General features: G+C 33.0%; 1 protein-coding gene across 1 annotated transcript; it reads right to left on the reverse strand.

Moving 5' to 3' along the window:
• Positions 1-16,334: 16,334 nt before the first annotated feature.
• LOC126883609 (serine/threonine-protein phosphatase 6 regulatory ankyrin repeat subunit C-like) lies at positions 16,335-49,224 on the reverse strand. Its single transcript, XM_050649265.1, has 2 exons — positions 49,117-49,224; positions 16,335-18,647 (listed from the first exon to the last, which is right to left on the reverse strand). The coding sequence occupies exon 2, from the start codon at positions 18,565-18,567 to the stop codon at positions 16,990-16,992; it is 1,578 nt and encodes a 525-aa protein (XP_050505222.1). The 5' UTR covers positions 18,568-18,647; positions 49,117-49,224; the 3' UTR covers positions 16,335-16,989.
• Between the last annotated feature and the right edge of the window lie 22,865 nt (positions 49,225-72,089).

Consider the following 72,089-nt stretch of genomic DNA (forward strand, 5'->3'; position numbering starts at 1 on the left):
ATCTCAACCAGTTTTAGAGCAATAAATAAATCGTCAGTTTGTAAGAAATATTTTAACATCCCGTATCTCGGAAACAAATGAAAATCGAATAACATTATACGAGTTATTTTTGATTATTTTTACGTATATTAGCATATTATGCAGTCTTAAAGTTTGGTGCGTTCCTCCCCACTCACCCTGTATAGTTTAAAGGGCGCTAAAATGTGTCCCGCACGTGGGCGCGCCAATCAGCCTTGCGGGGCCCCTGTTATTATCAGTTAAGTCGGCTGGTTTTCCTACAAGATTAGACTGTTAACATCTTCAAAAATGGTTAATGTTCAAATGTTGTAAGTAACTTACCAGATATAAGATGATTACAGGGGAATTTCCATTTTGCTAGTAAAATCTTTATATTTTATTGCATTTTACCATTGTTGTTGTCTCTCAGATGATAACTATAACTTATTTAGTTAAATTGGTTCAGTTTTGTGCTTAGAATGTAGCACGTGGTCTTGAGCTCGACGTTGCCGTAAGATCGTCTTGGCTGAGACCGATCTCGAGATCAGTCTTGAGTACTGACTATAAATACGGGGCTAAGATATTGGTTATTTTCGAAGAACCTCGAATTGGAGAACCTTCAATCTCAAATAACTCGAATGTGGTGCAATTTTTTGGGAAAACTTAATAAACATCTTTTAATAGTTATTTAACCAACAAGTGTATTAATAAGGGCGATTAACAATTGAGATATTTTAACGCGTGAGCGGAGCGAGCGCGTTAATGTTCGAGATTGTTAATCGCCATTTTAATTCACGAGTTCGTTACAAAACTTTTCCGTCGACCGTACTTTTCAGAAATAAAGATATATTCATCTTTTGATTTTTCAAATACACAGAATTTTAAACAATAAAGTAAATAATGGCATACAATGACAGATAGTACTAACAGCGGCTACTTGATTTTAAATTTTTTAGTGGGAATATAAATAGGTATATGTTTGGTTGCCTACACCACAGGTCACTGCCAATCACAGAGCGTTTAATTAATTTATGCATTCAATGTATGTTGAGTTGCCTATAATGAAATCGTTCATTAATAGAAAATCATTCATTAATAGAGGTCATTAATCAATGATTTTGAGGGTGTTAAAATTGATCATAAATGGACGGTCGACGGAAAAGATCATTAAAAAACCTTTCAAATGAGCTCTGATAAAAGTTTTTTGCATAAGAACTGCCTGACGAAAATAAAGTCGCTCCGTGCTTTTTTTAGAAATGTAACAATTAAACCCTGGGAAGCTATTCATTTCTATTAGGATTGTAATGACAAAAGACAAAGGTTTAATTGTTACATTTCAAACAAAAAAAAAGCAGAGAGCGACTTTATTTTCGTCATAAGTCAGTCAGTTCTTATGCAAAAATCTTTTATCAGAGCTCATTTGAAAGGTTTTTTTAATGAACTTTAACAGATGTCTGACAAGTTTTCCCAAAAAATTGCACCACATCTGAGTTATTTGAGATTGAAGGTTCTCCATTTTTAGGTTATTCGAAAATAACCATCCTTTAAAGAGCAATAACTCTTTGTTCTTTTTATTAACTACACTTTTCTTTTTAATGATTTTTTCTATAAAATTAATTTTTTTTAAGTTATTCATGAAAAACGGTTATATAACGTCAGTTTTTTTTTTAAATAAAAATGCATAGTTTCAATCGCTAATAACTTTATAGAACAAAATTTACTCAAAATTGGTTGACTTCCATACCTAGTTATTTTGATTGAAAAAATGTTCATTCCCTAGTTCACTATAGGGTAGATTTTGAAGAAGAGGGTCAACCGAGCTTAAACCCAAATTTTCATTAAAATCGGTGTTGATTCTCAAAATTCCACGGTTTTACAGTTTTTTTACCGCTGATGAGTGGTCTAAAAGTGATCTAAAATGATTTGTGGAGAAATACACAGCGGTTTAAATATAGAAATAGTATATTGTACAACAAGAGAGAAAAAAGACATATTTCTCACGAGCGCAGAAGTTTGTTGGTACGAGCCGAGGTACGAGGCGAGTGAAAATTGAAATAAAATACATATTATATACATACCTATATAGGTATTTAATATTCTTAATATTTATATACTTTTATTTATTTAAAATTATAGTTACCAGTTACATTTGAACAGTTTTGAAAGGTAATTCCTCGTAAGTTTTGATTTGACACATTTTATTTGACAAATATATTTCTGTTTGTATTGTGCATGTTACCATGGAAACCGCGATTCTACGTATGGAACCCGTGAGAAAAAATATTTCTCACTGCAATGGCCGACTTTTCTCACACCCTGAGAAATTGGTCGTTTTGAATGTATGTAAGTAGTGAGAGAAGTTGCACATTGTATAGCATCCATAGAAAAAAATAGTATCTACTGATAGTCTGGGCTGATTATCGGAGAATAGGCAATTTTTGGGAAAAGTTTTTTACCAGCTATTTTATTGCTGGAATCGAATCTTATGATTGTATATATTAATAATATAGATATGCAAAGTCCGCAGATAGTGTGCTACTTTTTTTATAAACAAAATGGCGCCAGAAAATCGTGTTATTTTTCAATTTTTGCTCTATAACTCCAAAGATTTTAACTTTAGACCAAAAATACTCAAATAAAAATTCACGGCAATTAAATTCTGCATAGAGACATGTTTTTCCGATTTACTTCGACGAAAATTTTCCCCGGAAAAAGTAGGTTTTTCCAACAAAATCTTTAATTTTCAACTAAACTTTTAGATAAGTAGTTGTTAATCAATAATTAAATAACTTGGTAACGCAAATACCCTTTCCGTATATATTATAATTCCAGAAGCCGATGGAAATTGAATGAACAGTTTAGCAACAATTGAAATGTTAATTAAAAATTTACGGTCGCTATAAAAACGACAATAATTATGATGCATAAGAATAACTATGATTTTTTCATAAAAAGAGACTATACCTATCTAATGTACTTTACAGAATAGAAATTGGACTATTTAAGCGGCATCAGGAATATTTTAAAATTATAAACAATTTTTTGGCTTATAAACAAATAGAATATCTCGGGAAATATTAAACTAAATTAAATTATGAAAACGGTATTCGAAAGAAAGCGGCATTACGCTTCTTTTAAAAGAAAAAACGTTTAATTATGACGAGTGGTTCCTGAGATACAACCGGTCAAAGTTGACCGAAATTTACGGCAAAGATATAAACAATAGGATCATAATTTTTAAACCATCACCTTTTTATTTCTGTCCTCTTTCTCCACACCAATTTTCATATCTTTAAAATCCTCATAACATATATTATTATAATAAAAAGTATCGATAATACTTGTGAAAATTGCCAAAAATAGCAAAATTCCAATCAAAAATTAGGTTGGAGAAAATGTAACCCTCAAAGTTCAAAATCGGTATACGTTAAAAAAAATGCATTTTCTCGGCTTCCCATGGAGCAATTTTCTTCATTCTTTTTTTGTTCCCAAGTAACTCGAGTAGAGCCATCGAACTAACGCATTATTAAATGCCAAGCTTGCTTTTGTTTTGTTATAATAAATTAATTTATTTATTATAACACAATATTTTAATTTGTTTAAATAAAAATTGTTTAAATAATTATACAGCTTTCAAATGAGAATATTTATGTTTTTAACTTTAAAAGGTACACTTGTAGTAAGTTTATCTAAAAAAAGCCTACAACTGAAAAAAATATGTAATTTTCTGTTCTTATAAATAAATTAATCTATTATAACAAAACAAAAGCAAGTTTGACATTTAATAATGCGTTAGTTCGATGGCTCTACTCGAGTTATTAGGGAACAAAAAAAGAATGAAGGAAATTGCTCCATGGGAAGCCGAGAAAATGCATTTTGTTAACGTATACCGATTTTGAACTTTGAGGGTTACATTTTCTCCAACCTAATTTTTGATTGGAATTTTGCTATTTTTGGCAATTTTCACACGTTATCGATAGTTTTTATTTATAATAATATGTGTTATGAGGATTTTAAAGATATGAAAATTGGTGTGGAGAAAGAGGACAAAAATAAAAAAGTGATGGTTTGAAAATTATGATCCTATTGTTTATATCTTTGCCGTAAATTCCGGTCAACTTTGACCGGTTGTATCTCAGGAACCACTCGTCATAATTAAACGTTTTTTCTTTTATAAGAAGCGTCCTGCCGCTGTGTTTCGAATACCGTTTTCACAATTTAATTCAGTTTAATATTTCCCGAATGAAAAAATCATAGTTATTCTTATGCATCATAATTATTGTCGTTATTATAGCGACCGTAAATTTTTAATTAAGATTTTAATTGTTGCTAAACTGTCCATTCAATTTCCATAGACTTCTGGAATTATAATACATACGGAAGGGGCTTTTAAGTTACCAAGGTATTTAATTATTGATTAACAATTACCTATCTAAAAGTTTAGTTGAAAATTAAAGATTTTGTTGGAAAAACCCGCTTTTTCCGGGGAAAGTTTTCGTCGAAGTAAATCGCAAAAAACACGTCTCTATGCATAATTTAATTGCGGTGAATTTTTATTTGGGTGTTTTTGGTCTAAAGTTAAAATCTTTGGAGTTATAGAGCAACAATTGAAAAAAAATACGATTTTCTGGCGCCATTTTGTTTATAACATAAGTAGCACACTATCTGCGGACTTTGCATATCTATATTATTAATACATACAATAATAAGATTCGATTCCAGCAATAAAATTGCTGGTAAATAACTTTTTCCACCTACCTCTACCGAAAGTATACTTTTCCGGACCTGATTGTAGGGAGCAAAGTTGTACTTGTCCTCCCTAGGGAGGAAAAGTAAAAGTGACGTCATGGTATTTCATTCATGAAATATAACTTATTGACGCCCTGTACAATATCTATTTTCTATTGCGTACGTTCCTGTACATTTTAACGTTTATTTATAAAACACTCTGTATTTTGCAGAATGGTAAAAAACAGTAAATTTCTATTTTGATTTAACAATGTTTACATTATTAATTTGACTTATATTTGACAGTTGACAGTTATATTGTACGTACTTGTTGGTTTTAGTTCTAATAAATTTTGTTGGTTAGTTACATAAATAAATTAAGTAAAAATGAAAAAATTACTTGTTATTTGAGGAAGGTGGAAAAACCATATGTATAACATGGGAGTAAAGTGCCTTTTCCTCCCTTGAATGATTACTGCCCTCCGCTACGCGTCGGGCAGTAAACTTCATTCTCGGGAGGAAAAGTAGCACTTTCCTCCCTTGTTATACAAATAGCTATTCCTTGTATTTTGCTAATTAGCCCAGAGTATGACGTTTAAAAATGTTATTGATGAACTTACAACTCATCCCTTGTAATGTAACGGCATGTAAGTAGATCAAAATTCAAAATTTTTTAAAATTTTTAAAGTTTAATGTAATTTAACAAATAGTCATAAACCGCAGACATCTGTGTGCGTGTGCGTGCTTATGAGTACCTGTTTGCTCATGTGTATGCATACGTATGTATTTGTTTGTTGTTCTGAAATGTCAACATTTACATACCTTCCAAAGTTTTGTCTGTCTATCAGCATTTTGATACAACCAGAAAATGTTCTAACTCTGGCTTTCTTTAATTGTAGCATTTAATCACTTGTAACGCCGACCTGAAGATGATCTGTATATTGTAGAGATCGAAACCGGTCGTCTAAGTTAATTAAATGATTGTGAGTACGTCTGTGTTTCTTTACTTCATTTAAAATGAACTCACATATATGTAACCTATTCAACATTTGCCATACTTATTTAAAAACACCCTGTAATGATGAAAAACATGGCTAGCTAAAAAAGTACCTAACTTTTTATTATCCAACATAAGCGAATGAATCAAAAAACGAAATGTTGAAAAAATATGAGGCTATAGTTGGGTTTTAATTTCAATATTTTATAAGCTAGAATATTCCATAGGGTGATGCGAACTTTGAAAAAAAAACACAGTTTGATTGGTACACCCGGTATACAACGATAATTTACCTGCCTAGCAATAGTATTATTATAGCGATATTGTTAAAGAATAAGGCTATAACATACAAAAAAATCACTTCAATCGGACAACAGGTTTAGGCAATTCAAGACATCAAAAATGACCCGTTTTTAAGGTCGTGCGTTAATTTCTTGGAGTAGTGTATATCACCAAACACAAAGAGTAACAAAAGAACAGTCGATTGATAAAACAAATGACCAATTTAATTTAACTACAGAAAAAACTGCTATAAATGTGCTTTTGTCTTGCATACATTTCACTGTAAATATTTCTTTGTTCAATGCCTCGGTAGACAGTATATCGTTATTTTGTTATTTTGTTTACATAATATATTAAATATTTCGTTATTTTGTCTACACGGTATGTAAATCCGGCATTATCTGCATTCATGTGTCTTGTTATTAATACTTTTAAGTATTAGCCGCATTCTTTCAGCAAATTTTGCCAAAACCGAATGAGGTCATTAATCAACAGAAAAAATATACATAATACTCTTAACCCTCGTAAAGCGGTTCGGGGTGCAGCTGCACCCCAGACCTCGTTTTTCTCACCTATCTTTTTTAATAAATTTTTTTGATTTTTGTCCATTTTTTATTCGCATTAAATTCAATTTTAAACACATTACACCCATTGCAGCATCTAAAACGCTTTACGTTTACGTGATTTTTTGAAACAATGACTGTATTGTGTAAATGATGAAAATTTCATATCCTGAATTGGACGTTTCTGGTGTTCCACTTAAAGCTAACAGAGCTACGGGACAAGGTCGGTGTTACTTATGTCAGAGATAAAAGACCGAAAGTCATGACATAACTGTATTATGTGTAAAAACTGTGTGTTGCTCACTCTGTGAAAAATTGCAAGTGTTTATCTTGCAACGATAATAATTTTTTTTAAGAAGAAATGGGTACTTTGTTTGTAAAATTATGTTTCATACTATAATAAACAAGTCCTAATTATCTTTCAAATCAATTTCCCCGACGTTCACATATAAAAAAATGGATATACAGATGGGGTGCAAATGCACCCCACACCGTTGTTTACGTAAGAATCTAAGCACCGCTTTACGAGAGTTAATATACCTACTATTCTATATGTATACCGATAAGATTTGTGGTGTTTAAATTCCTAGAAAACTAATAAGGAAAAAAATTAATTACTTATTAGTTTATTAGGCATATTTTTTATCAGCTACAGATTTTTAACGACATTATTGTCGGCATTGCAAGGTCGCAACGCAAGAATATTAATTTATGAATAAAGGCCGGCTATTCTCAAAACCTCAAAAACCAATTAATTTCAGAGCGAAGAAGTCGTCTGCTGGGAAAGCATGTAAAAATATTTTATTTTTGCACTGTAATAACGATCTCTGGGTACGTGTCAAATGTGTCAAGTGTTATTTTAATAGATATTTTGATTCGCTATGTATGTTTGTGGTATTGTTCGTAATGAGCATAAGTCTAATTTTCCAAATTTTTGTTAAAAATTTTCTTTGCTTCTCATAGAGTATCTAAGAATATACCCGAACTAATATACTCTTTAAAACGACCCTCAGTTCTAACTGCAAGACGCAAGAGTCTTGCAGGCTCAGTCTTGTTCTTGCTCAAATCTTGCACAGTAAGTCTTGGTCTTGGTCTTGCAAAAAAGCAAGAACAAGACCAAGACCAAGACCGATTTTGTACAACACTAATTTAATTACCCCATTTTTACCTTTAGCGATTTAAAGGAAAAACTGCCATTTTTGACTTTTATTTGTTAATATCTAAAATTCTCGCCAGAACTGTGACGGGAATTTTTGTATTTACAATATATTAGGTATATTCTACCCAAAAAACCCATTTGCAACCTGGCTGGTCCAGTGTCCCGACAAAAACCTTATTTCTCTGGACTAATAACAGTATTTTGAAGTTTATTAATATATTTTGAACGCTTGTGTTTTAGAAATGCTGCTTTAAAGTTTTATCCTATTACTCTGGGCTAATTAGCAAACTTCATGGAAAAGTTATTTACCACCAATTTTACTGCTGGAATCGAATTATAAGATCCTATATATTAATAATATAGGTATGCAAAGTCCGCAGATAGTGTGCTACTTTTTTATAAACAAAATGGCGCCGACAAATCGTATTTTTTTCAATTATTGCTCTATAACTCCGAAGATTTTAACTTTACAACAAAAACACCTAAATAAAAATTCACCGTGATTAAATTCTGCATAGAGACGTGTTTTTCCCGATCTGCTCCGACGAAAATTTTCCTCGGAAAATGCGGGTTTTCCCAACAAAATCTTTAATTTTCAAAGAAAGTTTTAGATAAGTAATTAGTTTTGAACAGTTTTATTCATGAAATAATCGCAGCAAATTGCACTCGATCTCTAAAATGATTATCGAATTTTTGCCCTCGTGACACTTTGACATAATTTCACACGTAAAAACTGTCAAAGTGTCACTCTGGAAAAATTAGATAATTTTAGAGCTTTTGTGCAATTACTACTGATAATTGTAGTAGAAATCTAAAATTGCACTGACATGTTTTTAATTGTTTATTTTGACAACCACATACTAACAACAGCTTTGTTTATTTAATGTCAGTTTGACCTCCATCCAGGCGGAAAAAACTGGTTTAAATAAAAAAAAATGAAAATTACCAATCATTCTTTACGTGCAACCGCTGTTTCAACACTGGCGAAGGAAGGAGTTGAGGAACAGTAACTCATAAAAATAACCAGGCATTCCAACACAAAATCTATATCTTCCTACCTGCAGATGGACCAGGAACACCATTAGATGATCGTTCAACAAATGAGAACCAATACAACGGAGCCCCAAACTACACTGCGAGGTATCATAAGTTAAGGATATAGAAAATGTAGGTATGCTCATTTTCAAAGTCGATTTTTTCGTGAAACGGATTTCGCTAATTTTTTTTATTATTTTAGATATTTCTTTAGTATTTATGCAATTGTGCAAAGATTTACTCAAACTTCTTTTTTGTACTTATACCGGGTGAAAGATGTAGCGATCACGCTACTAATTAAATTACTTTAATTAAAATTGGATTAAAATATACCCCTCTACAAAATCCTTGGGTGACGCCCGCGAAGATCCAACAACGACTTTTCGGTGCACAGGCGCGCCAATAGAAAGAAAATCGATTATTGTCAATTGCTAGTTTAGTTGGTCACGAACTCGCAAAGAGGCAACACATCGTCATTACTTAGGTGACGGAGTTTGGGCAAAATTGGGAAAATATAACTAAAAGGCCTCGAACATCAGCCAATAACCCATAAGAATAATAATCAAGCAGTAGTTATATCTGGAGACTTATATACAAGAAAGGAAAAAGGTTATAATACCGCCGATGTGTTGCTTTGCTCAAGTGAGTATATTGATATATTTCTCTTTATTTCTTCATTATAAAATCAAATTCACCATCCTAGATATCTCGTTCGTTATCTGTAGATATTAATTTCGGTTAAGAAATAATTTAAATTTTACATTATAATTTATATTACGGTAAGGATATTCATTTCCATTTGCAAAGGAACAGTCAAGGCCATATGTTTTAGTGCTAAAGTTAAATTCCAATTTCTCATTAGGCTTTTTGCTCTAGGTTTTTTTGAGGTAATAATATAAAAAAGTTTTAACGAATATCAGACATGTCATGCGCATGTCCCTGCCATGTCTGATTTGATGATTTGAATTAGTTTCAGTTTGACATGACATATGTATACCTAACCTGAGTTTTTTTGTTTTGGTTTCCAGTGCAGTGACCCTGTGCTGTCTACACATAGTGTTATAAATAATGTAATTAAATTGATAAAATTTATTTTAGATTCCGTCCCTTAGCTACTTGTCACATAGACACTTAGCCTAGTCAATTTATGTAAATTGGATCATCATTTAATGTGCCATCATATAATTATGTGCCAGTTACTGTAAGCAACTCGGGTATGGGTTACCCCTAGAGTTACTTTTGATTGGATTGGATATTACCTATTTCACAACATCCAGGATTGATTTATCACCACAGCAGCGAACCAACGTTATCGTGCCAAAAGAATTAATCTCTATGGACTTGCAACCCTACTTTTAACCGGCTGTTGTGTAAAAGCTAAGTTTATTTACTTTTTCATTATTTACTTTTGGGTACTCTATAGTTGCTTGCACTGTAAACTTCTTGTATGCATACAATTGAGGTAAACTAGGTACATATTTCTTGATAGATAGGGTTTTAGGTCGTTGGTTTTTTTTTATTTAATATAAGTAGTAGTTTCAAATAAATTAAATTAGGTCTTGTTCAATAATCATTATAAATAATAATTGTATCTTAAAAATTTGATAGGGAAGGGGTCGTTAAAGGTTTGTCGCGGATTTCAAATAGGGAATATGTCTTGTAGGTTTTTACATTGTATATAAAGAGTAACTGACCAACTCATTTATACAACTCATTTATATAACTCGTTTATATAACTCATTTATATAACTCATTATATATTTACATATTAGTGTTTTTGCTAGGTGAGATCTTTATTATTTTTGGTAACCGTAGCGTTCTTGTCGTGGATCTCACTCTAGCGTAGTTCAATTTAGGAAATAATTACTAACTTTTTAGTTGTAAGGACTTAGTGCTATTCTGACGGACTTTTGCTTTGGATTTTGATACCTTTGCTTGGCCAGTGATAGTGGATAATTGCTTGTTAAGTGGCCTTTGCGGTCCTATTTGATCTTTTCCCCATCCACTATCACTGTTATCACGTTGCGTTATATGTAAATTGTTAGTATTTAACATTTATCATTAATATATTTGTATGTATTAAGGTTGGTGTTTTATTTCAGTCTGTATTACCAGTATATAACATAGCAAGACAAGATCAGTATTTAGTATTTTGTATTTCAGGTGGTTGTAACCAGTATCATAGAGTTCCTGTTGTTCGTTACTTCAAAATCTCGAACCTGTCCAACTTCTTGGTTCTGAGAGCCGAGTTGTTCGTTCGAGTTGGCGCCCTTTTTTCTTCTTCTTTCTTTGTTGTAACTCTATATTATTTTATCTCTAGCATTCTTATCTATTTTCCTTCCATTTTTGTATTAACAGTCTCATTTTCTTCCTAGTTACTATCATTTCATTACCAAATTTTCTTCTCATATCTCCAAAGCCAATATTCGGTGTATTGAAGCTAGCCCGAATACTCACTTGAGATTTAGTGTCTCTCTGCCCTTTTAATTTTTTTCCTGAGCTAAGCCCCTCTTCTTGTCGTCTTAAATCTCTTATCATTTATTTTACCCATCTTTATTCAGTTCTTCTCTTCAAAAATCTCTATACCCAGAGTATAGAGGTTTCAATTGGCGCCCAACGTGGGGCCAATTGAAACCTCTGCACCTAACTGCGTCAGGGTTTGAGCGTGGGTTCAGGACTGATCACCCTGGACTTGTGCACTTCACTTGGCTCATAAACATATATTAATACCTATAAGTTGTTCCTAGAATGTCTCTTAGGTTGAAATTAGAATGTGTCATATAGAATTGGATCGTTCTGATGTTCAGCAGTAAGCAAGTCTGTTTAACTTGGTTGTCATCTCCTGTTATTATCTTTTTAAATGATTTGAGTTTTAACATATCTTATTACCGTAAGTTTGGTTACCTGTCTCTACCACTTGCTTGGATTAGTGGATGTGAGTATGTGAGTTACCTTATTTGTCTCCCTACTGAGCATTATGTTAGTAGATGTTCTTTTACCTTAAATATGAAAAGGTAGATGTGAGTTTATCTTTATCTTTACCTTGAGTTTATCTCGTACTTTTATCTTGACGAGTTTATCTCTTATCTATATCTTGATTGAATGCATATCTTATCTTTATCTTGATTATTTTAAAGTCCTAAGAATCTGTCCTTCTCTGTGCTTGTCGTGAGTAAAGAATTGGACCACGTCAATAGTACAGTTTAGGTATTACAGTTAGGATTTTTATTACCTTTTACCTTTGTGCATACCACGAGTAGATGTTGGCTTGCAATTATCTCTTTTACCTTTTAGCATACCCTATACTATGCGTATAGTGCGCTTGCTAGTATCTTTACCTAGATTGTGTCTTCCTATCGCTATGAAAGCAAGTAGACGTTATGGATTATCTTTTACCTTGAGTTTTAGATGTTGTTGATATCCGGAACCATATCATATATGTTTAGGTTTGTAGTAATGTAGTTTTAACTGGTCCTAATGAATTAGTCCCTCATTGAATTTTGGGGTAATTAATAGAATTTGTTCGCTCTAGTGTCAATGTTGGGTAAAGTTAATAGGATGCGTTTAGGTTAATTGTTGTTTATGGTTCTTAGTTATATTGTGTTAAGGGTTGTTAATACACACCTGTAATTTAGTTTTAATCATGGGTTTACTAACACTTGAGAATGTAGATAGTAAGTAGTGTTAAGAGTTGACTTACTCTATAAGGTTGTATAATTATATTTAGAATATAAGTGATTAACGTGTAATTATTCGTTTTTCTCTATCATTGGTTTTACTAAATTAAAGTAAATTATCTTGTTGAATAACTTATGTCAGTCAGTTACGTATGTCGGTTAGTTACACATCCCTTCTATGTTCTATACTTTCTGCAAATACCATTAAAGATATCTCGCGTGGCCTCTATACTGTCTGTATGACTTCGTCCTGATTTTTGTTCTGTCTCCTCAGCAAATAGTATGGCTGTTGAGCCTACCATAATTATGGTTTTATACCACAACGTTTCTCCTTTACCGTATCCATCCTCAGGTTCGCCTAGCGTCAGTTAGTTCTGAAAAATAAAAAAAAAGGAAACTTGTAGAGTTTTCCTTTTTTGGCTGGAGAAGAGGGAGAATGTAGCGATCACGCTACTAATTAAATTACTTTAATTAAAATTGGATTAAAATATACCCCTCTACAAAATCCTTGGGTGACGCCCGCGAAGATCCAACAACGACTTTTCGGTGCACAGGCGCGCCAATAGAAAGAAAATCGATTATTGTCAATTGCTAGTTTAGTTGGTCACGAACTCGCAAAGAGGCAACACATCGTCATTACTTAGGTGACGGAGTTTGGGCAAAATTGGGAAAATATAACTAAAAGGCCTCGAACATCAGCCAATAACCCATACGAATAATAATCAAGCAGTAGTTATATCTAGAGACTTATATACAAGAAAGGAAAAAGGTTATAATACCGCCGATGTGTTGCTTTGCTCAAGTGAGTATATTGATATATTTCTCTTTATTTCTTCATTATAAAATCAAATTCACCATCCTAGATATCTCGTTCGTTATCTGTAGATATTAATTTCGGTTAAGAAATAATTTAAATTTTACATTATAATTTATATTACGGTAAGGATATTCATTTCCATTTGCAAAGGAACAGTCAAGGCCATATGTTTTAGTGCTAAAGTTAAATTCCAATTTCTCATTAGGCTTTTTGCTCTAGGTTTTTTTGAGGTAATAATATAAAAAAGTTTTAACGAATATCAGACATGTCATGCGCATGTCCCTGCCATGTCTGATTTGATGATTTGAATTAGTTTCAGTTTGACATGACATATGTATACCTAACCTGAGTTTTTTTGTTTTGGTTTCCAGTGCAGTGACCCTGTGCTGTCTACACATAGTGTTATAAATAATGTAATTAAATTGATAAAATTTATTTTAGATTCCGTCCCTTAGCTACTTGTCACATAGACACTTAGCCTAGTCAATTTATGTAAATTGGATCATCATTTAATGTGCCATCATATAATTATGTGCCAGTTACTGTAAGCAACTCGGGTATGGGTTACCCCTAGAGTTACTTTTGATTGGATTGGATATTACCTATTTCACAACATCCAGGATTGATTTATCACCACAGCAGCGAACCAACGTTATCGTGCCAAAAGAATTAATCTCTATGGACTTGCAACCCTACTTTTAACCGGCTGTTGTGTAAAAGCTAAGTTTATTTACTTTTTCATTATTTACTTTTGGGTACTCTATAGTTGCTTGCACTGTAAACTTCTTGTATGCATACAATTGAGGTAAACTAGGTACATATTTCTTGATAGATAGGGTTTTAGGTCGTTGGTTTTTTTTTGATTTAATATAAGTAGTAGTTTCAAATAAATTAAATTAGGTCTTGTTCAATAATCATTATAAATAATAATTGTATCTTAAAAATTTGATAGGCAAGGGGTCGTTAAAGGTTTGTCGCGGATTTCAAATAGGGAATATGTCTTGTAGGTTTTTACATTGTATATAAAGAGTAACTGACCAACTCATTTATACAACTCATTTATATAACTCGTTTATATAACTCATTTATATAACTCATTATATATTTACATATTAGTGTTTTTGCTAGGTGAGATCTTTATTATTTTTGGTAACCGTAGCGTTCTTGTCGTGGATCTCACTCTAGCGTAGTTCAATTTAGGAAATAATTACTAACTTTTTAGTTGTAAGGACTTAGTGCTATTCTGACGGACTTTTGCTTTGGATTTTGATACCTTTGCTTGGCCAGTGATAGTGGATAATTGCTTGTTAAGTGGCCTTTGCGGTCCTATTTGATCTTTTCCCCATCCACTATCACTGTTATCACGTTGCGTTATATATAAATTGTTAGTATTTAACATTTATCATTAATATATTTGTATGTATTAAGGTTGGTGTTTTATTTCAGTCTGTATTACCAGTATATAACATAGCAAGACAAGATCAGTATTTAGTATTTTGTATTTCAGGTGGTTGTAACCAGTGTCATAGAGTTCCTGTTGTTCGTTACTTCAAAATCTCGAACCTGTCCAACTTCTTGGTTCTGAGAGCCGAGTTGTTCGTTCGAGTTGGCGCCCTTTTTTCTTCTTCTTTCTTTGTTGTAACTCGATATTATTTTATCTCTAGCATTCTTATCTATTTTCCTTCCATTTTTGTATTAACAGTCTCATTTTCTTCCTAGTTACTATCATTTCATTACCAAATTTTCTTCTCATATCTCCAAAGCCAATATTCGGTGTATTGAAGCTAGCCCGACTACTCACTTAAGATTTAGTGTCTCTCTGCCCTTTTAATTTTTTTCCTGAGCTAAGCCCCTCTTCTTGTCGTCTTAAATCTCATATGATTTATTTTACCCATCTTTATTCAGTTCTTCTCTTCAAAAATCTCTATACCCAGAGTATAGAGGTTTCAAAGAAAAGAAATGTTTTTCTTATGTTAAGTTTGAAACACCCTGTAGGAAGGACGAGGTACAAGTCTGAGTATACATCCAAATCATATTGTAGTCTTATGTTTTATGAACATTTCGTTTTTTGAATGTGCCTGATATCTTTAGAAACAAAGAAAATAGACGGTTTTTTAGTTTAACATGTGTGTTTTAACCGAAACAAAAGTTTGAGACACCCTGTAGGGAGGAAAAGGTAAAATGGTGGTTATACATCGATACCTACTATGTTGTAGTCTAATATTTTGTGAACCTACTATTTTTTTTAATTTCTCTGATATCTTTAACAACAAAGAAACTACACGGTCTTATCATATCACTAAGATAAAATTATTTCCTATATATAGAGCTAAAGGAAAAGAGTGTTTATAGAAAAATAATATGTGTGATGTACCTCTCGCTATTTAAAGAGCCTCCTCGTAGACACCAAATCCGTATTACTTTCAGGGAAATTCCATCCCAAACGGAGCCTCCATTAAACAATCTCGTCTGTCTTATGTTGCGCTGTGCATACCGCTTACCTGGTCGATAAATAATTCTTATAGGTGTCGATAAGAACTGTTTACGTTATATTATGTGCCTTTCTGTTTTTAAAGTTTTGTTAACTGTATTTTTTATTGTTAATTTAGTTTTGTTTCAGTTAAGACACATATGTTAAGGAGTAAAACAACCTATTGTCTTTGTTTCTAAAGATATCAGGCAGATTCAAAAAATAAAATGTTCACAAAACATCAGACTACAATAAGGTTCCGATCTATCCTCAGATTTGTACCTCGTCCTCCCTACAGGGTGTTTCAAACTTAACATAAGAAAAACATTTCTTTTCTTCCACCCGTTATAAGTACCTACAAAAAGAAGTTTGAGTAAATCTTTGCACAACTATATAAATACTAAAGAAATATCTAAAATAATAAAAAAAAATTAATCCGTTCACGAAAAAATCAACTATGAAAATGAGCATACATTTTCTATATCCTTAACTTATGCCTCGCAGTGTAGTTGTTCCAAAAATTTAAATCCACATCCAAAGGAATCGGGAAATAATGTAAACAATTATTATAAGTGTGCCTTTAATATATTTTTTTAAGATTGGGTTTTGTTGTATTGTTAAATAAATTGTTTAGAAAATTATTATTTCTTCATTTGATAGTTTCACTTTCTTCGAGTAATTTTCTCCCTAAATTACACTCGTGCATCAAAATAATCAGATACTTTAGGTTTCAAGTGTATTGCCTTTTAAAAACTACTCTCGTCTATTTTCACATTTTGGCAAAAGAGCCCTCCTCCTTCGGAGTCGAGCTCTTTCGCCAAAATATGAAAATGAATTCTAGTAATTTTTAGGCAATACGCTGTCAATCAAGCAAAATTATAGATAATTTTGATGCACTTGTGTAATTACCCCCGAATATTTTCAGCTATAATAAACAATATTTCAGCTATAATACAGCTATAATAAACAATGATAAACAAAGTCTACACAATATCTTGTTTATTTTTTAATAAGAATAATATAATAGCCACATGCTAAACAACAAAATCAGGACCAGATGTAGTTGACAATATTTGGATGGTTGACTGCTAAAAATTATAATAGTTCTAGCCGAATTTTAAACATAATTATCAGATTTCAGAATGCTATAGCGTGGTCTTTCCAACCTACCCCTATATTTTGTCTATCTTGTATTATGGGCCCCTATATGTGCATTAAATTATTAACGATTTTTAAAAGAAACAAATACAAATATTAATTAGTATTAAAACAAATCGGATTGTATCACATTTTTAATCTCAGTCAAGTCTAAATAGTCCAATATTTTCCATCTTATTTCCAACGGTAACTTAGGCACAAATTTCTTCATTGCCAAGTCAGCATCTTTAAATAATTCCATCCTTTGAATACCTTTTTTAATATTAAGTTGTATCAACGGATTAATATTACTATATATCGAAAAGTCTTTAAGGCAATCTTCAATATTTTGTATCCCGTTTTTAATATTGTCGTTACATAGATATTTAATAAACGCGTTATGTTTATTGGTGTCGCAAATTATTTGATATAATGAAATAGTACTATTCTTTATTATCACATTATTCATCCTTGTTATTTCATTTCGACAGTCTTTACAGTATTGCGTTAATTCTTCGAAGAAAGGCCAACTATTTGGAATAAAGTCTCCAATGAAATTGTATATCAAAAAGGTGTATTTGATTATTACTTTAACAACGACCGTATGATTTCGTGGCTCATAAGCTCTAACAGCTTCTAAAGCTAACCATAGTATTGATTCTCCTTCATATTCAGCTAGTTTTAAATCAGCTCCATTCAGAATTAACAATTCTGTAACATTTGGGCACAAATTGTCTACCGCAACATACAAAGGCGTAACCCCTTGAACTTTCTTGTTAACGTCTGCACCATTTTCAAGCAAATATTTAACTATTTCAAATTGTTTAAATCTTGAAGCCACATGTAGAAGAGTACATTGTTCAGTTGTGCCATTCACATCTACACCTCCAATGATAAAATATTTTACAATTTCTAGCCTACCCATTTTAGTTGCCAAATTGACTGGACATCGATTTCTTGATCTTTCCTCTAGGTTACTCATTGCACCGTTTTTAAAAAGTAATTTGACAATTTCGAAATAGTTCACTCTACAAGCTATATATAAAGGAGTCCACTTAAATATATCTCCATCATTTATATTAACTCCTTTTTCTATAATGTCATGAACAATTTTAACTTTCCCACTTATAACAGCATGATGAATTGAACTCCGATTCTGAAGATCTTTGAGATGCACGTTAGCGTTGTTTAACAGTAAATAGTCCACTAATTTGATGTAACCCCTGCTGGCAGCAATATGAAGAGGGGTCATTTCGTTTTTTCCTAATTTAACATCTACGTCGATTCCATTTTCTAAATAATATTTCACAATTTCTCTATTGCCTACTTCTACAGCAAATAGGATAGGCATATCTATATCAACATCTGTACTTGAATACTGAACATTGGCTCCAGATTCTGTCAATAGTCGAACTAGTTCAAGATCGTTATTGAAAGTGGCGTAATGTAAAGGACTTCTTCCTCTAGTCACTTCTATTGCGTTAACATCAGCTCCTTTTTCCACCAAATATTTGACTATGTCTGTGAGTTTGGAATGTACAGCTATATGTAGAGCCGTGCAACCATCATAATCCATTTCATTAATTAGTGCCCCTCCTTCAACCAACTGTTGAACATCACATAAACTTCTACATTTTGTTGCTCTATGGAGTGGCCATATTCGGAATGTGCTAGGTAAAGTCCTCCTAAACATAGAATGTTCCATATTTAAGCACTGCCTTGGATGTATTAGTGAAATAGTTTGGGTCTATTGGTTCTATGTATGTCAGAATGGTGTATAAACATCTGCAACAAAAATATAAAGGTTAGTGTAATACCAAGCGATAGGATATAATGTGTTATATTTTTAAATATCTGGAAAAACCAACTTCATATACAGTGCGCTGGAATAAGTGTTACCCCTCCCTATTAACTTATTTATTTTTGACACATAATCAAGACGCTCGGAGAGGTCGATTTTTAAATTAATCATAGTATATTATAGCATCAATGTTTCGAACTTTAGCGTTCCATCTTTGAAGCGTTTTAAGCCTAACACGTTGGGCGCCATTTGAAGCGTTTTACATGTCTGCTCTATGGGGACAAGGAAAGACTATCTATAGAGATACTGTGGGGTAGAAATGGGGCTAGTAGAAGGAACAGACACGCAAACCTTCATGCGAACGGCAGCTCATTTTTTTTTGTGCGGTGGCGGGTCGTAGATTCGTTGGGAGGGGTAGGAGGGTTTAAAGAAGACTAACTACATAACCAAATAAGCAAAGGATACTTACACAGACTTGAGGACTTTCCTACTATTTAAACAAATTGGGACGCCGTTCGAAAAATCCTCAAATTCTCATATCGAGTACTTACTGGAAACCAAATGGGAGACATTCATCGTAGATTCCTCGTTGGGGTTATACTGGGCTACAAATTATCATCATATGGCTTCTATGCCATATCATTTTCTTCTGTTCTAAAACTTAATTCACTTGTATTAGTTATCTGTTAATAATTTTTTTAAATTAAAGAGGTTACAAAAAAAAATTGTGTACATTTCATAATGTTTATTTAAACCTTTATACCTTTTTATTTTTATTTTGAGAATAAACACATTCTCAAACCAGAAATGAATAATAATAACAAAATACATGATTTTACAATTTTTAACCTTATTTTTAGCAGTGTACCAAAACAAAAATTTGACATGGCTGTCAAAAGTCACTGTCATTTATTTACATAAAACTTTCCATGTTGAAAACAAATTATTTAAATATGTAAAACCTTTACCAAATTAATATCCACTTTGGAATTTATTTAAAATAAACATTATCCATACCTCAAAACAAAAATCCATGTCACAACACTTGGAACTTCAAAATTTTCCATTCGAGATTGGGGGGAGGGAAGACATTCAAATCATTATAAAACTGGAAACAGGAACTTACGGGAATTCTTACTGGAACATGTACAAATCCAAAACATCATCAAAAAAATAGCAACAGCTACATAAAGGACAGGAACCAGGAAACCACGCGCTTCTTTTTTACCGGCAAATCAAACTGCATAACAATAAAACTATTTCACAATAATATATCCATGTAAAATGCAGTGAAACTATTGTTATTATATTCCTTGACAAGTTAAAAATCCATCAGTTCTACTATAAGAAGAAAACCATTTTAAAAGCCGGCAAAGTGCGTTTCTTTGTGAGTCTGTTAGTTGAGTTCCACACAAAAAGATGTTTACTCTTCAGACATGTTTTTGGAACTATTTTATTTTCAGTGGCATATGTACCGCGTACCTAACCTTCCGAAAATTCTCGTACGCTTCAAGCCGATCATTCGTTCGGTTTGACATTTGATCAATCGGCGGAGAGAACTCAACGATCTTTCAAAATTCTGACCAATAATATCATAGGGTTTTTAGCGCTCAAAACTTGAGGGAAAAATACTGGGACCTAACGAATCCTTCCAGAACAATAAATGTTGATACAAGTAAACAGGAAATTTCCTAACCTTTACAATGCGAACAGGAGCGGCTTAGGAAATTTTAAAGATATATAAACTCGCAAAATATATTAGAAAAATAAATATTTTTCTTGGGATAGGATTAAAATTAATGGATATTTTTTTATAAAACATTGTAGTAGAAATCCATCTGCTACAATAGCCTCCTCGGAAGAGAGGAAACTGGATTACCAATTCAGTTTTCGATAACTACAAAAATCCAACATTGACATCTTGGGTGTGACAGGACAACAATACCAAAATATTTAAATAATGGCTAGTGGGGATTAAACAAAAACAAAACATCATTGTTAGGGAGTGGGCTAGCGTGCCATCAATCGCCAGACTCTTTAAAGTCGAGTAGACTTAAATGTTTAAAGACTCTACTGAGAACTGTAGGTGACAGGAGTTTCTGTGTCTTGGGAAAGAAATAATCTTGTGCCCTGTGTGGACCTCGCTGACATCCACGACAGTAACACAAGTGATATACATATTATATATACCATATAATACATACCATATAGCAGGGCAGACACAGCCTCATCACCTCGTTGCCTAACCAAGATTGGTTTTCAAAAACTAAAAAAATCTTTCTGAGCTCTTGGCTCAGCAGATAGGCATCTGCTTAAACTCTAAACACCTAGCGAGTTTCACGGGACATTCGGCAACGGTTCTGCAAAAGGAGGATTTAGACAATCCAGTCTAAATACCTCGTTGAGATAAAATGTCAAAAATGACATCTCAACAACTCATTCAAACAAGACCAACAAGGGGGGGGGGACGCGTGTGACAACATACAAAAGACCAAAAAAACTAGTATACTGGATTCAAACGGGATATCAAACTATTTAATCAAGACCAAAAAAATGAACGTAACTCATGACATAGGAAATACTACATCATTACGTTTTAAATCAAAAGTCCTATTTAGGACATAAAAGCCTTTCATGAAAGTTCACAAGACAACTTTCTTCATTTTCAAATCACTAACTGGGATATTCTTTATTTTTTGCAAAACCGGGGATATGATCTTACTTTTCCAAAACATGAGTAGATCTTACTTTTCCAAAACAATGGGTAGACTTTATTTTTCCAAAACATGAGTAGACTTCACTCTTCCAAACTGGGGTTAGACTACTTTTTCAAAACAGGGATGAAAGCAAACACAAGGGAAAGACCTAAGGGACATTGGAAAGAATGACAGTTCCGACGAACGACCACTTCCATTTATCCACCGAAAGCAAGCTTCACCTGTACTCAACGCGGCCAGATCCTAAGCTCACCAGCCTTGTCACAGCTTCTGCTCTTGGCCTACTTTCAATAAACAAACACAAGAGAGGTCAACGAACTATTCGCCAAAAAAAATCAAACTCCATCAGGGACATGGGCTAACAGACATTACGGGATAACAGACTCTAAAATTTCCAGACTAAACAGGGATAGACAAACAAGCAGGGAACAAAAGACTCAAAGACTTCTAGTCATACTCCATATACATGGGCTTACAAACACAAATAAATATTGAAACTTGGTTCTTAGTCATACTCCATATACATGGGCTTACAAACACAAATAATATTGAAACTTGGTTCTTATATGAGCTTACACAAAATAAAACCGTTCTTGCTCTGACTACTAATGGGAGTGTTCCCAGACAACTGAACAACACTTCCTCATCACGAGTATTACACTTGTGATATGCCAGATACAAGAAAACATACATCATTTTATTAACAAGTGGAGGGGCCTCGCCACGGTTTCCCTCTTCACTTCTTTATGAACAAGTGGAGGGGCCTCGCCACGGTTTCCCTCTTCACTTCTTCATGGGGTTACTTTTTCTTCACTTCTAACATGAACAAATCCATATATCAAGGGTTATTTTCAAAACAGTGTCGACAGAGTACGCTATCTTCAAATCAAAAAGTGATAGCTTTTCTCCTGGCTGCTTGAAAAAACAAGGGGTCTACTTCTTCATTAATAAGTGGAGGGGCCTCGCCTCAGTTTCCCTCTTCACTTCTTCATGAACAAGTGGAGGGGCCTCGCCACGGTTTCCCTCTTCACTTCTTCATGGGGTTACTTCTTCAAGGATGACTTCTCCAACTAACCTGTGGCAATAATATACCCAATATAGATAGGCTTCGCTGGAAAATCACGGGACTTACTCACACAGACCATACCGAATTAGCTCATACACGGACCATACCAACTATTATCACACATCTACTCAAACGACCAAATCAATAATCACAAAAAACGTTTATTCTGTAAAAAACTGTTGATCTATAAGAATACATGCAAAAAAATGCAACATATTGTTATACTCTATAAGTGGATTCAATATTCAAAACTTTTTAAACGTAACTTTTAGCAAAATCTTCAAAAAAAATTTTTAACGTTACTTTTTTACCAAAATTTTCAAAAAAAATTTTTACTTTATTTTTTACTCAATTGTTTGTCTATATAATTCCTCAATATTTTCCAAAAAATTTAACCAATGCTTTCATCATGGGTACAATATCAATACAATATAGTAAGTACGCTACAATATTTAACATACTATTCTGTTGTACGATACATAAAATACAATACCAGTATACTACGGTTTACCTAAAATGGGGTTACAAGTTAAATACACTATGATGTATGAAATGGTACATGCCTATACAATCAGCAGCATGACCAAATCAACACCACAATACCATGTGTACATACTTACACCTCTTTTGGAAAAATTATTAACATGCGTAAACAAAAATAACAAAAATGGGCTCTTTCATGGGGACTAACAGACTGAAACAGTTTCGGGGGCACTAGAAGACATGAAACAGTTTCTGGGGGCAAGACAAGAGGAATCTGGGCTAAACTACATGGAAAGACTGGGGCGATATTTACTCAGGTCAAACTTCAGGGTGTACGTTACAAGTGTAACACCAAGTGGAGATGGCTAAAGATATTGGGGACTAGTAGATAGGCTAACTACTAGTTGAACATGTCTACAAGCTAGACCTGTAACAATGGGCGTACAAAACATGACACGAGTCGAGCTTCCATGTTATCGGAAACACTTGCACCACAAACCGAGATCGGCTGCCCAAGGGACGGGCACTGCCTAACAGTTGTAGTACAAATGAGACCGAAAGGAGGCTAAAGGGATATGGTAGTGGGAACATGCAAATGGGGTCTGAGGGAGGTCAAAAAAAGATACGGGCCCCACGTTGCCGGGGTCATTTGAAGCGTTCAACTGGACAAGGCAACTACTGGATACTGAAGGAGGCAGAAAAATGAATCAGCCCCACGTTGTCGGGGCCATTTGAAGCGTTTTAAGCCTAACACATTGGGCGCCATTTGAAGCGTTTTACATGTCTGCTCTATGGGGACAAGGAAAGACTATCTATAGAGATACTGTGGGGTAGAAATGGGGCTAGTAGAAGGAACAGACACGCAAACCTTCATGCGAACGGCAGCTCATTTTTTTTGTGCGGTGGCGGGTCGTAGATTCGTTGGGAGGGGTAGGAGGGTTTAAAGAAGACTAACTACATAACCAAATAAGCAAAGGATACTTACACAGACTTGAGGACTTTCCTACTATTTAAACAAATTGGGACGCCGTTCGAAAAATCCTCAAATTCTCATATCGAGTACTTACTGGAAACCAAATGGGAGACATTCATCGTAGATTCCTCGTTGGGGTTATACTGGGCTACAAATTATCATCATATGGCTTCTATGCCATATCATTTTCTTCTGTTCTAAAACTTAATTCACTTGTATTAGTTATCTGTTAATAATTTTTTTAAATTAAAGAGGTTACAAAAAAAAATTGTGTACATTTCATAATGTTTATTTAAACCCTTATACCTTTTTATTTTTATTTTGAGAATAAACACATTCTCAAACCAGAAATGAATAATAATAACAAAATACATGATTTTACAATTTTTAACCTTATTTTTAGCAGTGTACCAAAACAAAAATTTGACATGGCTGTCAAAAGTCACTGTCATTTATTTACATAAAACTTTCCATGTTGAAAACAAATTATTTAAATATGTAAAACCTTTACCAAATTAATATCCACTTTTGAATTTATTTAAAATAAACATTATCCATACCTCAAAACAAAAATCCATGTCACAACACTTGGAACTTCAAAATTTTCCATTCGAGATTGGGGGGAGGGAAGACATTCAAATCATTATAAAACTGGAAACAGGAACTTACGGGAATTCTTACTGGAACATGTACAAATCCAAAACATCATCAAAAAAATAGCAACAGCTACATAAAGGACAGGAACCAGGAAACCACGCGCTTCTTTTTTACCGGCAAATCAAACTGCATAACAATAAAACTATTTCACAATAATATATCCATGTAAAATGCAGTGAAACTATTGTTATTATATTCCTTGACAAGTTAAAAATCCATCAGTTCTACTATAAGAAGAAAACCATTTTAAAAGCCGGCAAAGTGCGTTTCTTTGTGAGTCTGTTAGTTGAGTTCCACACAAAAAGATGTTTACTCTTCAGACATGTTTTTGGAACTATTTTATTTTCAGTGGCATATGTACCGCGTACCTAACCTTCCGAAAATTCTCGTACGCTTCAATAGCTTCAAGCCGATCATTCGTTCGGTTTGACATTTGATCAATCGGCGGAGAGAACTCAACGATCTTTCAAAATTCTGACCAATAATATCATAGGGTTTTTAGCGCTCAAAACTTGAGGGAAAAATACTGGGACCTAACGAATCCTTCCAGAACAATAAATGTTGATACAAGTAAACAGGAAATTTCCTAACCTTTACAATGCGAACAGGAGCGGCTTAGGAAATTTTAAAGATATATAAACTCGCAAAATATATTAGAAAAATAAATATTTTTCTTGGGATAGGATTAAAATTAATGGATATTTTTTTATAAAACATTGTAGTAGAAATCCATCTGCTACATCTTCAGGTGACAGGCATAACTTTGAATTTTTTAAATAGGAAAGCATATCATGTGACACCTCATTAAAAAGCTTTTGAAATAATGATTATTAAAAATATATAATACTTTAATCATTTTTGAGAGCGTAGCCGCAAAATTTCGGTCGAATTATTTTTAAATGCATTCATTTTTTTCGAACCCTGACAAAACTAATAAGTATTTTTGAAAAATTTAAACGCAGAATGAAAGACTACATTATTATCGAGGATTAAGTGTCCCTAAAAACTTCTATTATGTTTATTTTAATAAGTCACAGAGAAGAAAAAAAGAGAAAATTGAGTGTTATTTTTAATTTCAAATATATCGTTCAAAAGAAACATTTTGTTTATTCTAAGGGACTTTCAGCCCTCGGCAATAATGTAATCTTTCATTCTGCGTTTAAATTTTTCAAAAATACTTTTTAGTTTTCTCAGGATTCAAAAAAAATTAATGCATTTAAAAAGAATTCAACCGAGATTTTACGCTTACTCTCTCAAAAAAGATTAAAGTGTGTCCAATACCAAATATTCAGAATTAATGTCCGATATTGAACAGTATAATTATATCACCCAAAATAATTTGTTTTTATATTTAAACATGTGGATCATTAATTTAGATACTAATTTGTCAATATTAAACAATATAATTTGGAAATTATACAAAAGTGCTGAATACTCAGTACTCACCGTTCTCCTGGGGTAACTTCCCTAGTGTCGGTCTTTATAAATAAATTATCTAAGTGCTATTGGTGTTTCAATCAACTGAAGATTGCCTCCACTGAGCCCCCGAAGATTAGACATGGTCCGTATCGAGCAAAAGAAAACATCAAGGAATTGACAAGTCTCGACAAACCTATATACAGTCCACGGTAAACAACACCCGTAGAACAGATAGACGACATTAGGTCCGGGAGAACCAGAACACAGCATCCCGACCACAGCCACAGGGCCAAACCAGAGCCACAGGGCGAACCATAAACAAGCAGGATAGCGCAGCAGCATCCAGACCACAGCCAAAGGGACAAACCAGAGCCACAGGGCGAACCATAAACAAGCAGGATAGCGCAGCAGCATCCCGACCACAGTCACAGGGCCAAACCAGAGCCACAGGTCGAACCATAAACAAGCAGGATAGCGCAGCAGCATCCCGACCACAGCCATAGGGCCAAACCAGAGCCACAGGGCGAACCATAAACAAGCAGCGTAGCTCAGCAGCATCCCGACCACAGCCACAGGGCCAACCAGACAAGAGAGCGACTCAACGCGCAGAAACGAGAAAGAAAAAGAACCGTAAGTTTTTGAATAAATTAACATTTAAAATTACATTTTTTCCAACATTGCACGTATTGTATGCCGTATCAAAATATAAAAGTCCACTCTATACAACATTCTTACTTCTCTAATAATAATAAACGTTGTTTATCTCTAAAAATAGTTATTACATATTTATCTTACTTTGAAAATTTTATTAATAAATAAGTACACTTTCATAATTTTAGTAAAACATTGTAACTAAGAATTTTCATTTTTTTTATATTTTGCGTAACTACATATAGTCCTGTCGCCAGGGGGGGTACAACGGCCTCGTTAATTCAGATGGACTTACCCAATTTTTTTTTATGTATTTTGACCCGTAGAACACGAATTTTTTGGGTAACAGTTGATCCGGATGTCGATAAGATTGTTATAGACCAAGAACTTGAGGAATCAAATAACAGCGATTTTTGGCAAAACAAAACAATATTTTGTATTTTTTGGGTCATTTTAAGCAAAAAATATTTCTACAAGTTTTTTAGTAGGATGCACAGTTTTCGAGATAAACGCGGTTGAACTTTCAAAAAATCGAAAAACTGCAATTTTTAAACCCGAATAACTTTTGATTAAAAAATAAAATAGCAATTCTGCTTAGCGCCTTTGAAAGTTCAAGTCAAATTATGTCGGTTTTGATTATTTGCATTGCTAAAAATTTATTGCGTTATTGCTAAACAAAGCTACAAACAACTTGTGCGTGAGTGATGTTTCTATGATTTCTCATTTAAAATCGAACGAGTAGGTAGAATAGGTACTAGTGTAATCAAGACTATTTCTACGTTACATGCGTTAAAACGCATGTAAAAGCACGGGAAACCCTACGTGTTTATAGCTTTGTTAAACAATAAAAAAATAAATTTTTACCAATGCAAATAATCAAAACCGATATAATTTGACTTAAACTTTCAAATGCGGTAAGCAGACTTGCTATTTTATTTTTTAATCAAAAGTTATTCGGGTTCAAAAATTGCAATTTTTCGATTTTTTTAAAGTTCAACCGCGTTTATCTCGAAAACTGTGCATCCTACGAAAAAACTTGTAGAAATATTTTTTACTTAAAATGGCCCAAAAAATACAAAATATTGTTTTGTTTTGCCAAAAATCGCTGTTATTTGATTCCTCAAGTTCTTGGTCTATAACAATCTTATCGACATCCGGATCAACTGTTACCCAAAAAATTCGTGTTCTACGGGTCAAAATACATAAAAAAAACTTGAGTAAGTCCATCTGAATTAACGAGGCCGTTGTACCCCCCCTGGCGACAGGACTAATAATATTATAATTCATTCACCTAATAATTCAAACTGACCTGCATTAAACTGACGATTTATCTGCAAGGTCAAACAGTATCATATTTCTCTATTACTAAACCTCAAGGCCTCCGTAATTAGTAGTCGTATTACCGGTATTTATAAATTATACAAGTTGAATCAGAGTGATTGAAAATATAAACATTTTAATAGCGTATAATATCGTTTGCTCCTGAATAAAAGTAGGAAAATTTAAAAATTGTTAAAAACATGGAAACTGTATACTTGAAGCAGGCAGAGATCGGAGCGGAGATAGGTAAAATTGTATAGGTTTTAAAAGGGATTCGTCTTCTCGGAAAAATCAGCAATATATTAAAGAGCGTCAGGAAAGGTTGGAGGATTATTGGACAAGATTTTTAAATAACCACGAAAAACTATTAGAGGGAAGTGCGACGAAAGACAAATACTTTGAAACAAAATACTACGATCAGGTCTTGAAGACATATATTGAGGGTAAAACCCTGTTGGAAGAATATGGAAGAAACCTAAAAAGAGGAAAAGCACAAAAAATTAGGAGATACAAATAAGAAAACAAAGAATCGAGGAATTATTACGGCAAGAAAATGAACAAGACTTGCAGGAGGATGAAGAACTGCAGTCAGAGTTAAAAGAACACATGGAAAAAGTAAGTACACTCGTGATCGAAGCAACAGTAAATGAGGAGCTAGACTTTTTGGATAATGGAGAAGTAGAGAGAATAAATCAACTAAGGAGTACAGTCAGGGAAACTTTAAAGAAATTACGGCCAAGTATGCAACGGCCGGACAGCATACAGAGGAGAGATGGGGTGACATTACCCCAAGTGAAAATTCCTGTGTATGAAGGAAGATACGAGACGTGGAGAACTTTCCACGATCTGTTTACTAAAGTAATACATGAAAACGACTAATTATTATCGAACGCAGAAAAAATGCAGTACCTAAAAACTCAAGTAAGAGGGGAAGCCAACAGAATGATACAACATTTATACATATCCGAGGCCAACTACGAAGTGGTCTGGAACATGTTAAAGGAAAGGTATGAAAACCCGAGGATGATATTGTTTAAACTAATAGACAGGACGCTACTAGCGCAGGAAGTAAAGGAAGCTTCTGCTAGAGTACTGAAATCGCTACATGACACCTTCCATGAGTATCTGGAAGCCATCGGAGGAACAGGAACAGACAAGGAAGCATGGAGCTCATTGTTAGCCCGAATAAGCATAACAAAATGGGATAATGAAACAAGGAGACTATACGAAAACCACATCGGAGACAGTAGAGAGATACCGACGTACAAATCGACACAAACATTTATACAGCAAAGATTCCAAACACTGGAGCTGCTGGAAGCAGAAAAGAGACAAGAGAAACAAGGAGGATCGGGTAGGAAAACACGAATAAGTTGCGTGATGTGCAACGGAGATCACGGAGTAGCACACTGTAGAGAATTTCAGGAACTCAATACAAGAGAACGGAACAGAATAATAAGAGAAAAAGGATGGTGTGCGAATTGCCTAGCACATAATAAAGAAAAACAATGTCTTTTACAGCTGAGGTGCAGAAAATGTGGCGGAGACAACCACACAATGTTGCATTATGAAAGAGGAAACACGGCAACAGCAAAAAGGAGCTCAAATGAAACGAAAGGAGAACAAGCACAAGAAAGAAATGGAAGAGAATCGAACAATAGGAGAAACGGGTACCAATCAGACAGGTACAGAGGAGGAAATAATTATTCGAACAACACCAGAGAACAAAATAACGGAAGGCAAGAAAATTCGCAAGAGAACCATGGACAAAGGAACAACAACACACAACACAGAGGTCAAAACTCAGTTAACTGTGCAAGCCATAAGGAAGGTGAAGCACTACTAGCCACAGCAGTGGTACGCATAAGAGATGCGAAGGGAGATTCTCACATAATGAGAGCACTAATCGACCAAGGGTCACAATGCGCATTTATAACGGAAAAAGCGGCGACGGCGCTAGGAACAAAAAGGAAACCAATACAGGCGACCATATCGGGAGTAGGCTCGTCACGGGAAAATACAGCCAACTGGAGCATGAGACTTTTGATTGGAACTCATTTCCAAAGTGATTTCGAGATGGAAATAGAGGAACTGGTATTACCAAAAATAACAAGGGATTTACCGGAACAGGACATAATATTACAGGAATATAAAGAGAAAAACGCACTACTGGCAGATCCAAGATACTACAAGGTAGGGAAAATAGATTTATTGCTAGGAATAAAAGAATATAGCTACATAAAAGAATATAGAGATAGAGATATACCAATGTGTCTAAAACGTAGAGTTTATGACAAATGTATCTTGCCTGTAACTACATATCGACGGTTGAAAGGCAAAAGTGACCAAACGCCAATTTGGGCGATATTGACATATATATATCATTGAAATCAGAAAATTTTTCTGCGTCGATTGGTTGTATCCTCATGCGGCTATGATGAAGTTTTTGTCGCTTGGTTACTTAAAATAATTGACATTTTTAACAATTTTCGGCGACCAAGCGACTAGAATTTTGTAAATTTAATAACAGTTTTCATTTCGTACCTCTTCCATTTTAATCATTTACAGTTAGTAAGTTTTTATTAGATTGTATTTTAAATGTTTGGGCGCGTAGTGATTTTTTACAAACAATATCTAGAGTTTTTAAAATGCTTAAGAAATTTTACCCTACCCGAAAATATTTTTTTTGTCATTTATTACTTTTTTTCGCACATTAATTGAATAACATTTTTGTTTAGTTAATTATATCGAGATGTAACTTTCTTAAAAAAGATAAATAGTTCTTTCTTTCTACCGAAAATAGGTCGAAGTTGTCGCTTGGTAATAATTTACCTGCCGTTTTTTTTATGTTTTTGTTGCTTAGATATAATATATTTCTTTAAAAAGGAAATTTTAAAAGGAAGTTTATCATTAGGTTTGTTCCAACTCGATACAAAACCGTTCTTGAACGGTTACGAGTATGCGCAGTAACGAAAAATGTGTTACTGCGCATAATTATTCGTTATTGCGCATGCGTGTAACGATTCAAGAACGGTTTTGTATCGAGTTGGAACAAACCTATTATTGCACGTAACCTGTTCCGAAGTTTAGAAGGGCTCCAATTCATATTTTGGCCTTGACTATAAGCTTCAAATTATAGATTTTGTTTGATGATAAAATCCATTCAATAAAAACATTCGACAAATTTGCTGACGTTTTCTTCATTTTCGCATAATTAATGTTTCATGTGAGTGTCATTCTCACACTTTTTTATCTTTCAATGGGTTATTATTATTGAGTAAGGTTTACTAAAACCAATAGTCATAAATAAATCTGGGAAATACATACTGCTGAATCGTCGCTATAAAGTATTATTTACTTTACTGCTATATAAATAGGTCACTGGTACTTAATAGAAATATCTTAACATTTGCAAGTGTAGCAGTATGCCAAGAAATCAGTAAATATTTCAAATAAGAAATTCGAATCCATCAACTAAATTAAGAAATTTATACAGTTCACTGATCATGCATGTCGTATAGATAAAGACGACACGATTCAAAGTAAGATTTGTTATTAGTATGATAATTACGGTATATTAAATTTTTTAGTTTTCTAGTTCAACCATTTTACCTGTTACAAAACATGAATGATTTTCGGATAGGTCATATTTCTGATAATACATTCAAAAATGTATCAGGTTTAGTCAATTTTACCAGTTCCGATAATAAAAATTAGTCACCTTCAGTATCTTTTTCCAGTTGAAGTTAAAAAAATATAGTCGGTTGGTAACTTTTTCCTGGTTGCGATTTAGCAGAAAATATTACTAACCGACACTATTTCATAAACTATTAAAAAAATACATAGTCTACAAAGGGTAGTTTATAAAGTATCTAAACTGCATTTAAAGTTCGTTGGAATTTTGAAAATAAAACCACTAAATCATGTTTTATGAATTTTTTTTCAAAATTTAAAACTTTAAACCCTCTACTGTAAAGTTAGCCAAATGTCGCTTGGTCATTTTTGCCTTTCAGCCGTCGATATGGACTGGAGACCATGGCCGTTACAAAGAAAACCTTAGAGCAGCTCAGTACAACTCAAAGAGCGATGGAGAGGGCCATGCTAGGGATTAGTTTGAGAGACAAAATTCGAAATATCGACATTCGTGAAATAACAAAGATTACTGATGTCGCAGAACGTATAGCAAGGCTCAAGTGGCAATGGGTCGGACATGTTGCCCGAGATAATTCCGAAAAATGGACACAGAGACTAACAAACTGGAGACCAAGAGAAAACAGGCGAGGAGTAGGCAGACCGCAGAAGAGGTAGGCAGATGATATCAAACAAGTCGCGGGCAAACAGTGGATGAGAATTGCCAAGAGTAGAAATCGATGGAAGCAAATGGAAGAGGCCTATGTCCAGCAGTGGACGAACACAGGCTGAAGAAGAAGAAGAAGAAGAAGAAGAAGAAGAAGAAGAAGAAGAAGAAGAAGAAGCTACATATTGACAGAAGGGATGAACCGAATAAGCAATGGTCTTCTAAGTCAAAACACCAAACTAGGATGGATAGTTTCGGGGATAGCACGAGAAAAGGAGGCTACAAAAGCAGAAGTATGCTGTATGATATCCAGACAAGAAATGGACACACAAATAAAGAAATTCTGCGAATTGGAAGAAGTAAATCAGGAAACAAGTCTCTCAGTAGAAGAACAAGAATGTGAAGAGATGTATCGACAGATAGTAAAAAGAAATGAAGAAGGAAGATACGAAGTAAGAATTCCGTTTAGGGAAGACGTCAAAAAGTTAGGAGAATCAAAGCAGCAGGCATTCGCCAGATTGATGCAACTAGCAAAGACATTTATAAAGGACAAACAGTTAGAAATGAATTACAGACAATTCATGGAAGATTATGAAAAACAAGGTCATATGGGAATAGCAGAAAACCAGGGAGATGGATATTACCTACCTCATCACCCAGTGAGAAAGGAGGACAGTACTACAACAAAAATAAGAGCCGTGTTTGACGCATCAAGTAAAAGCTCATTAGCAGTAAGTCTGAATGATATTATGCACACGGGGCCAAAATTACAGCAGGATTTGACAAATATACTATTAAAATGGAGATCCAATAAGGTAGCATACTCAGCGGATCTGGAGAAAATGTTTAGACAAATCAGAATGGTAGAAGAAGACCAAATATATCAAAAAATACTCTGGAGAAACGACACAAAGGATCCAGTACAGGAATATAATTTGAAAACGGTGACATACGGCACGGCCGCAGCACCATTTTTAGCGTTAAGAACAATACAACAGTTACAAGAAGACGAAGAAGAGGAATTCCCTATGGCGGCGAAAATAGTAAAGGAAAATATGTATGTAGACGACATCCTAGGAGGAGCTGAGACGTTGCAAGAAGCAGAAGCAGCCCAAAAGGAACTAATACAACTTTTCAAGAAAGGAGGATTTACACTTAGAAAATGGTTGAGCAACGAAAACAAAATGGAAAACGTGCCGGAAGAAATGAGGAACTTTGATTCCAAGACATTCAAGCAAGAAGAAGTACGAAAGACGTTAGTAATACATTGGTCACCTATAGAAGATACAATCAAATTCAAAATAGAAATAACGACGACAAAGAAAATAACGAAAAGACACATACTGTCAGAAGTAGCAAAACTATATGACCCATTATAGTGGATAGCACCAGTAGTAATTCAAGCGAAAATGTTCATACAAGAACTTTGGGAGCAAAAGACCAGTTGGGATAAAGAATTAACTAGCACGCAACAAAGCCGGTGGAAAACGTACCAGGCTTTAGCATTAATAAATAAATCTTGAGAAAATAGCAATACCTAGGTGGAACAACTTAAATAACACAATCAGAGTAGAACTACATGGATTCGGAGATGCGTCTTTGAAAGGATATGGAGCGGTAATTTATCCAAGGGCCCGGAAATTAAAACTAGTCTTATGATATCAAAATCGAAATTCGCACCATTGAAGGGAAAAACAACATTACCAAGATTAGAACTGTGTGCCGCAGTACTATTAGCAAATTTAATGAAGAAAACGCTACAAGCATTGAACAGGGAGAACATTGAAGTATATGCATGGTCGGATTCAACAATAACCCTGGCTTGGATAAAGGGATCGTCAAAAAGGTGAAAAATGTTCGTTGCCAACAGAGTAGAGAACATAAAAAGCATTATAGTACCAGAAAAATGGCATAAGGTGGATACAAAGGAAAACCCAGGGGACATTCTCTCACGTGGAAGTACCGCATCAGAGTTATTAGAAGCGTAGTTATGGTGGAAGGGACCAACTTGGCTGGCAAGTGAAGTAGAAATTAGGCAGACAGCAGCGGAAATACCAGAAACACATGAGGAAGAAGTCAGAACGAAAGTAACGGTGCACACGGCAACGATAAAGGAAGACATATGCGAGAGATTCTCGAATTTAGATAGAATGAGAAGAGTAGGTATTATCATATTGTACGAGATTTGCAAACAACTGCAGAAAGAAGAATGACAAAAACCAAGGACAGCTTACAGTCCGAGAATTAGAGGAAACACTATTAAAGGTGATAAAGCTCACACAGCACACCTACTTCAAACAAGAAATCGACAAGCTGGAGAAGAAACAGCAACTAGACAGGAAGAACAAATTAGCATCAGTGGTACCATTCCTGGATAAACAAGGGATTTTAAGAGTCACCGGAAGGCTGAGGCACACGAATCTACAGTACTCGGAAAACATCCAATAATTTTACCAAAGGAAAGTGCACTAACAAAACTAATTATATCGGAGAGTCACACTAGAAACTTACATAGCGAACTACAACAGACATTACAGTACATAAAGAGAAAATACTGGATAATAAACGGAAGAAGAACCGTGAAAAATCACTTAACAAAACGTTTAAAGTGTAGGAGGTATAAAGGTCAAGCAACACAACAGTTAATGGGAGAACTGCCGAAGGACAGAGTGAGCCCGAGTCATCCCTTTACGAATGCAGGGATAGATTATGCCGGGCCGATAAAAATAAGTACTACGAAAGGCAGAGGACAAAGGAGTTATAAAGGATACATTGCAGTATTTGTGTGTCTGTGAACAAAGGCAGTACACCTCGAGGTAGTAAGCGATATGTCTACAGACGCATTCATCGCGGCGTTCAGCAACTAAGTACGGTGCTGACACAAATAGAAGCCTGTATGAATTCGAGACCATTATGTGAGTCATCAGAAGACACAGAAGGGAAAATAGCAATAACACCAGCACACTTTCTTATAGGGAAAGAAATTTTATCAACAAATCGGGAAGAAGACCTTACGACTTATTTGAAGATGCCAACGAGGTAGAGATTATTGAAAAAAATAAAAAAAAATTCCTGGAAGGTTTGGAGGCAAGAGTACCTGCAACAGTTACAACAAAGGAACAAATGGCATAAATCTCACCCAAACGTAAAAAGGGAAGAAATAGACATAATTAAGGAAGAGGATACACCTCCAGGCTGATGGCCGTTAGCAAGGGTAATAGAAACACACCCAAGAACTGAGGGATTAACCAGAGTAGTGACAGTAAGAAAGGCAAACAGGAAAATACCAAAAAGACTCATACATAAGCTGATAAGACTGGAAGAAGAGAAACAGGGAAAACCAAAGAATACAGCAGGATCAAGATAGAAGAAAATACTTATAGCAATAATGTTTTTAACAATATTAAAACCCATGAACGCAGAACTATATAAAATATACAATCCGGAACCAGGGTTATTTACGGAAGACCTTGGAGAGGTTTTCATAGACCGGGGAACATTCCGAGTAAAGGTACTACTCGAAAAAGGAAGAATTCAAAAGGAGCACCAACTGATAGGAAGTATGATACAAGGCGTACAAGAACTGTGTCAAGAGACAAAAATCGTAAATTGTAAGGATATAATAGGGAAGTTAGAGGAAGGACAAAGAATGGCGGAGTCAGTAAGCGAGGCGTTGACAGTAGAAATAAAAGGAAGAGAAAAAAGAGGTATATTAGGAACAATATTAACCTCCGTATTTGGCGTAAACGACGAAGCCTACAGTAATATTGAGGCACTAGACAAAAACCAGAGATACTTAATAAAGGGATCACAGCATCAGGCAAAGATAATGTTAGAAACAATAACGTCAATCAATCACACGGAGCTGATAATAAACGATCAACTAACCAAGTTTCCCAAAGCACTAACAACAGGTCTACAAGAAATAGCTAGAGGCCTAAACGAAGTAGAGGACAAAGCACAAAGACTAAAAACCGAATATAGAAGGATGACTTCAAACTATAGCGTTACAAGTTACGGAGTTCATAAACGAATATATTCAATTTTACGAGGGAATATTAAACCTTCACTACAACCGTACATTTCATTGATATAATAAAACTGGGTCAAATAACCAAGTTAATAGAAAGATCAGGGCAGATACTACCGCAAGGGGTTGAAAATACGACGGCAACCCATTATAGAAACAGAGTCAGCCATGACAACAGATACATAACGGTCATCGGCTACTTCATAGTGACAGGGAGAAATAAGTACAACATGCTCAAAGTCACTGCTATACCACTAAAGGTCGAGGGGTCAGTGTTGCATGCGTTTGCTCCCCAAGGAATCTACTGATAGTAGATTATAATACACTTCACTACTTCGAATTGACCGCGGAAGATAGAGAGAGATGCTTCCAGTTAGCAAGGGCACAGATAGCGTGCTCTCCAACAGCCATAATGAACATGGATACCAAACCAAATTGTATACTAGAAGAAATTTATGAGCGATCTAAGAATAGCACATGCCCAGTGGTTACCAAAACAATACAACAAGCTCAGTGGAGTAAGATGGGTACTCCCAACCTCTGGCTAGTTATCACGCCGATCACGATACACATGTCCATTATTTGTGATGGAAATCGGAACGAAAAAGTCCTGGAACGAGTCACATTTCTGAAACACTCACCCCGATGCATCGCCCAAATGAAAAATATTACACAACTCCCCACTAGCAGTGGAATGGAGACTGCGGCTACCAGCTACCTGAAGGCCCCAATCACTCCCGTAGCACAATTGGTGATAAGGACACGACGTAAGTTAACTACGACACCACACACCCACATCAATATACAAGGAGAAGAGCTCCGTCCTATACTCCTTGAAGAGGAGAGTCTGGAGGAAGAGTTAACACATACGCATTGGCGAACGGTCCAAGAATCACATTGGCATTATTTAGCGGCCACCGGGATCATTACTACGATAGTTGTAATTGGGCTACTCGCGTTATGGAAATACTGCCCTGTTACGCCAACATGTTGCTCAGGTAAACCACTTAACCAGAAACCCCAACACGAGGTACACGCATTAGTTCGGAACCGGGAAGACAGTTCCCCGTCGACTTCCAAAGCCGACGTTCCACTCACCACATTTTCATCCAATAGCCCCAATTTTGATCTAAACATAAAGTCGTACATTGAGAGCTAAGGTTACGGTTGGAAAAATGTTAATTTATTCTTAAACTATTTATGTATTATTATGTTAGAAATATCTTATGTTTATGTTATACTTGTAAACGTCGAGTACTGACGCTTGGGCCAAATTGGCCGTCGGGCAGTATGTCCAATGCCAAATATTCAGAATTAATATCCGGTATTGAACAATATAATTATATCACCCAGTAGATTGCACGAAATAATTTGTTTTTATATTTACACATGTGGATCATTAATTTAGGTACTAATTTTTCAATATTAAACAATATAATTTGGAAATTATACAAAAGTGCTGGCGAAAGTAAAACTATTTACCTTTGTTAGATACACAAATCACGCGGGTCTCGTGTCAACGATGACCCAATTTTAGCTTCTATAAAAGTATGATATCTCAGCTAGAGAAAGAGTCTTCAACTAACTCCCGTGTAGCCATAGTCAGTACTCATCGTTCTCCCGAGGTAACTTCCCTAGTGTCGGTCTTTATAAATAAATTATCTAAGTGCTATTGGTGTTTCAATCAACTGAAGAGCAGCCTCCACTGAGCCCCCGAAGATTAGACAAAGTGTTATACATTTTTGTAATCAGTATTTCAAAAGCTTTTTAAAAAAGGTATCACACGATGTACTTTCCCATTTAAAAAAACCAAAGTTATGCCTGTCACCTGAAGATGGAACGCGTAAAGTTCGAAACATTGATGCTTTAGTATACTATGATTAATTTAAAAATCGACCTGTCCGAGCGTCTTGGATTTTGTGTCAAAAATAAATAAGTTAATAGGGAGGGGTAACACTTATTCCAGCGCACTGTATAATATTATGTTTAGTGTACATAGTTGATTCTCGGCTAGAAGTATATACTTTGTTAGTTTTGCGTCACTTTTCATCATTTCACAAAATTTCGCCCGGCACCTTTCAGATTTGTTTAAATGGGACATTTTTGAATAGGAATCCGCAAAGAAACCGAATCAGAAATTTTTTTAGACGGGAGCGGCCTCACAACATGGACTATAATGGCAGGTCGTGAAAACGAAAAATTTTACCTTGGAAAAGTTGCGGAAAATAAGAAAATTTAATTCAGAACAGTCGATACAATGGACGTTACCCCGCGAACGTACTCCAAAGAGGGCAAAGACCATCCAATTGGCCGGAAAGGTAATGGACACCATTTGCTGGTATACACAAACACAAGGTGTGATCTATATCCGCTTCCTAAAAAAGGACAAAACGGTCACTGGGGTTGACTATTCCGAATTATTAGGCCGATTCGACGTCGAGTTGCAGAGAAAACAGCCCAATTGGGGAAGAAAAAAGTACTCTTCCACCATGATAACGCAACGGCTCACACCTTCGCTGTTGCCGTGGCCAAATTGGGCTACAGACTGCTATCCCATCCACAGTAGCCTCCAGATTTATTCCTAATATAATTTATTTTTGTTTCCAAACTTGAAAATGTCACTCGCCGGCAGGGCCGCCGAGAGGGATGAGCGGGCCCCGGTAAAAAGTGAAGGGCGGGCCCCCTGCAAAAAGTGAAGGGCGGGCACCAGGCAAAAAGTGAAGAGCGAGAAAAATTGTTTAATTTTTATAGGAATAAAATTATTAATAATAATAAACATTTCAAATATAAATTTCATTAAATTTTTGCAAGTAGCTCATTTTTGTTATACTCTCCTAGCACAAAGCCATTTTAATCAGTTCCTCATTAGAAAAATTAATATTAGTCATGGTAACAAATCAACTGGAACTATATAACTAGTATAATGTCAAATTTTTGGGCAAATTGTGTGTCATAGCAAACTAGGGAGAATTTTGTACGTTTGATTAATATTTTAAGCACCAACTATCTTAACTACGAATGTATTTGGACATCTTATCTAATATTAATAAACTAAGGATCAGGCCGGATTATGATTTATTTTTTTCGAAAAATTATTTTTGATTGGATATTTTCACGGCCACCTAATAAAATTTCACATAATTTTTGTTGCAATTAATGTTTGGCGTAAAGAATCACGAATAACTTACAAATTACAGCACTTAGGTAGAGGGAATGCTTAAGAAATAAAAAAGTACCATAAAATATCATTTCATTACAATACTAAAATGCAGGGTGTTCCATTTAAGAAAACTCAGAAAATACTCATTCCGAGTTTCGACCCACCCTGTATACTAAAATTAAACATTTCGCTATACTGTTAATGTTTGACAATAGTAGATTATATTAAAAATCGTTTGAATATAAATAATAAATTTGATGGTAAATCACTACAATTATACAGGGTGTAAATATTGCTACGAAATTAACAAAAAAACGTAATTATCTTTTAAAATACCTGGTATTATATTAAAAACCCTATATTTTAAGAAAGTAAACATTGAGAAAAATACAAAAATGTAAAAATATACAGGGTGTTACATTTAAAAAAACATAAGTTTGTGTCACCCTGTCAATACGGACGCTCCTGTATATTTGAGAATATTTTTAAATTATGATACTATGTGTGCCCCAACTTTTACCTAAATAACTTTTTTCGTGTCTCTTACGACAAACGAGTTATTGGACTTTGTCACACTAATGCCCCACCCTGTATATATATATAATATATATGTAAAATATTATACGGGAAATAAATATTCTACCTTCGTCTGTGCTGCCATCTTGGGAACGTTTTCGCTGTCTACAGCTCATCAGCCAAGCTCTCAGAACAGACGAAGATGTAGAATATTTCCTCCGTATACCCGAGGCCGTAAGACAGCCATGCAGTCCTTATGGGACTAGCGCAATCTGAGTTAGTTAGAAGCAACCTACCTTGCTCGTTTCGGTACGAAACCGATCTGTGCCTCTACTTTGAGGCCACGAGATGTCACCTGGTATTTATTGAAAAATACCTACGGCGTCAAACAAGCAGGAAATAATCGCAACTTTCTACTTTTTAAAAAGTATGAAAATAATATGTAAAATATTATACGGGAAATAAATATTCTACCTTCGTCTGTGCTGCCATCTTGGGAACGTTTTCGCTGTCTACAGCTCATCAGCCAAGCTCTCAGAACAGACGAAGATGTAGAATATTTCCTCCGTATACCCGAGGCCGTAAGACAGCCATGCAGTCCTTATGGGACTAGCGCAATCTGAGTTAGTTAGAAGCAACCTACCTTGCTCGTTTCGGTACGAAACCGATCTGTGCCTCTACTTTGAGGCCACGAGATGTCACCTGGTATTTATTGAAAAATACCTACGGCGTCAAACAAGCAGGAAATAATCGCAACTTTCTACTTTTTAAAAAGTATGAAAATAATATGTAAAATATTATACGGGAAATAAATATTCTACCTTCGTCTGTGCTGCCATCTTGGGAACGTTTTCGCTGTCTACAGCTCATCAGCCAAGCTCTCAGAACAGACGAAGATGTAGAATATTTCCTCCGTATACCCGAGGCCGTAAGACAGCCATGCAGTCCTTATGGGACTAGCGCAATCTGAGTTAGTTAGAAGCAACCTACCTTGCGTAGTAGAAGGCGAAAGTAGAAAGTTGCGATTATTTCCTGCTTGTTTGACGCCGTAGGTATTTTTCAATAAATACCAGGTGACATCTCGTGGCCTCAAAGTAGAGGCACAGATCGGTTTCGTACCGAAACGAGCAAGGTAGGTTGCTTCTAACTAACTCAGATATAATATATATATATATATATATATATATATATATATATATATATATATATATATATATATAAAACAAAAGATTAGAAGTTATTGGTTTAACGACCACTCGTACGATATCAATCAAATGAAATAGAGAATGTGGAGAAATCCCCTTACGAATAATTCACACATCTACCATTTTGGGTTGGGAAAATTTTTTGAATAGAATAAAAAATCCAAACACTAGATCTTAGAAATGTGTTTCGCCCTCTTCAACCTCTCTGGGCTCATCGGTAAGGATGAGAGGTTGAATATCCTTAGACACATTCCACTCAAAAACAACATTCGAGACCAAGACATAGCAGAAGCGTAGATCTACGCCAAATCTGAAAATGACAGTCTCAAGTTTTAATTCCCTAATTACTTGAAGTAAAACATATGTTTAAAACAAAAGATGAGAAGTTATTGGTTTAACGACCACTCGTACGATATCAATCAAATGAAATAGAGAATGTGGAGAAATCCCCTTACGAATAATTCACACATCTACCATTTTGGGTTGGGAAAATTTTTTGAATAGAATTAAAAATCCAAACACTAGATCTTAGAAATGTGTTTCGCCCTCTTCAACCTCTCTGGGCTCATCGGTAAGGATGAGAGGTTGAATATCCTTAGACACATTCCACTCAAAAACAACATTCGAGACCAAGATTATTATTAGGGATTTCTCCACATTCTCTATTTCATTTGATTATATATATATATATATATATATATATATATATATATATATATATATATATATATATATATATATATATATATATATATATATATAGGGATATGCAGCGGTGAAATAAGTGTACTCTTTTAACTAAGTTTCAAGCTTTCGAAAATGTTTATTTTCATCATTAGGAATAACTGAAATAAAGGGCTTCTGTTAGTACAGCATCCCCGAAAACATATAATACAAGGTGTAAAGGTTTTAAAACTTACGTTATTGAGATTTGCTTTCCGTGGATGTTCTACTCACAGGTGACAAATTTACGAACCACTCATAGATTGAGTCAAATATTAAAAAATACATGGTGTAAAAGACCAAATTTACAAATTATTTTCTACACTAACACATAAGAAAAAGACAATTAAAAACAGTTTTACATGCCACGTGCCGGCAACTGTGAAATGTGAGGTTAGAAGTAAATGTCATTCCTGGACATGACAAATGACACCACTTCTTCTTTTTCTCTTTCTTATGTAGTACTACTACTGTAATAATACACATCAAAATTTACCAGAAATTTGTTTTAAGTTGAAAAACCAAAATTGTAAACAAAATACTTTTCAATAAACTGAAAGCTGGAAACTTTACAATGAATCAGTTGTTGAGACATCATTGGAATGAGAATGGTTATCCAAATATAATAGGTAGGAGTAAATAGAGCTTAATTGATTTATGTCACTCCTTTTGTTCATTGCATTAGAATTCTGTGCAATGAATGCCATCTCTAAGAACAGTCTTTTAGTATAGTTGGATTCAGTAGCTAAAACTGTGACCGATTTATAATTCATTTTGTGATGTACTTTGTTAACATGTTCGGCAAGAGCAGATCTTTCAGGATATAATCTGCTATCACTCCGGTGACTAATTAAACGACTACCTAAACTGCGTGCGGTTTGTCCAACATATACCAAATTACAGTTGTTACAGGGAATCTGCTAGACAACGTTTCAACAATATTTAATGTCATTCTTGTCTTTAACCTTAGAAAATATAGATCTTGAAGTTAATGAAGTTTTAAAGGCTATTTTCAAGTTAGTGATGTCTTTAAACAGTCTAGCCTGTCTGGGTGTTATGCCTTTAACGTATTTTAAAGAAGTATACAAACAATTGGTATTATGTTCTCCGCTTGTAACAGTAATTTGCAACTCATCATTCTGGCGTATTATGTTAGGGGTCAAACTGAATAATATCTTGGTGACTAGGTGTTTTGGGTCGATAAAAAGGTTAGAAAGGATTCTCAGGTTCTTCTGATGGCAAGAAGGATCACTGATATCTATGATTCTAGCCTTCATTTGCTTGATCAAATTGATTTTTATTGAATGTCGATGATATGACCAATAGTTAAGAAAACGTCCAGAACTATGAGGTTTTCTATGCCAGTCAATTCTCAGGGAGTTGTTATGGGTTCTAATGAACCGGGTATCAAGAAAGGGGACTGAGCATAGATCATCCTCATGTTCAATTGTGAACTGTAGTAGAGGGTCATAACTATTGAATACTTGTAAAATTTCTGTGGATGCATTACTAGGAATAGCGAGGATTAAGTCATCCACATACTTTTTAACAAAAGGAATATAGAAGGACAATTCTGGGATCACCATATCCAGTAAATGATCCATCACATAACAGGACAAAATGGGAGAGATAGTACCTCCCATAGGAGTTCCTTGTGTTTGTTTAAACAAGTATTGTTGAATGTGAAATAGGTGTTAAACAGAAAGGAGATGAGTTTTTTGAAATATTCCAAGCTGATATTGCAATGAGAACTAATGAAATTCCAATTGTTTTCAACAGCTATTAAGGCTGCATCTAGATGTACATTAGTAAACAATGAGACTACATCCACACTGATAATAACATAACCTTCAGGTAACTGATAGTTGTTAAAGACATCAAATGAACTTTTTAGGTAATATTCATTAGAGACATATGCATTAGTCAAAATCTCAGTCAAAAAAGATGCTAATACCCACATAACAATTTCATGTTCTTAGTAGATTCATAGAACATACTTTTCAGAAAAAGTATATACTAAGAATATGCGTAATTACCATTGCGAATGTGCAGAGCACATACTGAGTATATACTACATTACAGTACTTAAACGTTCTATGTATATACTTAGAATGTACTACCGCACTTCTTCTCAGTATATACCAAGAATATACTTTTTAGGATATTCTAAGAAGGTGCTATAAACCTTCTATTTATATACTTAGAATGTACTACATCACATCTTTTAGTATATAGGAAGAATGTACTTTTTAGTATATGGGAAGAATATTACAAGGAAGTGCTATATTGCTCAGAAGCATGTTTTCAGCATCACCGAATCTCATCCTAGGTTCTACTTTCTACTAAATTTACATATTACATATGAGAATGTAGTTAGTACATTCTACAATATTACTTAAAAAGTAAATATAAAATATTATATAAATTTTAGTTAGTTATATCAATATTATATAGGTAAGTAGGTATATATATTTAGTTATTATGTGCATATAAAAATAAAAATGCTGAATATATAAATTTATATATTCATATACCTGTCGTACCCAAATAAATATTATGTAACATATGTATGTAAATAACTAAAATTTATATGTTGCATATATGTACCTATATACATACTTACTATTTAAGTAATATTGAAGTACCAAAATTAATTTTCTATTTGTAAGTTGACCGCAAACAAAATAAAACGTTTAATTATGCATGTTCCTATTCCTGGTTGAAATACTTGGTCTTCCTCACAACACAGCATAGACATTGTTAGTGTTAAGTGTAGACACAAATGCCAAATGCCTATTCAGTAACTATTTTCATATTTTGTATTTTTCCTTTGTTCCCAACCCCCTACCCGCTAACCCCTATGCAGGTATGCAGCGGTCGTTTCCGCTTTGTTTGTGGATTTTGGCTCAGCCACACAGCTTACCTGAATGTCAATTCCATGTAAAAATAAAATTCTTCATAAGAATACTCAATAAACTTAATCAAAATAGTAAATGCATTTCAGTTATGAAAGCGAAACGACAATTTCTCCTTTTTCGTTAATACAATTAATTCTTAAACATTTTTACCATACAATTAAAACAATTTTAAATAATGAATTCGGTAGTTTAATTAATAGTACCTACATACATAAATTTTTAAGTTTCATTAATTATTCTTAACGAAGTTGATAATCTATAGGCTAACATTATTCTTCCTATACATACATATATATTATTTTTAAGATATTTTAAAAGTATCTACTTATAAGTATGTGTTAAGAATGTACTTATAAGTATGTGCTAAGAATATTCGGTAAAAGTATATTCTGAGAATAGTATCTACTTATAAGTATGTGTTAAGAATGTACTTATAAGTATGTGCTAAGAATATTCGGTAAAGGTACATTCTAAGAATAAACTTTTACGAATATTCCGAGTTACTACGTACACGAATGTACTCAGTATATTCGGTACGAGAATATACTTTAAAGTATGTGCAAAGAACATGAAATTTAGAATGTTTTTTAAGGTACATGCTATGCTTGTACTACGCATATACTAAAAAGAATATACTCTGACGGATGTTGGTAGTATATGCTTAGAACATGATACGAACATCATTGTTACGTGGGTAGATTAGTAGGAGCACCAATACATGCAACAATGGGACGCACTGACAGCTGTGGTTTATGAATTTTAGGTAGAGCGTAAAATTTGGGTATGACCCCCTTGTACCCGGTTAATTTTTTCTTTGTATCATCATCTATTTGTCCTGAACTGCATAATTCCTTGATGAGGTTGTTACATTTAGTTTGAACAGTAATAGTTGGATCTCTGTTCAATCTCTCATATATATTATCAGAATTTAGCAATTCGAGACATAAATCTAAATATCTTTGTTTTTCCAGAACTACAGTTACATTACATTTGTCAGAAGGCGAAGGCATGACAATAATGTTAGTGTTTTCACTAAGAAACTTACGAGTTTTATGTAACATAGCTCTGAAGAAATTAAAGCTATTTAGAAGAAAATAAGATTTTTTTCGATACTTTAAAAATGTTAATAAGGTTTTCCCGAAAAACACTTCTTTCTTCGGTGATTTCGCGTTGAATTATTCGATTTGGAATTAGACGAATAAGAACGTATTTTTCATGAGTTACAACTTTGCTTCTGCTCAATTTGTAGACTTTACTGGTACACCATTTGTTTCGTTTTTTTTATAGGCTACACTTTTGCTAAAAATATTTATTTCGATAAAAGATCTATTTTTTGAGTTATTTGGGAAAAACGGCCTGAAAACGTAGTTTTTTTTTTAAACAAAAGATGTAGCTCTTTGAAACACACTCAGTGATCAAAAGATCCAAAGTTAATGGTTTAACGACCACTCGTACGAAATCAGATGAAATAGAGAATGTGGAAAAATCCCATTACGAACAATTTACACATTAACTACACACAACGCAAAAGTCTAAGGATATTTTTATAAATAGACGTATTTTGTTTATCTGTAATCAACTTAAAAAAAGTAATACAAAATTTGTAGTTTAAATTGTTGTTTAATATGTCAAAAACCATAAATTGCAAAAAAAAACAGAAAATTGGAGCAAAAAAAATATTGCAAATCACCCATGTTTCACATACCTACCACCATAAAATGTCAAAAAAACGAAATATAAACTTAAAATAAAGTATGGCTATCACGTTGGTTTATCACAGCTCTACATCTACTGTTCATGCTCCGAATCACATAATTAATGTCTGCTTGAGGTAGTTGTGTCCATTGTTCTCTCAGAAGCTCTTTTAATGGAAACTCATTGTAGATATTGCCCATATGTGGAGTAATTCTTCGTTGGAGCATGTCCCATACATGCTCAATGGGATTCAAGTCCGGTGATTGTGCTGGCCACGGCAATACATAAATACCCTCGTTATCCAACCAGTTTGTTACAATATGCGCAACATGTGGTCGAGCGTTATCATGCATAAAGTAAAAATTTTCTCCAACAGTAGCAGCAAACGGGCGCACAACAGTTTCAAGAATAGTGTTCAAATATTGCTGACTTCTGATAAAGCCACGTGGGAAAATGAGGTCAGTTCTTCTGTCAATCATGATTCCGCCCCATACCATTAATGTACCACCTCTGTATCCATACACTTCTTGAATATGTCGTAATCGTTCTCCATTTCCGGGTCGTCTCCAAACTCTTGTCCGACGAGAATCTGGATGAAATCCATATCTAGACTCGTCACTAAACAAAACTGTGGCCCAGTCATTGTCAGTCCAATTCTGAAACTCTTGACACCAGGTTAATCTTGCAGCGCGATTGCCTCTAGATAGAGGTGGACATCTCAGTGGTCGCCGACTACGAAGATTGGCTTTATGGAGACGATTCCTCACAGTACTGCGGCTAATTGTTACATTATGTGCAAGCTGTAATTCATTAACCAGCTCGGGTGCTGTGGTTGTTGGCTGCCTTCTGGCATTTAAAATTAAATATCGGTCTTGACCGATGGTTGTAGAGCGACCACGTCCTGGATTTTGCTCGGCTGGACTCCCAGTGTCTCTAAGCCGATGACACAAACGACTTACGACGCTTTGGGAGACACCCAGCTGGTCAGCAACTTGAGTTTGTCGCATACCAGCTTGAAGGAGGCCCACGGCTCTATTCATCTCGTCCAACGTTAAATGTTGTCGTTGCATGGTAAAAAGACAATATCTTTAACTCACCTATTAAGCAAGAATGGTATAAAGTGACTCAAATTAAAAATAAACAAAACATAAAAATGTCGATTTTTTTGTCCCTTATAAAAAACATTCTAAAACACGTATTGCTATCAGTTTTACAATTTTGTTTTTGATAAGAAGTGAGTGTCTGTATCAACAATTATAGTACAAGCAAATTTATATGGTCATGAAATTTCTGTCATTGGTATTGTCAAATTATTAAAATATCCTTAGACTTTTGCGTTGTGTGTATTTCGCGCTGGGAAAAATTTTTTGAATAGAATCAAAGATCCAAACACCAGTTCTTAGAAATGTGTTTCGCCCTCTTCAACCTCTCTGGGCTCATCAGTAAAGATGAGAGGTTGAATATCTTCAGACACATTCCAATCAAAAAACAACATTCTGATTGGAATGTGTCTGAAGATATTCAACTTCTCATCTTTACTGATGAGCCCAGAGAGGTTGAAGAGGGCGAAACACATTTCTAAGAACTGGTGTTTGGATCTTTGATTCTATTCAAAAAATTTTTCCCAGCCCGAAATAGTTAATGTGTGAATTGTTCGTAAGGGGATTTTTCCACATTCTCTATTTCATCTGTTTGATTTCGTAGTTTTTTTGTCCAAAAATCAACATTTTAAATCGCGACTAACTCGAAAAGTATTGACTTACGTAAAAAACTTTATAGAACAAAAGGTGCTTAAAATAAGTCAATTTATCCATTTCCGATCTTATTTTAAACAAGCGTTTTTCACCCCCCGAGAAGGGGTAAATGTCACCCCCCAAGGTAAAGCAACCAACGCAACGGCACAAATTCAACTTTGAAGTGGAGGGTAAGCAGAACCTAAATCTAAATTTTCATGCAATTCGGAGTTGCTCCTGGAAATTACACTAAAAAACGGTCATTTATTGGGCTAAATGTAAAAAGTGGGTTTTGCCGAGACCGTTAAAAATTGACAATTTTCAACTTGTACTTTAGACCGAACGGTTTATCTGAAAAAAAAGTAAATAGTGATATTTGTAAGTAGATAATTTCAAGTACTTTAATTTCTGTTAGCAGACCATTTACTAAAAGTTAATAGTTTTCGAGATTTGAGCAAGAAAGCGGAAAAAAGCTGAAATTTTTCGCTTATTTTGCGATTTTTTCAATGTTCCGGCAAGAAATTTTGTCCGCAAACCTCATATTCGGATTCAGCAGCCCAAAATCCATATATAATGAAAAAAATCAGAACTACCCCAAAACTTTCCTAGTCAAAACACAATTTTATTGAATCATTTTGCCCCAGAAATGTAGCGGAGACAGAGAAACTTTATATAGTAATAATACTCCCTTTTATATCTTAAAATTCTATATCACAGCGATGTAGATGGTCACTTGGGATAGATTTTGATCGTTGGACTATCTACTACTCATTCTCAAATTTTCAAGCAAATCGATCTATTCTGTAAAAATTGCGAGGTTTTGTCCTATTTTAAGCTTCATTACCTACTTGGACTATTCAATTAGAATTTTATAAAAACTGAATGCTTACCTGCTCGTATTCACATTTTTATACAGTTCATAATAAAAATACTCATATGTTCCACCAACGTACTCGTTAAAACTGTTGAAGTGCTGAATGTGGACGCCGATGTCGCCGATAGGTACGGATCTTAGAGGATGGAAAATTTTTTACCCCACCCATGTAAAATTGGTGGGGTAAAATTTTCCATTCTAGGTACGGATCAGTGATATGGGAGGGGGTAGGGGAAGGACGTCGAAGATGACGCACCTAAGCAAAATACATTTTATTTAAGGGTAAAAAATATTTAAGCTAACTTTGAATGCTACGAGCCTGTAATTTGGACATTTCTATAACCAATTTCTAGGATTATTTTTAAATTCAATAAAAGGAAGTATTTTTTATGCGGCTTTAAAAAAAAACGCTTTTGCGCCATCTTACCTTCCACCGAGGGAAAGATGACGCACAGTGATGGTGAAGATGGCGCATGTAGGTATCTATATTAAAAGCGCAAGTGATATGAAAAGAAAATTTATTTTTTAATACTGAAAGTAAGAAAATGTAAACAAAGCTTTTTTAACATATTAACAAAAGTCACAAATGTAGTTTTCGGTACTTTTGCCTCCACTGCATTCTTTATGCACCCATTGTCCACAACTTGTGCATCTGAACCATGTTTCCGTCTTTTTGCCGAAGTCTCCACATAATATGCAGATATCAGTTTCACCTCCCTCGTTGATTATGTCATCCAACTCATCGTCATTGCAAAGACCTTCTTCATCAAAATCGCTTTCTTCAGTATCGCTATCCTCCAAGATTTTTTTGTTTATTTTTTGTTTGATTATTTTTTGTACTTTGGCTTTCCCTTTATTTTTATTTAGTTTTAATCCTGCATCATTAACCAATACTTGTCTGGTTACTTTTTTCTTTCCTTCTTCCGACTTCGCCAGTTTTTCTTTTTTTTTATTCTCTTTTTCTTCTAAGAATTCTTTTAAAGGGGTGCTTGTTAGAATTTCAGAATGTTGCTTTTGTCGTCCATATTTTCTTTTAATTTTTTTATTGGGCAAAGGAACTGGAGAAATAAGTGAAAGAGAAATATGTGGACGTTTGGTTATTTCATTTTGTTTTGTGGGGGTTGTGTGACGACTTTCAGGAGACTGTCCACTGGTTGATGGACGTGGTAATTCTGGTTCTCTTATAGATGGTGTTGTTATTAGTGGAGGTGTTCCCTGAGGTGCAGGTTCAGGAGAAACATCTCTATCCAAGCTATCATTGTTTAAATTATCAGCAGGAAAAAAGTCATCTTCTGTGAACTTATCAGAGTTTAACGGAAAAATTCCGCACGTTCCGAAACCAGAAACGGCCTTATCAATATTTGCCACCTGATCATATGCTAACTTAAAAATCTCGGCGACATCATATGGAGTAATTTTATCTTCAAACTCTGAGTTGCTGATCTTAGATTTTAGAAAGGAATTGCAATGGCGACCATACGCATATTTTAATGCAGAAAAAAATGACACATCAAGAGGTTGTAATTTGTGGGATGTGTGGGGTGGAATACTAACCATTATAATCCCATTCTCTTTGCAGTAATTATAAATATCCAGTGAAATATGGCTCGAGTGATTATCTAATACTAACAGCACGGGATTATCTGGACTATACAGGACTTTTTTTTGGAAATGCTTCAGCCATAATAAAAACATAGACGTATTACTCCATCCATTATCCGTGCAGTTGTAAATCGCACCGCTTGGTCCATTTTTTTGAAGCTGTGGGCTCATCCTCTTCCTGGGAAATATAAATAATGGAGGTATGTAGTTACCGGAGGCACTGAACGCCATTATTACCGTGATATTCTTCCCTCGTTCCCACGAAGAAATGATTCCAAACTGCTTTACTCCTTTGGGTCCAAGTCTTTTACATGATTCTTTAGGAACCGTAGATATACCGGTTTCATCAACATTGTAAATGCGATCTGGCAGAAATTTATATTTTTCTTGCACTGTTTCCAAATTTTTAAAAAAGCGGTCTACTTCTATTTTATTGAAGGCTGTTATTCTATTAATGCTTGTAGCTTCTGGCTGTAATATCATTAGGACAATCTATATAGAATAATATGTTTTAAGTTAATTTTAAATAACCTTATAAGATATGTATTAGTGAAGTGACATTGAACTCAGGTGAACCCATAAGACGTGTTGTTTTGAGTTAAGAATAAAATATAAAATAGACGACAAAACACGAGAGAAGGAATTATATTATTGTACGTAGAATTGCGACATGGTTTGGCTGATATAATGTTATTGTTTATAATACACTTCAAAGACTTGTAAATAAAGTATGTTGTAGCAGATGAAGCAGTAATTATTTAAATAAGGACTATAAGGGTTAATTGTATACCAACCCTTTAACATTCCTTACATGGCGATCCTGTAAATTAATTGGGAGAATCTTCTGAAAATGGGCGACAAAAATTGGAAACACCGACGGCGGAAAATGGACCAGACCAGGACCCAGGAACTGAACCCAGTGAAAAAAAGACAAAAGTGATAAAATGTAAGTAAGAATGTCTATCTTTATTTAAAATGCTTCCCTCGTTTTATATTATTATTGAACATTGAATATTTATCTTTGCTGATTTTTGAATAATTTATGAAGTATCGATTTTTTTTTAAGAATATCTATGAATTTTGAAACATGAAGTGATTTTTGAGAATATTTTTATCGAAGTTTATTATATATGCTATTATTGAATTTTTATTGAATTTTGAATTGTTATTAAATTTATTTGAAAAATCTATCCGATTTCGATTTTTAGTACGGTTATTTTTAAATATTGTATGGAATATCGAATTTTTTCCAAAAAAATTCTATCGAATTTTGAGATTTGCACTGATTTTGAATATTTTTATCTAACTTTTGCATAGGCTGTTTTTGAATTTTGAATTGAATTTGTATCGAATATGTATACTATTATTGAATTTTTATTAGCCATTTTGTTTTTATTATTGATATTTATTGATTCTATAGATACATTTTCATCGATTTTGTGTTAAATTTTGTATGATATGAACCTGAATTAATATTTTTTGAGTGATAAATGATATTTTTTTAATAATGATTAGTGATGACATACGATAAACATTGCTATAAGCAAGATATATATTTTTAACGAACCGACCTGATGCGTCGAGACAAGGAATTTGGAGAAGAACTATATAGATAAGAAGAAGAACTAACAATATTATAAGCTAAATATTATGAGGCAACTTGAGACAATAAGAAACCCACGGCTCTTGTCAAATTAGGAAGGTACTAAGTGAATTATAGAAGCTTGAAAGCTTATTAGAGACCCACTCTGTGTTTTGAGAGTACCTATTTTGTTCATGATTATACGTGAATAAACAACGGCCTCAAAGCAAGGGATTGAGATTGTGATATTTTTAGAAGAATTTGAACCGCATAAAATACCTATTTCGTGTTTTGAGTTAACTATACCACCTAAATGGTGCGTACAGATCAGGGCGAAAATTCGGGTTAATATTGGCGGAGAACTAAGACATCCGAGTGAAACCTCTTTTATTAAGGTAAAACGAAGGTATCGGAGCTAGTATATGAAGTGATGATTATGATGTTATATGAAATGATATATGAGATAAATGATATATGATTGTTATATGAAATATGTATATGAAGATGAATTATGTACACTGTAGAAGTGTTATTATGTGGAGAAAAATGAAGAATTATATGATTTGTAGTACCAGACAAGAAGAAGAGAGAGAAAAAAGAGAATTTTATTAAAATATATGGGAAAAAATGAAAGAAGAGACATAAAATTTGTAAGAAATGTCAAAATAAACAAGCAGAATTAAGAATAATATACTAATCAAATAAGTAGCTAATCATTGAATTGTGGTTAAGAATTAAAGTTGTAAATTTTTTTTTCTCTGAAGTAACGTAAACTATAAATAACTTATTTTTAAATGTAGATAATGAATTCAGGTTAAATTTTCGCGTAAAATTGAAGTGTTTGAATTAAGGATAGACAATATCTTACAATAAGTTTTAGTAGATAGTAAGCAAAGGGACACAGAAAGTGAAATTTTTAGACATTCAGAAACATAGATTAAATATTTATTATAGGTGCAAGAGAGATATTGAAAGTTTTATAGAGACATTTTAGAAGTTTTTAGAGAGATTAAATCTTTATTATAGCTACAAAAGAGTTATTAGAAGTTTTTAGAGAAATATTAGAAATTTTTAGAGAGATTACATTTTTATTATAGGTACATTATTCTAAAGTTAGTAAGGTGTATATAAATAAATCAAAATAAGACTGAAATAATAAGATGAAATAGCAAAGTAACCTTTAAATATTTTTTTATACCATAATATATATACTATTTAATAGAGTTTTAGGTAATATTAGCTTAGCTTAGGAATATTAGTTAGATACGAGATTTTTATAATTATTTAGGTAGATTAGATTATTCCCCTGCTCATATGAGATACTTATAGGCACTAAAAGACTATGTTAACAATCCGGATAGGTTTAGTCACTGTTTTTATGTGGACACTGTTTTTTTTTGTGAATGGAGAAAAGACTAAAAAGTAAGACGGAACAGAAAGTGAATTAGTGATAATAATAAACAATTTTTTTAGTATTAGGAAAAACCGGTTTAAAATAGGAAAAATAATATACATGTTTAGGGTATTATTATAGTTAGGAAATTTAATTTTTGAAAATAGGTATTGGATAATAGGCTTGAAGTATTAGGTAACCATAAACATTTTGTAAAAGGGAAAGAGGAATATATCTCATTTTAAAACAGGGAGATGTAATATCATTAGGACAATCTATATAGAATAATATGTTTTAAGTTAATTTTAAATAACCTTATAAGATATGTATTAGTGAAGTGACATTGAACTCAGGTGAACCCATAAGACGTGTTGTTTTGAGTTAAGAATAAAATATAAAATAGACGACAAAACACGAGAGAAGGAATTATATTATTGTACGTAGAATTGCGACATGGTTTGGCTGATATAATGTTATTGTTTATAATACACTTCAAAGACTTGTAAATAAAGTATGTTGTAGCAGATGAAGCAGTAATTATTTAAATAAGGACTATAAGGGTTAATTGTATACCAACCCTTCAACATTCCTTACATGGCTTTCTCAAGGAAATTTGAGGATTTCGTTTTATAAATCCTAGATACCAGTCTTTTCCAGCCATTTGTTTATTCTTATTAAAATTGTGTTTAATTTCATTGCGTTCTGCATAAGCAAATGCCATGGTTCTCAGCTCTATGCAAGTGATACCAAAAAATAAATTGGCCAGCTTGAGAACATGATCTAGTATCTCCTTTTCATGATGTGCCGAAAACAATGGGGCTCTACCAAGAGACTCTGATTTGACTTCCTTTAATAAATTTTTAACCTTAAGTTTTCTCCTCAATGTAGCTTCTGGTATTGAAAATGCCCTTGCCACTTCCCGAATTTTACGACCATCTCTACAAATTGCATTCAATGCTGCATTAAGAGCTGCTGCAGAAAATGATCCTCTCTGTGTTTTTCGTATATATTTTCCCATTTCTAAAAAAGAAAAAGATGCCTCAAAATGCAAAATAGACACTAAATAATAAATATTCTATACTCCATTGTTATTTAAGGTAATGAACTGAAAAGGCAAAGATGACGCACTATAACAGCAAAGATGACGCAGTCTGCGTCAACTTAGCCTGTTCAGCATAACCTACAAAAAATGGTTATCAAAATTATCCATCATCAAATATTTAACAGATAAATCCTCGCTAACTGAAAATAAATATCACCTACTCCCATGAATATGAAGAAAATCCAATGGAACCATTTTTAAACAACTTACCATTAATATTCGCAGTGTCAAAAATAACAAGAAATCAACGTGTATCGCGTTACTCTGCCTCACAGATACTAAACAGTACGAAAGCTGACCGATGAAGTTTTAAAGTAATAGTAGTTTCTAAAGGAGGGCGCCACGGGTATAAAAACTGAATTTAGTGAAGTACTTGATAAAATACAGAGGTGCGTCATCTTAGACGCTGCGTCATCTTCCTCGTCCTTCCCCTACTCCCTCCCATACAGGGTTACCATTTCTACTGACTTTTACCTACTGATTTGAAGTCCAATCTACTGATCTACTGAAAACTGTATAAAACCTACTGATTTGAACTCCAATTTACCGATCTACTGAAAAATCTAGAAAAATTCAAAATTCAACAACGTGTTAAAATTCTTTCCTTTCACTTTACCTAAATTTTGGGATGTTTAGAATTTTCATGTTAATAATGATGTCAAGTGGTTAGCCTTAAGATAACAAGGGACTCTTGCGATGAGAGAGAATTCGAGAATTGCTTTGTTTTCATTACACCATATGTGCACCCGTGTTGAGCTGGCCCCCCCCACTTGCAAAAATTAAAAAACAAATAGCCCTGATTTATGAGCTATTTATGAGCTCTCTTATTCCGCAAACTAAAAATTTTGAGCTCGTTCCACTGAGCAGGAATTTAATACCCTAGTGGGGGGGGCTGAGTCAGCCCCCCCCCACTACTTAAAAATAGGAATATTGAATCGGTTTTTGCGGCAGAATTACGAGCTCTTTATGAGCTCTTGAAATTATATAGTTTCGATTTTTGAGCTCATCCCCTTCACCCCCAAACAACCCTTTAATTGATTTAACTTAAGAGAAAGATGCTGAGAAAACTTAAAATATATCGTATTGCGGATATAATTCCTATAGCTTATATACTCTAAGAATAAACTATTAAATCAAGGGCATTTCGATTATTGAGCTACAACCCCTTCGCAAGAAAACCACCCTATCCTCCCGGCTTAAGAGAAAGTTGTACTTAAAATGCGTTAAACTAATTATTTGGCGACTACATCTCATTTAATAATTTATAAGCTTCCAAATTACGCGCATTTAGATCAGTAAATTGCAATTTATTTTGTATAGTGCAGTCACTGAAGGTAAAAATCAACGATTACCTTCAAGTTCGGTGAACCTTCATCGATTTTCACGAAAATTGGTCAGTGGTTAGAGGATACGTCAAGAAACAAAGGTGACATGGTACCACCTTGCGCCTTTACCCTGAGGGTGGATACCGCCCCTTCTCCGGGGTGAAAATTATTTTATAAAAAATAACTGCACAAATCAATAAAAGAACAAATTAAAAGCAAAATTTATTATATAAAGTTAATAAAATAAGTCAATACTTTTTAAGTTATGAAAGATCAAAGATTTTAATTATTTGTGAAAAAAATGCATGTTTTGAAGAAGTTTTTTGTAAATCACTGAAAAACTGTAAATTTTTACAAAAAAGTTAATAGTAGTTTAATTCGTATAGCTTATGTTCTAAGAATAAACTCTTAAATCACGCACCTTTCGATTATATAGCTACAACCCCTTCGCAAGAAAACGACCCCATTTTCCCGGCTTAAGAGAGAGTTGTTCTTAAAATAATTTTAATTGATTATTTGGCGACTACATATCGTTTAATAATTTATTAGCTTGCAAAATATACGCATCTCAATTATTGAATTGCCATTTTCTTTCTATAGTGCAGTCACTGAAGGTAAAAATCAACTATTACCTTCGAATTCGGTAAATCTCCATTTATTTTCACGAATTGACAATAACAACTTGGGGTTTTAGCCTGGGGTATATGTCACCCCTTCTCGGGAGTGAAAATTACTTTATTAAAAATAACCCCACAAATCGAGAGAGGGACAAATTGTAAGCAAAATTTGTTACATAATGTGATTAAAATAAATCAATACTTTTTGAGATATTAAACATCAAATATTTTAATTTTTGGAAACAAAATGCATGCTTTAGAGCGATTTTGCATAAATGACTCAAAAACTGTAAGTTTTTACAAAAAAGTTTTCATCACTAAAATTGAAGCTAATAAAAAATATAATAAATTGCTTACTTGAAAAACCTTTAATGTTAATTTAAAGTAAGTTATTGATAATTAAATGTATATTTTTTCCGCGACTGTTCAAATCTAAGGGTTCAAGTTTAAATAACGGGAAAAAGATGCAATTTATAACACTTAGGTACTAAATACTTGTCAAAGTACTTAGAAATACCCATCAAAAATAAGATCCAGAAAAAGTTGATAGTATCAAAATCCGCTCACCAATTTTCGTGAAAATGAATGGAGATTTACCGAAATCGAAGGTCATAGTTGATTTTTACCTTCAGTGACTGCACTATAGAAAGAAAATGGCAATTCAATAATTGAGATGCGTATATTTTGCGACCTCATAAATTATTAAACAATATATAGTCGACAAATAATTAATTTAAATTATTTTAAGTACAACCCTCTCTTAAGCCGGGAATATGGGATGGTTTTCTTGCGAAGGGGTTGTAGTTCAATAATCGAAAGGCGCGTGATTTTAGAGATTATTCTTAGAATATAAGCTATACGAATTAAACTACTATTAGTTTTTTTGTAAAAACTTACAGTTTTTCAGTGATTTACAAAAAACCTCTTCAAAACATGCATTTTTTTTTCACAAATAATTAAAATCTTTGATCTTTAATAACTTAAAAAGTATTGACTTATTTTATTAACTTTATATAATAAATTTTGCTTTTAATTTGTTCTTTTATTGATTTGTGCAGTTATTTTTTATAAAATAATTTTCACCCCGGAGAAGGGGCGGTATCCACCCTCAGGGTAAAGGCGCAAGGTGGTACCATGTCACCTTTGTTTCTTGACGTATCCTCTAACCACTGACCAATTTTCGTGAAAATCGATGAAGGTTCACCGAAATTGAAGGTAATCGTTGATTTTTACCTTCAGTGACTGCACTATACAAAATAAATTGCAATTTACTGATCTAAATGCGCGTAATTTGGAAGCTTATAAATTATTAAATGATATGTAGTCGCCAAATAATTAGTTTAACGCATTTTAAGTACAACTTTCTCTTAAGCCGGGAAGATAGGGTGGTTTTCTTGCGAAGGGGTTGTAGCTCAATAATCGAAATACCCTTGGTTTAGTAGTTTATTCTTAGAGTATATAAGCTATAGGAATTATATCCGCAATACGATATATTTTAAGTTTTCTCAGCATCTTTCTCTTAAGTTAAATCAATTAAAGGGTTGTTAGGGGGTGAAGGGGATGAGCTCAAAAATCGAAACTATATAATTTCAAGAGCTCATAAATAGCTCGTAATTCTGCCGCAAAAACCGATTCAATATTCCTATTTTTAAGTAGTGGGGGGGGCTGACTCAGCCCCCCCCACTAGGGTATTAAATTCCTGCTTAGTGGAACGAGCTCAAAATTTTTAGTTTGCGGAATATGAGAGCTCATAAATAGCTCATAAATCAGGGCTATTCGTTTTTTAATTTTTGCAAGTGGGGGGGGCCAGCTCAACACGGGTCATATGTGCCATGTGTTTCCAATTTAGGAATACTGATACAATAGATACAACCAAACCGGCAAACCATCGGGTATTGTGACGCCTCGGATAAAATTTATGAGTATCTGATGAATAGATAGGTACTTTATTTTTTGGTAAAAGAAATGGGTAATTTTTGTCTTTAGTACTACTGTATATCTTTTGTTGTAGTTTTGTTCTGTACTATTCTGTTCTTTTTAAAAGATTTGTACATTTCATTCAATTTGATCAAAATATCACTTTTGCAAATTACAAACTAGCAAAAAGTGTAAACATAAAATTTATGTATATTTAATATAAAGTGAAGTATGTACATACCTAATGTTTATATAATTAAAGTGCTTTTGAAAATGGCAAGTAGCCGAAACGGCAAGCAATAGTAATGTGTTTTATTTATAACAGATCGACAAACCCAGGAATTGAAAAAGTTTTTATTTATAAATTCGTGGTCAGGTAATAACAAATAATATATACAGTGAGCACGTAAAGGTTGGAATAAATTCATTTTATCGTTAATGGGCGATTTTGGAAAAACATCCCCAAACAGGTCGATTTTCAATTTTAAATTATGATTTTTTGGCATATACCCATATCATGCTACTGGCGTCATCCATCTGGGCGTGATAACGTCATTGATAATTTTTTTAATAAGAATAGTTGTTCTGAAGCTATTTTCTTGTGGCATTTTTACAATTTTAACTATTTATAATGGGAAATAAGCCACAATATTATTAAAAAATGATTTTTATTAACGTTTCGACGCCCAAATCGGGTGCCGTTGTCAAAATACAAAATACTACTAACATAAACAAAAATGTTGTTGCTTAGTAAAAAAATTCTTCTAATAATTTATTTAATTTGACTCATTTATATCGGCAATTCAGATACATATGATACATTTTAAAGTAGAAGACTTTAAAATGATATTGCCAATATTTATGAGTTGTTTTCCTGGGACGACTTTACTGAAAGATAGTTCATTCGATTACATGAAATCAACCCCAACGCAAGAATATCCGTCACAAAAAATCATAGCATGTGATCTGTCTTTAAAAAGACAACCATATGCAACGGTGACATTAAAATTCTCGCGTTAGAGATCTCATAGTAAATCACGAGGGAAAACCAGGAAAAACCTCGTGATACTATCCCGACATCGTAAGTATTTGGTCTTACATTTAATTTACTCTCAAAATTAATACCAAATTGTGACTTTACTATAATTTTGTTTAAATAATAATGTATATGTAATGTATATCAATATACATGGATATATAAGTAATACTAAAATATAAAATATGTACTAACTCGACTATTGACTTACTAATTGTGGTATTTTCTTTCTATTGACTTCCTCTTTCAGTATGGGTATCCACATCCTACTGCATTCCACCGAGGAATTTGCGACACAATTGGTTTCGTTTAGCATAATTAGAGCCGCTTCTTTGATAACTTAATAATAACTTCTTCTTTGAAAGAATCAGATAGTAAAAAGAGAAAAATCAAAGAAGCGGTTCTAATTATGCTAAATGAAACCAATTGTGTCGCAAATTCCTCGGTAGAATGCAGTAGGACGTGGTTACCCATACTGAAAGAGGAAGTCAATAGAAAGAAAATACCACGATTAGTAAGTCAATAACATATCTAGTTAGTACAAATTTTATATTTTAGTATTACTTATTGTATATCTATGTATTATTAATATTATTTATAATTTAAACACATTAAAGTCAGAATTTGGTATTAGTTTTTTGAAGGTAAATTAAATGTAAGACCAAATACTTACGATGTCGGGATAGTATCACGAGGTTTTTCCTGGTTTTCCCTCGTGATTTACTATGAGATCTCTAACGCGAGAATTTTAATGTCACCGTTGCATATGGTTGTCTTTTTAAAGACAGATCACATGCTATGATATTTTGTGACGGATATTCGTGAGTTGGGGTTGATTTCATGTAATCGAATGAACTATCTTTCAGTAAAGTCGTCCCAGGAACGCAACTCATAAATATTGGCAATATCATTTTAAAGTCTTCTACTTTAAAATGTATCATATGTATCTGAATTGCCGATATAAATGAGTCAAATTAAATAAATTATTAGAAGAATTTTTTTACTAAGCAACAACATTTTTGTTTATGTTAGTAGTATTTTGTATTTTGACAACGGCACCCGATTTGGGCGTCGAAACGTTAATAAAAATCATTTTTTAATAATATTGTGGCTTATTTCCCATTATAAATAGTTAAAATTGTAAAAATGCCACAAGAAAATAGCTTCAGAACAACAACAATAAGAATGAATTACAACTTGTGTTTAATTATTGTTTAAATAAACAAATGGGTCTTAAAAAAATATACAAATAGTTTCAGAACTCAGAACAATATTAAAAAAATATCATCTAAATAATAAATTATGATAATTTGAAAAGAGATCTCAGTTTACAGAATCGGGAGACATTTGGAAATGTTTTCATTTAGCACGGATTGGGTTGTAGTATTTGGCAAAGTGACAAACAGACTAGATAAAGGTTTAAATGCTTTTTAAAGAGACAAAACAATTGAAAGAATTATCAAAGCAACGAAAACGAAAAGTAAAAATAAATCGCATATACAAAATATACTACAGTATGGTCAGTATGGTGTAAAGGTCTGGAATAAATTCGATAGTTCGTAAACCGACGACGTTAAGGAAAAACCCCGAAACAGGTCGATTTTTATTTTTAAATTACGATATTTTGGCATATACTTCATATATAAGTAACGTCATCCATATGAACGTAATTACGTAATCGATGATTTTTTTTAAATATAACTAGGGGTCTTGTGATAGCTCATTTGAAAGAGTATTCAATTCTGTACCCACATAACAATTTCATGTTCTTAGTAGATTCATAGAACATACTTTTCAGAAAAAGTATATACTGAGAATGTGCGTAATTACCATTGCGAATGTGCAGAGCAGATACTGAGTATATACTACATTACAGTACTTAAACGTTCTATGTATATACTTAGAATGTACTACCGCACTTCTTTTCAGTATATACCAAGAATGTTCTTTTTAGAACATTCCAAGGACGTGCTATAAACCTTCTATGTGTATACTTAGAACATACTACCGCACATCTTTTTAGTTTATACCAAGAAGGTACTTTTTAGAATATTCCAAGGAAGTGCTATAAACCTTCTATTTATATACTAAGAACGTACTACCGCACATCTTTGTATGGGAAGAATATTATATTTTTAAGAATACATATTCTAAGAAAGTGCTATCAACTGCTATATTGCTTAGAAGTATGTTTTCAGCATCACCTAATCTCATCTTAGGTTCTACTGGTTCTACCAAATATCTATTTACATATTTTAATTGCAAATGAGAATGTAGTTAGTACCTACATTCTACAATATTACTTAAAAAGTAAGTACATATTTATAAATTTTAGTTATTTATATAAATCATTATATAATATTTAGCTAAACTAAACTATGCATAATAAGTAACTAAAATTTATATAATACTTATATGTACTTACCTATTTAAGTAATATTGAGTTATCAAAATAGATTATATGTATTTTGAAGCACCGCAAACAAAATAAACAGATTATGTATGTTCTTTAGTCCTAGTACTACATCATTCGCTTTCATCCTTAACACTGCCTGCATAGATCCATAGATGATACAAATAATGAAATAATGCCTGTTTTCATTTTACGGTTTTTTCCTATCCCTGATCCATTCAGGTAAGAATAGAAATGGTCAGAATATGATGGGGTGGGGGGGGGGGGTTATGAATGTTGTGGAATAACAAAATCGGTGGTCAGTGTTGCCAAACGGATAGAAATTTCCCTTTTTGCGGGAATTTTCAACAGAAAAGGTGATAAAGGGAAAAAGTTAACTCAAAAGGGAATTATTGTTCCAGTCCAAATTGTAAAATATTAAGAAAAAATCAAAATATTTGAAAATAATTCAACATATCTTCTCAGATTTTGTAAACAGGAGGGAAGTTTTTTTTTATAAAAGTGGGAATTTTTAAGGTAAGTTGACGGAAAAAGCTTACTCGACGGTTGGCAACGCCAAAGCCTTTGGTTGCTTTGGTTGTGCAGTTTGGCACGTTTTGGTTCTGCGAAATGGCCTATTGAATTGAATGTACCTAAATTCAAATTCCAAGGATGTAAAAATACTAATGATTCATGATAAACTCGAAATGGTAAAGTCATTTCAGTTATGAAAACGAATTTTTAATAGTATCTATGTAAACATTAATACAATTAATGTTTAAACTTTTTTACCCTACAACAATTTTGAAATGAAATTCGTCCAATACTACCTACATACATAAATTTTATTAATTATGTATTCTAAAAAATAACGAAGTTGATAATCTATAAGGCTAATATTATACTTCCTATACATACAAATTATTTTTAAGACATTTTAAAAGTATCTACTTATAAGTATGTGTTAAGAATGTACTTATAAGTATGTGCTAAGAATATTCGATAAAGGTATATTCTAAGAATAAACTTTTACGAATATTCCGAGATCCTACGTACACGAATATACTTAGTATATTCGGTACGAGAATATACTTTGAAGTATATGCAAAAAACATGAAATTTAGAATGTTTTTTAAGGTAGATGCTATGCTTGTACTACACATATACTAAAAAGAATATACTCCGACGAATGTTGGTAGTATATGCTTAGAACATGATGCGAACATCATTGTTATGTGGGTATTCAGTAATATAAATATTAACATAATTGTTTATACACAATGTCCAAAAAATTGTTTTTTAAATTAAATTAATTGCCAAAAAAAGAAGAATGTATGTAATTTATTTAATTCAAAATACATTTTATTGCTGTCACAAAACAAAAAAATGTTTATTTGACAAATAAGCATTGCTTTTCGCTTAAATTAAATGTTCAAACTTCCAAGAGGCAGGGTTGGCTGGAGTTGGTTTGAACATTGAATGTAATCGAAAAACAATGCTTATTTGTCAACTAAACATTTATTTTCTGTTTTCTGACAATAGTAAAATGTATTTTGAATTAAATAAATTACATATATTCTTCTTTCTTTGTAAATTTATTTAATTAAAAATTTTTTTTTGGACACTATAAACAATTATGTTTGTATTTATATTGCTGAATACATTGAATTGAATACCCTTTCAAATGAGCTATCTCACGACTCCTAGTCTCATTTAAAAAATCATTGATTACGTCATCACGTCCATATGGATGACGTCACTCATATGAAATATATGCCAAAATATCGTAATTTTAAAATAAAAATTGACCTGTTTCGGGATTTTTCCTTAAAGTCGTCGGTTTACGAAATAACGAATTTATTTCAGTTGCACCATACTGTATAAGTACATGCAAGTCATTGTGACGCTCTTGTTAATAACTATAATATAATATAAAAAAGTAAGTATGACAATAATAATTATTGGATAATTAATTTTTATCCAACGAAAATACTGATTACGTGGTTTCAAAAAATGTAGAAATTAATCATTCTGATTGTCATTTAAGGTGCTCATTTTGTAAAGTGTACATTCACTCATTTTCATGTAGCTACCTATAGGTACTTGTGAAGGCTTTTTTTATAAAAAGTAATGTTTGTAAGCACATTCATAATATTGTTATTCACGTAGACAATAATTTAAATGAATACACGTCATCTATACAGTCACATTTCATGTTACACATAATTCTTTATCTATTATTTCCAGAAATAAAAAAACACTTTTATTTCCATTACAATTAAGTCTAAATACCCGTAATTAAGACTAATGAGGCAAAAATATGCAACGCCAAATAGTTAATGAAGTAGATAAACTTAAAAGTAAAATTTAATCTGTCAGCAATCAACATTACTTTATACTGTTGCAGTCTCTAATTAAAAGCATTAAAAAATGTTAATGCTCTTATTAATATAAAAGAAGCTTTAGCATTAAATTATAATCCAAATATAGACGAGAAACCTAGAAAGGAACCACCAATTAAAAAGATTTCTACGTAATTAACTTTTTTTTGCGCAAAAACAAAAAAATCTCTTAAATCCAAAATATAAGAAGGCCACTTAAATTGACGCTTATAAATATCAAGAAAATGTTAAGTGGTAAAAATAAGGCCGAGTTTATATATATATATATATATATATATATATATATATATATATATATATATATATATATATATATATATATATATATACCTATATATATATATATATATATATATATATATATATATATATATTTAAAACATGAGATGTAGATCCTTGAAACACACTCAGTGATCAAAAGATCCAAGGTTAATGGTTTGACGACCACTCGTACGAAATCAAACAGATGAAATAGAGAATGTGGAAAAATCCCCTTACGAACAATTCACACATCCACCATATATATATATATATATATATATATATATATATATATATATATATATATATATATATATATATATATATATATATATAGTAAAAAAAGGTAGTCCAAGTTTTTTGACTAGTTTGGAAAAAATATATAAATACTTTTTTCTTTTTGGGTGTGGTAGTCAAAATAAAATAGGGCTGTGCTAAGGCGTACTATTTATTCTATTCCAAGCTTTCGGAGGCAATTTCCTCCTTTTTCAAGGTTCTACAAAGAAATTACTTGCTAAGTACTCAAAAAGAAATACAAAGTTTTAACTTACCAAGAATGCTAGATTAAGCAAAAAACTGACATACGTTGAAAACGAACTTATTAAATAAAACATTTAAAGTAGTTAAAAAGTTAAAAAACACTGATTTTATAATTAAAAAATATGAAAACGACATGATGCATGTCGTCTTAAGTCTGGATCAAACCATTTCACGAACAGAAAGATTTCTACTTATTTAAACAGTAAATCTCGCTTTTTGACTCTCTTTCTGTTCGTGAAATGGTTTGATCCAGACTTAAGACGACATGCATCATGTCGTTTTCATATTTTTTAATTATAAAATCAGTGTTTTTTAACTTTTTAACTACTTTAAATGTTTTATTTAATAAGTTCGTTTTCAACGTATGTCAGTTTTTTGCTTAATCTAGCATTCTTGGTAAGTTAAAACTTTGTATTTCTTTTTGAGTACTTAGCAAGTAATTTCTTTGTAGAACCTTGAAAAAGGAGGAAATTGCCTCCGAAAGCTTGGAATAGAATAAATAGTACGCCTTAGCACAGCCCTATTTTATTTTGACTACCACACCCAAAAAGAAAAAAGTATTTATATATATATACAGGGTGTCCCAGACTAAATTACCCACGCTATATCTCTTAAACGAATAGAGATTTTCGAATGGGACGAAAAGTGATCTATTCTACTTGTAATACACTTGAATATGGCGTAGAAAAAAGTCATCCCCTAAATATTCATCCCTTAGTTACAACCCCTAACTTTAATTTTTTTAATAGCACCCTGTATATTTTCTTATAGTTTTGGATGTGGTCTTCTATTGTCTATTCAACACATTTTTTGAAAATAAAATCGGTTCGTAAATAACCAAGAAAATATCAGTTTAGATTTGTTAATTATGTGTCCCAGACTAATTTATCCAGGCCATATTTCTTAAACGAATAGAGATTTTCGAATGGGACAAAAACTGATCTATTACATTTGTAATACACTTTAATATGGCGTAGAAAAAAAATTATCCCCTAAATATTCATCCCTTAGTTACAACCCCTAACTTTATCTTTTTTTAAATAGCACCCTGTAAGTTAGCGATGAATATTTATGGGATGAATTTTTTCTACGCCGTATGAAAGTATATTACAAATGGAATAGATCAGTCTCATTCGAAAATCTCTATTCGTTTAAGAAATATAGCCTGGATAACTTAGTCTGGGACACACAATTAACAAAAATAAACTGATAGTTTCTTCGTTATTTACGAACCGATTTTATTTTCAAAAAATGTGTTGAATAGACGATAAAAGACCACATCCAAAATTATAAAAAAATATACAGGGTGCTATTAAAAAAATTAAAGTTAGGGGTTGTAACTAAGGGATGAATATTTAGGGGATGATTTTTTTGTACGCTTTATTAAAGTGTATTACAAGTAGAATATATCACTTTTTGTCCCATTTGAAAATCTCTATTCGTTTAAGAGATATAGCGTGGGTAAATTAGTCTGGGACACCCTGTATATATATATATATATATATATATATATATATATATATATATATATATATTATACATTTTAAAGTAGAAGACTTTAAAATGATATTGCTAATATTTATGAGTTGAGTTATAAGAAAAATTATTTTTTTCAATTTTTTTTTGATAATTTTGTGTTCACATTCACATTGCGAGTTTTTTGCCAATGATTTTTCTTTTCTATATATACAGTATGGTGCAAATGAAAGGAATAAATTCGTTATTTCATAAACCGGCGATTTTAAGGAAAAATCCCGAAACAGGTCGATTTTTATTTTTAAATTACGATATTTTGCCATATATGTCATACTAGTGACGTCATCCATCTGGGCGTAATGACGTAATTGATGATTTTTTTAATGAGAATAGGGGTCGTGTGCTAGCTCATTTGAAAGGTTATTTATTTCTCTATTTAATAATATAAACATTTACATAATTATTTATACAGGGTGTCCAAAATTTTTTTAAATTAAATTATTTGACAAAAAAAGAAGAATGTATGTAATTTATTTAATTCAAAATACATTTTACTGCTGTTATAAATCAGTAAAAAAATGTTTCACAAATAAACATTGCTTTTCGCTTAAATTAAATGTTCAAAATTCCTAAGAGGCAAGTGGCTGGCGGGAAATAAACATTTTTTTCCGTTTTTGGGCAACAGCAAAATTTATTTTGAATTAAATAAACTACCATACATTCTTCTTTTTTTTTGTCAAATAATTTATTTAAATTTTTTTTTATTGGACACCCTGAACAAATAATTGTGTAAATGTTTATGTTGCTGAATAGAGAATTTAATGACCTTTCAAAGGAACTATCAGTCGACCCCTATTCTCATTTAAAAAAACATGGATTACGTCATCACGCCCAGATAGATGACGTCACTGGTATGATATTATATACGCCAAAATATCACAATTTAAAAACAAAAATCGACCTGTTTCGGTATTTTTCCCTAGTGTCGTCGGTTTACGAAATAACGAATTTATTTCTTTCATTTGCACCATACTGTATATGTATAATATATATTTATAGTTTTAAACATAGAATTTGGTTTTCCTTGTAATTTCTTTCTTCTATAAGAAGTTATTTTTTTATTAATTCTCTTTTCAATATCTTTGTCCTGCTTTCCATTATTTTCAATTGTAATGCCAAGTATTGGAAATGGTTCACTTGTTGCATTTATTTCCTCTCCATTAATTTGTATTATTTATAACGAGTTGTTCTTGCGAGGTTACCAGTCTTTGTTTTATATGTATTTATCTGTTTATCTTCATACCATGTTTACACAATGTGTTATTCCAGTTATTCCCCGTCTGCAGGTTATTTTGTAAGTCTTCTTCTTTTTCTGACATAATATCTATGTCATTCCGAAATGCTTACACTTTGGAGATTCCTGTAACCCTACATACACATACTTTCTTTAGTTTTGGTGTACCTACAATCTTTTATGATTTCATCCACAAAGATGTTGAAAAGGGTCGGGCGCATGTTCATGACACCTCCTTAACCTTAGTTCTTTTAGTTGCTCCGAATTCTGTTGATTTCATTTATGTATAGTTCATATTTCTCGTATATATACTTTTGATGATTTTAACTAGTTTTTCCCTAACACTTCTTCTTATCAAGCTGTATCACATAGTTTGTCGTTTTACCCTGTCGAATGACTTTTCCAGTTCTACGAACGCCATATGCTTTGTTTTTAGACAGTGAGTAGTTTTTTTCAATTATTTGTATATGATTAAAATGATCTGGTACTCACATGTCCCTTTCTAAAGCCGTTTTGTGCTTCATTTAAAGTAGTTTCTGTAATGCTTTTGAGCTTTTGTTCTAGTATCTATTGTTTCTGTTTCATATACCTTAAGAGCAAACAGTAGCGATCAACAGGTAGCAACAAACGCGTTTCAAGATTGCGGCTCTAATTTAATTAATGATTTTCAATAATGGAAACCGTGTTCAAAAGACAAAAATCTTATTCAAAGAACATGTATAGTGAGAAAAACTTTAATTTAAAAATATCAGCCTTACAAACAGTCTTATATTTATTAAACATACAATAATATATCACGGTTAAACGCTTTTCAATTAACCATAATCAAAAGACAAAAATTGTGTAAAAAGAAAACATACATCAAGAAAACTTCTATTTAAAAATATCAGCCCTACAAACAGTCTTATATTATTAAATATACAGTAGGATGCAAATGTTCGGAATAAATTTGATATTTCGTAAACCGGAATTGTTTATACAGTGTCCAATTTTTTTAAATTAAATTAATTGACAAAAAAGAAGAATGTATTCTTCTAAAAAAGAATACGCAAAAAGAAGAATATGTAAAACATTATTTTTCGCTTAAATTCAATGTTCAAACCAGCTCCCGCCAACCACTTGCCTCTTTTAAGTTTGAACAACTAATTTAAGGGAAAAGCAATGCTTATTTGTCAAATAAACATTTTTTTTTCTGTTTTATGACAGCAGTAAAATGTAAATTTAAATTAAATAAATTACATACATTCTTATTTTTGTGCCAATTAATTTAATTTATCGCCTTTGTTACGTCACTTTCTATGGAAAAAATCGACAAATTATTAAGACATTCTTACGTCATACTTGATCGGAAATTATTTTTAATTCTTGACATTTTCGGAAATGACCTTTCAGCGGACACGTTTGCAACTGGGATGCACAAATAAATGCGCAAAGCAATGTCCAAATTAGGGAAAATATCTTTCAATCCACTCTTCTTTAAATATTTAGATACGTCAATTGGTGATTTTATTGTGATATCCAAATGACCTTTTAACACATTACGTGCCTCGCTTTAATCGGGATACTACTTTCAGGTGCCATTGCGACGGCCATGAAAGTTAGTCATACGTGTACCTATTAGACGGAGAGCTAGAGGCGAGAAATCATCGTCATAAGTAATATGGAGTTTGGCATGTGAAATGTGTCTATTGTATATTGATAACTATGACCCCTTTCAGGCTGACACCTCAGTGGATACAGGAAGTAGCAATAAGGGATGAAAGGGGAAAGTTGGTGCAGTCATTAAATGTTTTCACCTTCTATTTTGTTAAACCTCCATCGATTTGCATGAAAATTGGTGAGTAGTTAGAGCATAACTCAAGAAACAAAACTGATATGGTGCCAACGTGCGCTTTTACCCTGGGGGTGGATGCCACCCCTTCTCGGGGGTGAAAACTATTTTATTAAAAATAACCCCACTAATCCCTAGAGGGACAAATTTTAAGCAAAATTTGTTACTTCTAATTATTAAAATAAATCAATACTTTTTGAGTTATTAAAGATCAAAGATTTGAATTTTTCGTGAAATAAATGCATGATGTAAAGCGGTTTTTCGTGAATAATTCAAAAACTGTAAGTTTTATCAAAATAGTTATGATTACCAAAATTGAAGATAACAAAAAATAAAAGAGATTTATTATTCGAAAAACCTTTGAGATTTAATAAAAAGTGAGTTATAGGTGATGGAATGTATATTTTTTTCGGCTAGTACCCAAATCTATGTATTCGATCAAATAACGGGAAAACGGTGCATTTTATAAAATATATTTACTGAACACTTGTCAAAGTACTCAAGAATACCTATCAAGTGAGCTCCAGATGAAGTTTATAACATCAAAGCTAAGCAAGTGATGATGAAAATAAGAGAACCCTTTCGAGTTTTTAGGAAAAAGTGAAAATTAAAACATACGCTATTTATATATTTATTTTGAAATTTGTTAACAGAATAATATTTAAAGGAATTTTGGGAATGAAGTTAGGATTATAATTTATTATCAAGTTCGTTTTATTACAATTTAAATATAACAAGTTAAAAATGCGAGCATTATTATAACGAAAACTTTGTTTTTTATGTATTTAAATTTCTAATATGGAAAATTGCTATTATGAAAAGTTGTTTAGAATTAAAAATTATGCTTAATGTGCAATTATGTCCTACTATATTGTGAGCTATAAAGGCACTTTACTGAGCGAATTTCTTGAGCGAAATTCATATTTTTTACACATCGACTAAAATCGATACAATTTTATATAAGCTTATGTTGACCGTGTAAGACCGTGCAGATCTTTTTATGAAGAATTATTTTTGTTCGTAAAATTAATAATAAAAGAGTTATAAATGAAAATGATGATTGGTAGGTATCTCTAATTTGAGAAAAAAATTTTAAATATTTTTTTTTATTAGAAGAATGTAGATAATAGTTCATTATTATAATAATTATTAATTATTTAATTATAATAATAGCAACTATTGCATATATTAGAACACAGTTTTTAATTCCAAACAATTTTTCGTAGGAACAATAATTTACAACAGGGTGAAAAAAAGGTACTTTAATCTTGAGCGAAATTCATATTTTTTAAAATACCTCCTATAATATAGAAAAAATTTGCTATCTGATGATTGGATCGTAGGTTTTAGACGATGCAGAACTTTTTATGAATTATAACTTTATTTCGTAAAATTAAAAATAAAAAAAGTGTCCCATAATATATGTGTCCAACTTAAGTAGACACACTGTATATTATACAATATAATATACATAACACATAATAGGTCTGGATCCCGCGTATGAAAAAAAAGTTGATTAATAGCAAGCTGAAAATTTGTTAATAGCTTAAGGGTGTCTAGTCGGATACACTTTGATATATGGGAACACTGGAACAGGGGCAGTTTTAATTATGGAACAGGTTAAAAATTTGGAACGGCCACACCACGAAAACGGCACATTTATTTTGTCCGACAGAACAGACTTAAACTCTCCGAAAAGAGATTAAACTCTCATGCAAAAATCAGACTGCTATTTATCACCTGTCATAATTCCTGTCAGTTGACATATTCTACATGTTCCACTCATTAAAACGCCCATTTGGTGATAAATAGCAGTCTGATTTTTGCATGAGAGTTTAATCTCTGTTCGGAGAGTTTAAGTCTGTTCTGTCGGACAAAATAAATGTGCCGTTTTCGTGGTGTGACCGTTCCAAATTTTTAACCTGTTCCACAATTAAATCTGCCCCTGTTCCAGTGTTCCCATATATCAAAGTTTGTTCGACTAGACACCCTTAAGCTATTAAGAAATTTTCAGCTTGCTATTAATCAACTTTTCTTTCATACGCGGGATCCAGACCTATAAATCATTAGGTAGACAGCACCAAAAATTTGTAACCTGCCATTTAACATTACTTACATTAAAATTAATAAGTAATATTTATTTATTTGATATTTCAATTCTTTTACAGTTTATATGAAGTAATATATTTTTGAAATAATATGAAATTTTCATTAACATT

Source organism: Diabrotica virgifera, chromosome 1 (genome assembly GCF_917563875.1).
Source record: "Diabrotica virgifera virgifera chromosome 1, PGI_DIABVI_V3a".
NCBI lineage: Eukaryota > Metazoa > Arthropoda > Insecta > Coleoptera > Chrysomelidae > Diabrotica > Diabrotica virgifera.

Excerpts from the sequence above, each read along its gene's own strand:
- LOC126883609 (XM_050649265.1), bottom strand. The coding sequence starts at position 18,567 with ATGGAACATTCTATGTTTAGGAGGACTTTACCTAGCACATTCCGAATA.